At 42.4% G+C, this 71,007-nt stretch overlaps 2 protein-coding genes and 1 long non-coding RNA gene across 4 annotated transcripts; 2 read left to right on the forward strand and 1 right to left on the reverse strand.

Annotated features, from left to right (window-relative positions):
* The first annotated feature begins 4,111 nt into the window (after window positions 1-4,111).
* On the forward strand, window positions 4,112-43,150 carry SLC22A15 (solute carrier family 22 member 15). 2 transcript variants are annotated; one of them, XR_003989419.1, is made up of 13 exons: window positions 4,131-4,343; window positions 14,553-14,765; window positions 18,051-18,183; window positions 19,138-19,302; window positions 20,289-20,418; window positions 22,120-22,335; window positions 23,581-23,721; window positions 24,493-24,578; window positions 25,975-26,095; window positions 27,002-27,074; window positions 30,411-30,599; window positions 33,747-34,080; window positions 42,009-43,150. XR_003989419.1 is itself a non-coding variant. In XM_030471846.1 (12 exons), exons 1-12 carry the CDS (start codon window positions 4,257-4,259, stop codon window positions 33,831-33,833), a joined length of 1,641 nt encoding a protein of 546 aa, XP_030327706.1. In that variant the 5' UTR covers window positions 4,112-4,256; the 3' UTR covers window positions 33,834-43,150. The 2 variants fall into 2 exon arrangements, 1 of the variants encoding a protein (XP_030327706.1); XM_030471846.1 differs by having other exon boundaries at window positions 4,112-4,343; window positions 33,747-43,150.
* LOC115601602 lies at window positions 27,567-39,020 on the reverse strand. The gene is made up of 3 exons (XR_003989420.1): window positions 39,010-39,020; window positions 31,468-31,489; window positions 27,567-27,628 (listed from the first exon to the last, which is right to left on the reverse strand). It is a non-coding gene; the product is annotated as an uncharacterized LOC115601602 (long non-coding RNA).
* A 10,830-nt stretch (window positions 43,151-53,980) lies between the features above and the next one.
* On the forward strand, window positions 53,981-70,295 carry MAB21L3 (mab-21 like 3). Its single transcript, XM_030471861.1, has 6 exons — window positions 53,981-54,028; window positions 57,985-58,125; window positions 62,795-63,086; window positions 66,008-66,189; window positions 66,974-67,168; window positions 69,976-70,295. The coding sequence occupies exons 1-6, from the start codon at window positions 53,981-53,983 to the stop codon at window positions 70,207-70,209; spliced, it is 1,092 nt and encodes a 363-aa protein (XP_030327721.1). The 3' UTR covers window positions 70,210-70,295.
* The last annotated feature ends 712 nt before the right edge of the window (window positions 70,296-71,007 follow it).

A 71,007-nucleotide genomic window follows, 5' to 3' on the forward strand; every position in this document is an offset into this window, starting at 1 on the left:
AAAGTGACTGTGCAGCAGGAGAGCAAACGCCCTTTTTGCCCCAAATCCTATTTCCTGCTGTGGCCAGAAAGACAGGAGTATAAGAAGAGAGGGTATTTCCTCCACGTATCAGCTTTGAACAATTTATTTCTCAGGGACTTTCCGCAGCCAGAGACGTCTCCTCTTTGTGTCAGATAAACCTCCGTGGACTTTTCTTCTGTGTACTTGTTGAGCCTTCACTTGAACTCACTTGATCTTCTGGCAACTGCAGCAGCCCGGGGTAAGGAGTTTCACAGCTTACTCACAAACATCCAATGATGGATGAGCTGAAACTTCCTCCATCAGGAGCAGATCTTCCTAAGATCTCAGTTGTGCTAAGTGCTGAACCAATGATTTGTGTGGTCAGCCTTTGAACCAGTGAGAAATCCTCACCTAGAAGACAGGAACATCGATAGTTCTCTTAAGGTCTTTTTTTCAAACTATTATTGGTTGTGTTTCCAAGGCAAAATTAACAGCCATGTCAGAATCTACTACAAATTAATATAACAAATTCAGAAACACAATGAACCAGCTTGAGTTTTTAGCTCTAAGATATCTGATTTAACTTTTTCTTTCTTTTTTTCAAAGAGGAGCTTAGCTTAGGGTTATCCCTTTGCACGTGCATAAATCTAGTGCTTTGACTCCTCTGGGCCATCATTACAGACAGAAAGGGGCTGAACATCCATGGAACTATTATTTCAGAAAGGCTGAAAAAGAAGCCATGCAGCTGTCTCAGTTTTGGGATGCCTATGTGAACGTGACACTCTAAAGAGCAACAAAACCATGAAGCAGTAGTAATGGAAGGGGGTTGGGAGCGATGTGGGAAAACCTGGGGGATACCATATTTGTGTCTAAGGAAGAAGCCTGAATCTCTCTCATTAAAAGAAAAATTCCCCACAGGCAGGATTGTTAAGATTATTCTTATTTGATATGGTTATTAATGAGGAGGAGGAGAGAGCAAATTGCACCCTAATGAACTTCACAGATGATAATACTCTGCGCAGATCTGAGGGCTCCTGTGAGGAAAGACCATTGGGCAAGTGGAGTGCAGCGCTATCATTAGGTTGACAAAATGCTGAAACCTCTGAACATTGCATCCAATCGTTTCCAAAACCATCAGCCTCATGGGGCAGACATCAGCCCCCATGAGGTTAATGGATGCAGTGATTTCATTGGCAATAAAACCAGGAAGATTAAAAAGCCCATTTTCCTCTAAATTCACTGTATGGTCATTGCAGAATGGGACATGAGGTGACCTGCATGTGTGGGGTTTAGGGTAATGGTTAACGGGTATTTTACTTCACCCAGCCAGTTCTTCCTTTCCTCCCCCTACACCACACCTGGTTTCCTTGCTTCATACCTCTGGTCAGTGTTCCACAGATATACTCCAGCCAAGTCCCATCCTCCAGGCTGAGCCCAAAACAATGCCCTTTCTGCCAACACTCATGCTGGAGCAGCTCTCCTATGAAGACAGGCTGAAAGAGCTGGGGCTGTTCAGCCTGAAGAAGAGAAGCTGCATGGAGATCTCAGAGCAGCTTCCAATATCTGAATGGGGCCTACAGGGATGCTGAGGAGGGACTCTTCATCAGGGACTGTAGTGATAGGACAAGGGGTGATGGGTTTAAACTGAAACTGGGGAGATTTTGGTTAGATATAAAGAAGAAATTCTTTATTGTGAGGGTGCTGAGGCACTGGCTCAGGGTGCCCAGAGAAGCTGTGGCTGCCTCATCCCTGGCAGTGTTCAAAGCCAGGTTGGACACAGGGGCTTGGAGCAACCTGCTCTAGTGGAAGGTGTCCCTGCCCATGGCAGGGCGTTGGAACTGGGTGAGCTTTAAGGCCCCTTCCAATCAAAAACTTACTGGAAGGCAGCACTATGCAGAGGTTATGTGGCAGAGCATGGCCAGCCAAAATTGCTGCCCAGGCAGCAGGCAAGCCTGTAGCTCAGGTGGCTGCAAGGAAGCAAGGAACACAGGATGGAAAACTGCCGGGGAGGGGTGCTAGAGGTCCAAAGCGAGACAAGTGCCTGGGAGCAAAAGAAGGGACCAGAGAGTTCAGAGGGCAGCGCCCTCCTCGCAGGGAGCAAGTACCACCACCTTCCCTTAAGTCTGCTCACCTCAACTCTGGAAGGGGCCGAGAGTTGATGGCAACAGCCCTCCCCAGTGCTGGGCAAGCTGGAATTACCACAGTTACCATAGAGTGCAGCTGAGCTGACTGGGAGGGCAGGAAGGGTGTGGGGAGAGGGACATTGAGTGTCCTGGGCACCATCAGGAAACCCCCTCTGCATCTTAGCCAAGTAATAAAATGAGACAAGTGCGGTTGAGTGCACACCAGAAAGGTCCTGACATTTCAGAAATCCTTTGCTGTTTTACCTTTAATCAATCTGTACTAAGCCTCAAATATGAAAAGAAGTGCTTAGGGCAAAGGTGAATTTCATATTAAGAGTAAATTGCTTTGATGCTTGTCAATTTGCTGAGATTTTTACAGCAAGAAAATGGTACTATTTCCCAGGCTCCTGGCATCGTCTTAAAGGCCACATCTCACGATGACTCTCTTCCTTTCTCTTCAGCTGTTGTTCATACAATAAAAGCTACAAGCATAAAGATGTTGCTGCTGCTGCTTTTTGGTACCACCAGGTAAAAAAAAGTCTCAATGATCCAAGTTGTTTCATGTTCTAAAGCTTTATTGTAAAGGTGGAATGAAAACGGACTGTGACAAGCTCATTGGCACTGCATGAAGATTCTTGTTTCACACATGTATTTATCTCCCTTCCCACTCAGTGGAGTTCATGTTCCTTCACAAACCAGCCCCATGACTTCTAAGTCAGAACCTCTACTGCATTTTCACAACGAAGGCTCTCCAAATAAATAGCAAATACTTTTCACACCACACATTACACCTATTTGTGAAGATTGCTGTAAGAGGCAGTCATGTCCTCACTAGGCATTAAATCAGGAGCAGCACGATCTGTGTGGGTCCAGAACTGAACTCTAGCTACGTAAGTTTCATGACAAATGTACTTTTTTCAACTACCAGCACATATGCTATGAAGTATAATCACAGAATATTCCACAGTTGAGGTATGTAAGCAGCGTGCACTATGAGGGTACAGCTCCCCAGACACAAGGCTAGCACTGTTCAGTGAAGACACAATCCCACCGAGTGCAGACTGTAACTTAGCTGCGCTCTTATGATGAAACCAGATCAGAGCTAAGGTGCTGCATGGAGAATGCCACAACACCTAGAACCACAATGGACCCGGAGCAGCCTTCCTGCCAAGCACGCAGGGCCAGCATGCTGCCTTGGGCCAACCAAGGGTCCAGTGTTAATGCCTCTGTCCCCCTCCCCTTCCAAACAACTATGACCAGAGCTGCTGCACCTCATGAGGAACGCCACCCACCTCCACTTAGCACCCATCTCCCCAGTCTGGCTCACTGTAAGCCACCCAGCCACCTTTGTGCCTCCTCCCTGACATGCCTCACATACTCCACTCCACACATCCCTCAGATCCCTCCCAGACCCCTCCCACACCCTTTACACCCCTCCAGACCCCTCCCACATCCCTTACATCCCCCTCAGACCCCTCATACACCCTTTACACCTCCCTCAGACCCCTTACACATCCCTTACACCCCTTCACACACACATCCCGACCCCTTACACACCCTTTACACCCCCCAGACTCCTCTCACATCCCTTACATCCCCCTCAGACCCCTTACACCCCTTCACACACCCACTCCCGGCCCCTTACACACCCTTTGCACCCCCCAGACCCCTCTCACATCCCTTACATCCCCCTCAGACCCCTCACACATCCTTACACATCCCTTACACCCCTTCACAGACACACCCCGACCCCTTACACACCCTTTACACCCCCCAGACTCCTTACACACCCCCTTCACACCCCGAGGGCAGCCAATAGCATCCCCCGCCCTCATTTAACACCAGGGACATGCGCCTGCGCCGGCTCCCATAAAGGCAACGCGGCGGCGGCGGCCGCGCTTCCGCTTCCCTGTCTGGCACCCGGGAAGGAGGAAGCGTGCGCGCGCGTCCCGGGGCGGATCGCTTCCCAGCCGCTTCCTCCCCATCCCGGCGCCTGCGTGCGAGCGCCGCATCCCGCCCTTTCCTCCTCCTGCTCCTTAGTGAGGACCCCGCGGCTGCTCCGCTCCGCGCCCCGCCCCGGGCCGGGGATGCGCTGTTGGGCGGCCGGAGCTGCGCGTCAGGCGGGAGAGCGGGATGGAGGTGGAGGAGGCGTTCCCGCTGGTGGGGCAGATGGGGCCCTACCAGGTGTACCTGTGCGTCCTGCTGGCCGTGCTCCTCCAGGTGAGACGCCGCCTGCCTTCCCTTCCCGCCCCTTTCCCGAGGGGATGCGCCCAGAGGGGAGGCGGTGCCGGGAGGAAGGTACCCACACAGTGAATGTGGGGCGAGTGGATGATGCTGTCTGTTGCCTGAGGGGTTATGCTTTGTCTCGCTCGGTGAGCAAATTGGGAGTGTGCACTTTGTCAGCTGCGGTGGACTGGAATTAAACGGAGGTTTCCATGAGCTTGACTGGAAGACAGCGACTGCTGTGGGAATCCTGCACAATCTAGAGTCGGTGGCCTAGGGGAGTGAATTCTAGGTTGTGTGTGACTTATTTGTGGTGGAAGTGTTTGAAAAGCACAGGTCAGCAGTACCTCTGTGTGCAGCTCTCATCTAATCAGCTGATGGACTGTGATTGGTTATAGTACTTTTGCCCCTACCATGGCAGGGCGGTTGGAACTAGATGATCTTAAGGTCCTTTCCAACCTTTACTGTTCTATGATTCTATGATTTGCCTTAGCTCTTAAGACGTAGGGGCAGTGTCTCAGCATTAGGTGTTTGGGCAAGGCTTTACATTTTGGGTAGTCAGGTTTGTAATCTGTGAGGTGCAAAACTATGACTCTCTTAAGTTTCATATTAAAAATGGAGTCCAAAGTAACAGTGAAGTGCTGTAATGTTGTTCAGAGACTGCATGACCAAGTGATGTGCTCTGCAACCAGGTTTGTTGTCATTACTTCCAGCTTTGCTTCCTCTTTGTGCCTGCTCCTTTGGGGTGAGGAGGGAAGATGAGGATAATATGTGCATCTCTACCATCAGGTCCAGACATAAAGTATAGTTTTAATCTGAGAGAGGTTTGGTTTACTCAGTATTACAACTTAACTATAGTGAATTCCGCTAGGCTGAGGAGAGCTGGGTTACTGCCACTGTGGAAACCTACCCAGCTGCAGGAGGGAAAAGGGGAATGAGCTTAAGTGTCATTGAATGGCTTGGGTTGGAAAGGGCCTCAAGATCATCTATTTCTAACACCCCTGCCACTACAATGTCACTCAAGGCTCTGTCCAACCCGGCCTTGAACACTGCCAGGGATGGAGCATTCACCACTTCTTTGGGCAACCTGTTCCAGCGCCTCACCACCCTCACAGTAAAGAACTTCTTCCTTATATCTAACTTAAATCTCCCCTGTTTAGGTTTGAACCCATCACCCCTTATCCTATTGCTGAGTCCCTCTCTGGCATCCTCGTAGGCCCCCTTCAGATACTGGAAGCTGCTCTGAGGTCTCCGCACAGCTTCTCTTCTCCAGGCTGAAGAGCCCCAGTGTTCTTCTCTGGGCAGCTAGGGGACAGACAGAAGTATTAAGAAGCAGATTTTATTATTCTGTGACCAAAGAAAATTCAGATGCCTGGTCCTGTCAGTTGTTAACTCTGTGTTTGATTGCAAAGCTATGATGATGAGCAGCAAAAGCTTTGTAGGTTTCTGTTTCCTCTTACTGTTTCTCTCTCTCTTTGAAAACCCCCACTGATTTAGCTGATTAATCCTTTAAAATTAGACATTGCTTAGAACTTGTTCTGTTGGCTGGCTGGCTGGAAAATTTGTATGCTCACTGAAGATTAGGGATTAAGGAAGCAGTAGCTATTTTCTCTTCCAGTGCTGGTTGTGTTCTGGAATGAGCTGCAGCCACTGCTCTGTATTCCCAGAGTTTTAAGTAGCACAGGTCAGCTGGTTTTTAATGCTCTTGTTAGTTTGTTTTCCTTTTTTTGATCTAGCTTGCATTTCTACTGCAGAAGTAAACAAAGATCTTTACAATTCCTGGAACTAATTCAGAATAACTAAAGGAAAAAAGGTAGCAGGTTTGCAGGTTGGTTTTTTTCTTTCTTCCCATGTTATCTTTAATTCTTGAACTTTACCAATGAGGACCATCCCCTGACTGATAGAGGTTCTTTGCTTCAGATGCAGGCGCAGGAGTTTGTAAAGGATTTAGATGTGAAGTTTGTTGTCTTTCAGCCTGTGAATAGATTTGGACTTGCACAACTGGTTCCTGCTTGGGTGGTTGATTGCTTTCTGTGTTCCTTTATTAGTGCCAAGTTACATAATGTGTCACTGGGATGTGACACCATAGAGCTAGGTAGTCATGGGCTCCTTTAGTGGATAAGACGCAGCATCTGGCTGCAGAACTGTTAGTCTGTGTCACTAGTTCTGCCATGGACTGGTTATTCTATTTTATTGCTGTCACAGAACCAATAAATTGAGGCCAAATGAAATTTTTGTTCAAACTCAAAGCTCCATCAACATTAACTACAGATTTGGGATGCCACACAGATTCGTCACTACACTGCTGATTCTTAAACTTTATGGCCAATGATCCAGTATGCGCAGTCACTCTCACCTAAAAAGGGGGAGTAATTATGCATTACTCTCAACCTCGTGTTACCTCGGATGGTGCCCTGACCCAAGGGAGAGTCCCCAACTGCAGGCCTGTTCCTCTGAGGAGGACTGGCTCCATGTGTCTCTCTGGTGGGGCTCATTTTATACCCTAGTTGAATCTGAGCTATGGTCAGATATGGTTATATAGCCCCCCCATGGGCTCAGGGTCCCAACTTCCTCACTCCTGCACCCACCAACTATCACCACATGGGTGGGACAAGAGCTGTGCATGCAAGGAAGCTCGCCCAGGCATTTGTCTGTGGGGGGAAGCTCTCAAGGACTTTGTCAGGGTAGGTGTATGTGCCACAATTGCTTGTTTCCCTGTCCCTTCCCACGTTCTCCCTCAGTTGGTTTGTGTTTTCACATTTGCCTATTAGTATAAAAAGCATTTTTACATACATTTACCATATGGGTGTAAACTGCTTTTGTCTACTGTGTCAAGTCCATTCATCACTGATGCTAATATCCTGAGTTTAAACTCTGCTTTCCCTGCCCCATAAGATCCCCAGCAGATGTTCTTGCTTTCCTTGAAGGCTTTTGTGCCTTTTCATCTCTGCATCTTTCTAATCTTTTGAGTTTCGTACTTTCTAGGTATTTTCCATCATCCTAGTGGTTTTCTGCTCATATAGATTTCTCCAGTGAACTACTTCTGCCATGTACTTTTACTGATATGCCGATGTATCTTGACTCTGAGTTCAAATTACAAATATACTTTAGCTCACAGAGCTTCTTTCAGCCAAGCTGTACCGAACAGCTATGTCTGCATGGGTGAGACTTTCCACATGGTAGTCAATGGGCTCGAGTGAACTGGTACTCGACCTGTGGAATGAGCTTACTGACATTGGCAAAAAAACCTCCAGGTTGCTTGTAGTCAGAAAAATGGGTTTGCATGTCATCAGAGTAAAACTAGATTAAGTGCAAGGCTTAAGGGCTGCTGCTTTCATTTCTTTGCTGATTTGTATTATCGCTCTGCTACCTGCTGCTGTTACTCATTAACTCGTTGAGCTGTTACTGTATTAAGGTAATCCTGGCTTAGCCACTACCAACTTAATGGGACTTTGGAAGACTTTTAGGGATGGTCTGATAACTTCATAATGGAGTGGCAACAGTTAATGTAGAGAAACATTTTTTCCTGAAATCTATGGAATTACCTGAAGACAGAACTTATCTGAAAGAATGTAGGGATAGACTAACAATATGAATTTGAGGCTGGGTTAGTCTTGCATTTCCAGTGTATGCTTAAGAGAGTAAGGGAGGAATACAGGGAGCTGGTAACTCTTAGAATAGTTAGGACATTACGTTGAACTAAAAGTCATTGCTTGATATCTATTGATTACTAGAAAGGTGTTCACTACTTTCTGAAGAAGTTCTATTGAAGCATTATTAAAGAATGGTGTCTTTTAAACCTGCAGAGATCTGAGAATGGAAATATGTTCTTACTCTATTAGAAGGACTATTAAAACATGCTGGAGTTGAAAAGGGAGGTATTGTTTGCACAGCTGAAAAAGGCTTTGCCTGAAGTTGGGTAATGTGTATTGGCACAGCAGTCTGGATAATTACCAAGGTGTTGTTTCCCTTCAACTTATTACTAACCGAAGGGAAGATGGAAAAACAGTTAATATAGTAACATCAAGTTCCTCGAATAATAGTTTGTTTTAAGGCAAAGGCATTCTTAATGCAGTGCAGCTCTAATGAGTGGTGCTGCTAATATCTCTTTGCTGTTGGCAGCAAGAGCACATATAACATCTATCATTGGAATATCCCAATGCAGAAAGCTGTTTTTAATCAGCCCAGCTGCACAAGTGGTTTGAGGGAAAGCAGATTCTGGCACATGTGGCTTAAGTAAGGCAGGCTCATCCCAAAATAATTCTGAAGTAGTGGTGTCTGTCTGCAGATAGGATAGAGATGTGATCCCAGGCATAGCCTTGTCTCTTGACAAGGCTATGACTCTGTTTCTTGATGGTTTTTTATCTACCTCCCATACACATTCTATGTCTTTAATGGCATGAAACACCACTCTGTAATGATGGTAATAAAATAGTTTGTCAACCAATCTTAGTTTAATACTTATGTTTGCGTGAGTCTATTAAGCAGTTCTTTGAACTAGCCAGAAGTGATCATAAATTGGACAGCTTACTCCCAGTCCTTGAGTATTCTATTAGGGCTTTATCTGAATAGAAAGTATAAACCAAATCTGAAATGTAGTGAACAATTTAAAATGAAGGGAAAAGATGGCTTTTGCACGAATAGCTAGTATAGGGTGATGAAGGTATTCCAGGGGCTTTATGACGGGTATGCTGTTTACCCAAGGTTACTTGCAGTGTACCTTAGTTCAACTGCAAGTACCTCCAAGGTATGTAAGCAAGGTGGCAGATATAAAAAAGACTTGCAGAATTGCTGTGTAACTTCCTTTTGGCTTTTTTCTTTATGTGTATGGGAGAAGTAAGAGTTTTAAGTCCCTCTGATTCTCAAGAAGGTTGCAGAATGTGTGTCAAATGTGCAGCTGCTTACACAGAGGTGTGGTTTCAAACATGGCATGAATACAGACACAAAAAGGAGGGGCCCAAATTTTTATTTCTTGAGGTAAGCTTCTTATTCCCACATCTTTTTGTGCATTGCATCTTGGAACATGTTTGTTCTAAAGGGTGGTGTTGCTTTCCTTGCACAAGTGATGAAGCCTTTTCGAGTAGTTGTATCACTGAATATAATTCCTTGTTCTGGTATAGCTTACTCCTGCTTGGGAAGAAAATTGATCAAGGTGAGTGTAAGTATGTAAACTAATCACACTGAAAGAGATACTGCTACTCATTTAGCTAAGAATATCTCTACCTCAAAGTTGGTGGAACTTCTAAGTGAAGACCCATCCTGGACCCATTTGCTCCAGTTATGCATAGCACATCTTTTAAGGAAAAAAGGTACTACTTCAGTCACCTGTTACATTTGATTTCAATGATTTAGATGCTAAGACTCTTTTAAATAGCTAACTTGCTATCACTTTTCCAAAAATCATCCCTAAGTGAAGGGGGGGGGGCATGAATACCTTATCAGCTGCCTACATCTCAGTCTTCCCTCAAAATTATGTTGTGTCTTAATCCAAACCAGTGCATCCTCCAATTTATGGCTTGTGTGCAGGGGGAAAGTGTGGTCAGGGCAAGCTTCAGGCATCAAACATGAGCTGTAGCTTTGAGACCTTCCCTTTAGCTGCATCTGAACTTCAAAGCACATGTAATTGAGCTCATTATTTAGGTGGTTCTCAAAGTGTCATTTACAGTTGCTAGGTCTTTTGCTCTTCTAATCATCACTAGATTCACTCAGACATTGCAACCACATGTTCTGCGTGTATGTATCAACACATCCATCCAGTCAGTTTTTGCAGCTTAACTTACAAGGCTGACTTCAGTTTCTGTGTTGTCCTTGAAGATGCCTGTTCAATGTGCTGTTGTAAAGATCTTAACGGAATTATTGCTGATGGGCATAGCAAGAAGCATGAGTTTTGAGAGAAGCATGGGGAAGTAGACATTCCAAAGGCCTAGCAACACAGGGAAGGAAGCAGATTGTTGTGTCTATTAAAAAAAAAAAAAAAGCTATTTTAAAAAGTGAGGGCTACATGCTGTGTAAAGAGCGAAGTTGTCAGAAGGATCTTGCTCTAGGGCTCTGTAGCTGTGGCTGAATTTGCTTTTGCAGTGTCATTTTAACAGCTGGGTTGGAAGGTGCCTGGGAGGCACTGTGTCCGTGGTGATTTTCATCTTTGTGTGGAGTGTGGGTAAAACGTATGGGGAGATGGTTTTAGATTGGTAATAATAAAGTTATTGTTACATAAAATATTTTGTCCAATGGATGGTGTTTGGATTCAATGGGAGCTGAAGTAATCCTATCTTCTGCCATTAGTCAAGATGGCTTTCAGCCTGGTAGACTGTTGAGATAGTCCACCTAGCCAGACTGTCCTCTTAGCACCCTTGGAAGATGAGCCTGGGAGTTAACAGGCATAATTCTACTGTTTAGCAAAGACTATGGATTAAAAATATTTGTATTATGATACATTATCTCCCTTCTTCCCTGCCCGTGTGTACACACAGTCTCTAACTTCCTATGTTTTGTAGGCAGTAAATTACCTGTCTTTTTCCATTAGCAAGCCACATCATCAACTTGTTTTTGGGAGTTTCCTGGAGTAGTTAATATAACTACTATACACCTACTATATAGTGATATACACCTATATATATTGCCTAGAGGTATTACAGTGCTTCATGCACATTGTTTGCATAGAGTAAAACCTCTGCTTGCTGTTTCAAAGTGTCAGCCCAGTGGGACTGTAGTCCCTCTAGAGCAATAGCATCTGTTTTCTAGGTCTTGTCTGTTTACAATATTATCTCTAAGTTTGGGACTTAACCAGGTTAAACATTGTATTTGTGTTCACCTGGTTATTTTGCTAATCCTGGTGAGCTTTGAGGGGAAAGGGTGTTAAGAATTTGCCTTGGAAGGCACAATGAAGCTTTTGAGATCCTTGGGTAAGGAAAGCTGAAGGCAGTTGTGTGTATAGCATATTCCAGCTTTCTGCTTGTGCAGCTTATACACATCATAAAATCTTGGAATGGTTTGGGTTGGAAAGGACCTAAAGCTTATCCAGTTCCAACCCCCTGCCATGGGCAGAGACAGTGTTCTGTCCAAGCTGCCCTTGACCACTGCCAGGGATGGAGCATTCACCACTTCTTTGGGCAGCCTGTTCCAGTGCCTCACCACCCTCACGGTAAAGAACTTCTTCCTTATACCCAACCTGAACTTCCCCTATTTCAGTTTAAACCCATCACCCCTTGTCCTATCACTACAGTCCCTGATGAAAAGTCCCTCTCCAGCATCCTTGTAGCCCCCTTCAGACACTGGAAGCTGCTCTGAGGTCTCCACTCAGCTTCTCTTCTCCAGGCTGAACAGCCCCAGTGTTCTCAGCCTGTCTTCATATGGGAGGTGCTCCAGCCCCTGATGATCCTTGTGGCCCTGCTCCATGCTTGCTTCAACAGCTCCATGTCCTTCTTATGCTGAGCACACCAGAACTGCACGCAGTAAATATCAGCAATGATGTCCTTTTTTGTCTGGATGCTTAAATAGCAGAAACTTCTGATGCAATACACACCAAGATATAGCATACAATCGATGCTTTTATTGCATCTTTTTACAAAGTTAAAAGCTTTAGTCATTTGGTAGCAAGGAAGTCGAGGCACAGCCAAGAACATGCTTTCCTCATAGTCTTGGAAGAACTCTCTCTGTGAGACCAGGATGCTCACCCACTATTCTTTGGCAGTGTCCCAAACCAACGTGCTAAGGTGAGGACTTTGACCTCTTATAAAGCTGTGACTCAGTTATATTGTTAGCCAAAGCAGGCTGAAAGATAGGGAGAGAAAGATGAAATGCAGACAGAAGAATAATCCTGCTTGTTGAAGCAGGACTACATTGTGCCTGCTACCTGTCAGACCACGATTTCTGCCTGTTTTTTACCAGCAGCTCCTGATGTTTTGTTCACATTATCCTATAATGCCATTGAGACAGTTCAGTCCTGGGGTGGTTTGTAGTGTATTTGTAGACTGGAATGGGAACTTCAGGCAGTTTTTATGGTTTGTCCTCTGAAAGAAGTCCTTTGCATAAGAAGAGTGGACTGGCACTCCAGACGTGGTATCAATGGAACTGTATAGCTGGTGTTCAGCTGAGGAGTCTTGGCATTAATGTCACTTAAGTTTCTTGAATATTCCAATTATTGGATAACATCAAAACATGTCTCCATATTCATACATTTCCTGATTCAACAGGTCAGTTGAAAGTGTTTCTATCTGTGTTATATACCCTTGCTTTGCAGTCACTAGGATGCTTAAGGGTGAATTTTTTCATTGAAAACAATCTGTAGTGTTTCTTTGTGTGCTGCAATCACTTATATTTTGATTTAGTTTTCTGTAGCTGGGGTGGGTTTCACCTCGAGCAAAAATGAAAAGCATTATGCTTGCGTTCTCTAAACCAAATGCTTTGAGGGTTTCATTTCCTGAACTACTTCAAAAATATGTTTATTATTTCACAAGACAAAAGCAAAGATGTTATCACTTAGTCCTGATGCGGAATTGTCTGAGTGAGTCAGAGCACAGGGATGCACCACAGCTCATGACCTGGAATTCTCATTTCAAACTAGTCTTGAGTACTGTAGCCACACATCCCTAGCAACATGGACACTCAGCTTTTTAACACTTCTTTCCCCATATAATCTTAGTCATTGCTTTCTTTCCCAGATGGGCTCTTTTACTTTTCATCATAGTCTATCTAGAAGTTGTCCTTTAGTTTAATAACAGAGTTAAGAGATTGTGGATTTTCTTCTAAATTCCTTCTGGTTATTCAATAATTTCATACTGAAAACTTGAGATCAATTTTTTTTTTATTGTTTTTATTTTTTTTTTTTAATATTTACCTCCTGCAATAGTTTATCATGTAGAATGCAAAAATGAGCTAATGGAAAGGAAATGCTTTCAGGTAATAACTCAGGGGGGTCTCTGTTAGTTTAGTAGTAATTCTCATTTAGATCTGGGTGTAACTGCTCTACGGAACAGAATCGGATTACCTGGTGGTGCTTGCATCAGAATTCAGAGGTCCTCAGACTACTTTTTTTTGTGCCTATCTATGGTCTTTCCAGTTTTGAGAATTGTTTTTGTAGCAGCCTTCTGAGAGAACACATCTCTGCAGGTACGTTCTTCCCAGGAACATATGGAGGAGATGCTAGGAGCAGAGCAAGGACTGCATTCAGGAGGTGGCTGAAGTGGTGTTTGAGGAATGGAGTGGCATGGCTGAGGGTTTGGGGTTTTTTATGGAAGACATAGTAAGCAGGAGAAGTGACAAGACTTTTTGTTTGCTTGTTTATCAGGAGATACTGTGCTGGGTTACTGTTCCACAGTGAGGGCTTGAGACAAGAGGTGGTTTTATTTGGCAAGTAGGGGGTCTTTGTGTTGTTACCAGCAACTCCTTTTGTCTCTCAGCCTTTATCGTGTCTTGTGTTGCAGAACTCATGCCACTTCTGTGTTCAAACAGGTCTAAAACCATGTGGGTTTTAAAACAGAGTTGTAATGTAGCCTGTTAAAGAGTGGCCTGTGAATACTCTTCATTCACAGTCAGCACTGGGGCAGCTCTCTACCAGGCTTGAAATGTCTGGTTTCCAGCAATTTTATTTATTCTTTCCTAAACAATGCCACAGCTGTTAATTCACTGTGTTTAGACCTCATGTCAGTACAAATGTATAGATATATAAAAAAAATATATATATATTCACATGTGTGCCTCTGTCTTTTTTTTAAAAGTAAGACAGGTTCAAGAAGATCAAAAAACAGGAAAGAATTAATTTTGGTAAAACTGGGAAAGATTAGATAAGGGACAGTGAAGAGCCGATCTATTCCAAATATCAGATTAGAGAAATGAACAACACAGGTGGAAGAAAAGGATACAACAGAGTAATATACTTGCATTAAATAACAGTTTTAGTTTATCTCCTTAGTGCTAATAATATCCAGGAAGTTTACTTGCTATGTGTGAAAGCTGGGGGGCCTCTGACTGAGGGAGGGGTGCCAGGAGGGGAACTTCTTTTCTCTCAAATAATCAACAGATTAAAAAGTGCAAGAACCACTGTGTTGTGGTTCTTTAGTGTGCGATATTTGGTAGATGGGGGCTATACATGGCACCTTGTATTGGTAGAATGTGAATATAAAATATGAATACTTCTTAATACTGATTTGATGCAGCTGCAGAGGAATCATGTTTAGCATCTTTGATGGTTTTTGTCTTTTATGCCAGCTCTATGTGGCCACCGAAGCCATCCTCATCGCTTTGGTGGGCGCAACTCCTCCCTACCACTGGGATCTCCAAGAGCTCTCAGCTAATCAGAGCCATGGCAACCAGTCAGTGAGCGAGCAGAGAGCTTTTGGGGAATGGCTTCTGACCGCCAATGGCAGCGAGGTGCATAAGCACGTACGCTTCGGCAGCAGCTTCACATCGATAGTCTCTGAGGTAAGTCTGAAATTGGTTTTGCTGCCTCATGTGTGAGCAGGAAATCTTACTGGGTTGGTAACAGGGGGCTGGTTGTACTGCTTCTTGCTGCCATACTAATCCGTGCTTTGGTTAACAAGTGAAATGGGTGCTACTTCCAGGTTGAGAAGAGGTAATCCGCTCATATCTGTAGTGGGAACAAAAACTAGCTCTGTTTTACTAATCAGATCTTGAGCAAAGTTCTGCTCCAAAACTTCCCACCTCTTCCGTGTCAAAGTTATGCATTGGATGCTGTAGCCTGGTTCTACAATTGAGCTGGAATCATGCCATTCATGGTACTAGCATGCTCAAAATCCTTTGTGGACCCTGAGCTCTCTTTAGTCACCTCTTGTGATTCCCTTGCTGAGGTCAAATGCATGTAGTGCATTCCTTACACAGTGAGCAAGCAGTGGAGGAACTAGAGAGGAAGATGCTTCTGCAGTCTTTGCAACTCCAGATATGAAGATGTGGTCAGTGGGGAATCAGGTGGACAAAGCAGCTCCCCCCATTCTATCCCAAAACAAGCTCTAGCTTTATTGGTGTGGCCTCTGTGTTTTGTGTCTTCTTTCATGGTCTAGCCACAGTCCCTACAGAAATTATTCCAGACTTTGCACTGATTTGTGCAACACCTGCCCTTCCTGGGGCCTTCAGTATCTGTTAATGTCAAATTCTTCTGTGAAAGAACCCTGACTGCATCTGTTACAAGACCTGAATTTAGAGCTGTACAGTTGAGTGTAGTATCACTTGATAATTCAGGGCTGTTGTCCAGAGGTATTAATGCTATCTGAAGTAGTCCTGCAAAGCACTTACCTTTATTGGTTAGGAGCATATTAATAAAAACTGCCAGCTTTGGAATAGCTCCAAGCAGTTATGTACAACAGGTATTGTTGCTCATTCTGGTAATAAAGAGAATATGAGTGCTTATGCCACTATTTAATTTAAAATCCTAATGGATGGTGGAATTTCTTAAGCATCATTTAAAGCTCAGTAAGGTTTTTAAACTTTCTCTAAGCTTTTTCTTTTTTGCTTTTTATTTATCCAAGAATCTTCAACTTGACAAGTCAGGCATGTTTGTGGAGCCTATGAGTGCTTTAGGACTTAAACTTTATAAAGATTCTTATGCATTTTAGTTGCATAAATAAGAAATGCAGATAAAGAACAAAGTTTACTTGAAAGATACAAATGAAAAGGAAATCCCAAGGTAACTTCTGTAGATCCTGCTTTGTAGTTCTTTAACATACTTCTCAGTAAAGGCCCATGTGTATAAAATCTTGTCTCTCTCATTTCCAACTGTTAAAAATACATTTCTTCAAAACTTGTTAGTTGAATGTGCGGTATATTTAGAAGTTACGTGCTAAATAAGTGAGATCATGCTTATTTGGGGTTTCTCATCACTAATTTCATTACTGATATATAAAGAAGCTTTTTCTACATTTGAGGAAGATGTTTTTCATGCATCTTTTGTAGCATCACTTACTAATAACAGGACCATTGAAAACTGACACTGAAAAATATTCTGATGTAAAAAGGTTAAGTTGTGAATATCAAACATATGTATGTAACATGCTTTATGTAGAAGAGAAAAGCCTGGAGCCCTTTAAAGGGCTGCTTAGCTGTTGAGATTGATTTGCAGCGCAAATACTGCTTTGCAACCAGATTGTCCCTTAATCCCTGAATGATTCAGAAAGCATCTATGTCTCTGAGTTAGAGTGTTGGCAGCTTCTTTAGTTTTTTTTATACCAAAAGTTAGGGCCTGATTCTTCTACCTCTTATAGAACACACTGGCCATGTTATTTCAAGATAAAATTAATTCCATATGCTATTATTATATGAATGTATTTTTCTTGGAATTATTTTTAAAATCTACAGAAGCTTCAAAAGCTGATTTGTGGTCACGTGGTTGGTTTTAGAAGTGAATTTTGTCAGTGTTGGTGCTTTATGGGCACATTACCTACTGTGTCAGTAAACACCTCACCATTAAAGTGACAATTTGAAATGCAGCATATACTGAGAGTAAGCAAGTTATTTTCTTGGAGCTTCTGAATGATTTTGTTTTGTTAGCTCCCTAATCTTGGTGAAGTTTAATTGCATGGCTCTGCACTCATGGTGAAGTAGTTCATAACTGAGCTTTGCAATAATATCAGCTTTGCTAGAAAGGATATCTAATGGGATTTTGGTAGAGGAAGAGAAGATTATGAAGAGAAGATTAGAGTGTTATTGCAGGGATAATGACATAATCAGGAGCTTACCAGCAGAGGAAGAAAAGTTGGGTGTCACTGAAAGGAAACATTATCTCAAGATGCAAGAAGAGTGTTAAAAAAGAACACACGATATTTCCTTTTGTATTCTAAAAACTCCATAACTTTTGAATGGTGTCAGCATGGCATATGTTCATTCTACAGATGTGTGAGGGGAAATTTCCTGTCAGGTTCAACCTGAGACATGAAGTCTGTAAGAATCAAACATGTGAAGGTCAGGTTTGTATTTGGAATGGAGAAGAACTGGAAGTGATACCAAGTACACTGTAAACGAGATGAGTATTTGCAATACCAGAAAACTTGGCTAATGCTACTGAAGTGTTTCTCAGTGACAAGACTCTCGTAAAGAGTTATATGAGCATATACATTAAACAGGGGAAGTTCAGGTTAGATATAAGGGCGAGGCTCTTTACTGTGGGGGTGGTGAGGCACTGGAACAGGTTGCCCAGAGAAGTGGTAAGTGCTCCATCCCTGGCAGTGTTCAAGGCCAGGCTGGACAGAACCTTGGGCAACATGGTCTAGTGTGAGGTGTCCCTGCACATGGCAGGGGGTTGGAACTAGATGATCTTAAGGTCCTTTCCACCCCAAACCATTCTTTGATTCTATGAGGAGGAGCATATACAGGATTATCTTTGGACATACACCACAATTTTTATTTTTGCATAGCATACCTACCTAGTGTCATGAGGTAGGACTGAGTCTAAGCTAGATTTATGTGAGAAAAGGCAATAAAAGGGAGAGTGGGAGAAGGCTGCAAAAATGACAATATTCCAAGGGATCTGTCCTTGATTTTAGAATCGGAGACTGCACATGATTTGGGGGAGCTGTGCAATTGGTTAGTACCTCCCAGTGAGTCTGGGAGACAGCAGTTGTGTTTGGTGACTGAATGTGATGCTCAGGATATTTACACAGTTTGATCTTCCTTAAAGTATGTGTCATTCCCCCCCAACTATTAGCTGTTGCTGAACTGCTTGGATTCTGGTTAATTCACTCTTTTTTCTTTATCCAGTGGTTTTTAATTGGCAACACATCATACAAAGTGAGCGCTGCCAGTTCTTTCTACTTCAGTGGTGTGTTTGTTGGAGCCATCTCCTTTGGCCAGCTCTCTGATCGCTTTGGGAGGAAGAAAGTCTATCTCGCAGGTAACCACTGCCACCTAACAAAATGAATGAAGTGGAGGTGGTGTGGCTCTGAAGAAGTGGCAAGAGCCCAGTTTCTGCTGACAGCTTAATATGCAGTAGTGAATCATATGCTGTAATTTTTGGGTTTGTTTTGTCCTTCTAGTATACTTCAGGAATATAAGTAAGGACAAGAAATTAATATTTGTCTATTCAGTTAGCATCTGAGTATCTGGGAGGTGTTCTGGGTATAAGAACCATACCATAAGGGCTTACACTCATGCATATCATGCTCGTGAGATCTCCACAGGTTGCAGTTAATATTCCTGGTAACTTGTTGACAATGTTCTTATGTGTATAATCTGCTAGGAATTTGCTGTACTTATTAAATCATGCAGACAGGAGGTATATTTTGTGTAAACTAAATTTGGAACTTCATGTTTTATGAGTGTATTTATGATGTTGTGTGTCAGTGGATCAGCATGTAGAGTTAAAAACAGATTATTTTTCTTAAAGGAACAACCTCATTCAAAGCAGATAAAGGTGGGCCTGCTATGCAGTGCAGACTCACCATATACTGCCCCCTGGTAATGTTTCTCATCTCTAGTTTGCATAGACTAGTTTCCAAGAGTGAGGGGAGATATTTGATCATATTTTTAATACATGTCTTCTGTATGGGGGTAAATATCAAACCAACTTGACTGGAGCCAGACAGTAATTCTATGTGAAAAAAATCTGTTCTGAATTGAATTTGAAGGTTCAGGACTGCAAATTGCCTGTCAGAAGCCACTTGTTTTGTGCCCATCCATTTATGATACTGACTGTAGGCACTTAAATTTCTTCCCAAACCTGTGTTGTAGTTGTTGATTATGTTTACTTAGGACAGATGCCAAAGAACTTCAAGTAAAGATACTGATAAATGCTCCTGGTTTTCTTTAGGTACTCTTCTGAAATGAAACCTTTTGCCTTGTTTTCTAGGTTTTGCTCTTGACATCTTGTTTGCCATTGCAAATGGATTCTCACCCTCATACGAATTCTTTGCCATCTCTCGCTTCTTGGTAGGGATGATGAATGGTGGGATGTCACTGGTGGCCTTTGTTCTACTAAATGAGTGTGTGGGTACTGCCTACTGGGCATTAGCAGGTAAAGCTTGAGTGCCGGTGTCTTTACTGCCAGATAGATTTCAATCTTATGCAACACTTGACACACCGGAGTTAACACCGTAGCAGCTGCAAATTTAACTCGAGCATCTGCGTGACCACAGTCTGGGTCTTGCTTTGTTTAATATGAACCTTACACAAACACAGTAGATGACTTGAGGCCAGTCAGATTTCTGCATCACTGAAGTTGACAAAGGTCCAGTTGAAACATCCCCTGTGAATGTTAGACAGCTAAATACTCATCCAAAGTTCACGATAGCTGAGCTCTATCCATCACATGTTGGACTGTGCTAAATGGAGTTTAGTGTTTGTATGCTAAATACCAGTTCTTTCATTCTTAAAAAGAAATCAGAAGTGTTTTTATATAATGGGAAGATGAGACAACTGCCATGTGGTAATCAACCTTAGAATTTAGAACAGAAGATATTGACACCCTTAACTGTCTTGGTTGTTAGGGTTGAAGCTGTCCTTCAGATATGATGTGTATAAATTGTTCCGTTACAGCTCTGGGGCCTCGTCCAGTCTGTGACAAGGTCCAAAAGTGCTGTGCTGAGATTGTCTTAAAATAGGGTATCTTACAAACCAGGAGAGGTACAAATGAATAAATACTACATATTTCTAAAAGTACCAGTTTTCTAATGGTTTTTAGTATTTATTTTTATACATAGAAAGCTGAAACATAATTATATTTGGAATTACAAGATTCAATTGCTTATGGGGCTGCTTTGGGTGAGGAGGATGCAGAAGAGTGATTTGGATTTGTATTGATCTTTGCAGTTAGGTGTAATACTTCTGCCCTGCGTGGGTGAAGGACACGATATTCTTTGGTCAAATAGCAGTTGTTTTGCCTGTATTGCTGAGTGAATTTTTCTTAAGGAAGTGTTAGTTTCTGTCTGATTCCATGTGTTGAGAGTCAGTAATATTCTTTAAAAGTAATAACGTGTTGTTTTGTTTCTAATTCTATGCTAGGATCTATTGGTGGCTTGTTCTTTGCTGTGGGAATTGCCCAGTATGCGTTATTAGGGTACTTCATTCGTTCCTGGAGGATGCTGGCTGTTGTGGTTAACCTGGAAGGAACAATTGTCTTCCTCCTCTCTCTGTAAGTTATTTTTCAAACTGAGTTTCATCAAGAAAGAGGTCAAAACCAAGAAACAAACAAAACAATTTAACAAACCAAACTACTAAGTCAAGGATGACATGAAATGGTGTAATTAAGGAATTTCTCTCCATTTCTACCACCCCATGTTCTGTACTTTCTTTAAATAGTAGTGCAGCAGTATTTGAAACTGTACATGTACACCGTATTCTATATGCATTATTACTGTAGATGAGATGCAGTCTCAAGAGTGGTGTAGAAGCACATCCTATTCTTTAACTGGTATATGTAGATCTGAACTGGTCTGGTATGCTACAAGACACTATATATATGTTAAAAGATACAGAAATATTTTTGTGGGTTTGTGATAACATGATGCTTCTCTTACAATTGTGCTAGTACAGAAGGAACAGCATCATAATTCCTTGCACATACAGTCTTAAAGGTAATATGTGAAAGAAAAAATAAGCAGCTTTCTTTTATTTTTCAAATGTGATTAGGAAGGAATAGGAAGAAGGATTCTTTATTAAGATAGGAGGAGTCTGTGTTTGTGAATTCCAGCACTGAAAGCTATATGATGCAGTGTTCTCTTCTTACATACTTCCTGACAGTAAAATCTTAGTAACTGAAAGAAGAAAATAACTTCAGCTGCTGTTTAAACTTAAGGCTTTTTTCTTTCTAACTTCAGTAACTACTTGAATAAAACTCTTTGCTAAAGAGTCAGTACACCCTTTCAAAAGGAAGCATCAGAACTTAAGGAAGAGTCTTAGAGGCTGTTCATGAAGTAAAAGACACAGATGACACTTCTGGTATTTCCAAACTTAGTGGTGTTTGAGGCCACCAAAGTATTTTAACTTTCAGATTGATACATACAGTCTTTTGAAGTGTCTTATTCATGGGACTTCAGAACTGTGCTCAGAGGCTTATCTTAGTATAAGAAAGGACTTTTATATTCCAAGTTTCACACTGCCTTCCTCCTACATTGCTTAAAAATTACTCTGTGCAGAAAATAGTACCAGATTTTGTTTTATTGTGGGAAAGAAAACATGTTCCTTTCCAAGCTCTTTTCATTTATAAAAGTACAGATTCACTTTCCTTTAAATTTAAAGGAAAAATGTCACTTCTGGTCAGAGGCAAAAATCTTAAAAACCTTCTGGCAAAAGATGAAAGTTTAAATTACTTCTGGGAATCTGAAAGTAATAGATTTGTTTTGTAGGCTGTGTTGGAGTTATAGATCTATCAAGTGAACAATGCACATGGGGAGCAAGAGCATGACCTTTGCACAGCCTCTGCCTTCCTGTCTACAGGAAAGAATTTGGGGAAAAGTTGGAAAATAAGAGATGAAAGACAACTAGTTGGTGTTACAAAAGCATCCTCTATTACTTGTAATAATGTGGTGAATCCTTAATTCTCTGAAGCCAGGGTCCTAATGATACTGTAACTTGTAGTATTGTGCATATATGTATGTGTATATATGTATACATTCAATGTAACTTCTTGGTATCTAAACTGCATATGACTTACATTCCCTTTCCTTTCAACATGCCTTGTCTCTATTTCGGTAAGTGAATTTTATACCTGAAGGGTTGCTTGAAAAATTCTTTGTTACACCAAAATGTATTTCAGCTTTATTTCTGTAGGCAAGACCAGCCTCACAGAAAGAAAAATCTTAAAGCTGTCTCTGTGTGTGTATGTGTGTTTCAGATTCATTCCAGAGTCCCCCCGCTGGCTCTATTCCCAAGGCCGGCTGAATGAAGCAGAAGATGCCCTCTACCTCATTGCAAAGAGGAACCGCAAGCAGAAGTGCACTTTCTCATTAAAACTCCCAGCAGAGAGGAGCTCCAGAGAGGCCGGCAGCTTCTTGGACCTGTTCCGATACAAGATTCTCTTGGGACGCACCTTGATCATGATGTTTACCTGGTACTTGAAATACTTTCTAGGCCCAGCTGTGTTGCTGCTGCCTCTTTAAGTCGTGGAGAGAAAATGTTGCTCATCCTGCAGGTTATACTTAGCCTGTATGATTAGGGACACTGTACCTAAAAAGGATCCTTTTATTATAGTATTTCCTTAGTGCATTTCTAACAGGAAGCCATTTTGCTAGCCTAGTTGTGATATGTTTTATTTCTGCATTTTTGTCGTGTTTTGAGAGTCTCAAATTAGTTGAGAACTACCTCATCTTTTCTTATGCTCAAAGGCTGCTGACGTTAGTCGTGCTGTGCTTTGTCCAGTACTGTGTCAGTACTGTCAGTCGCATGGATTATTCTTGGTTTTGTGTGTAAGGAGCCCATTAACAGGGGGGTAGCCTACCTTGTCAGATGAACATGTTCAACCCATGATGCTACCTCTAGTCACCAGCAGAAATCTAATTCCAAAAGTGCCTGTTTTGCTACAGATAGCTCTGCTAGCCCTGAGGTCTTTTGCTGCTACGTTGAAATAAACCTTGTGTATGACATGGTATGTGAGTCCCCTGGCATTTGTGTTCATACATTTGTTTTTATAATGCATGTATTTGAGGAAGATGTATTGATTAAGAAGAAAACAAATGGCATCATTTTGTGAGCAGACAACGCAGAGCTGTTTTCCTGTTGCTTTTCCAAATGGTTACTTCAGGCTAGTTGATTTTTCTGTTCCTTAAATGAGAATTGCTGGTTTCCTGCAAAATGAGTTAGTTACCTGTTCCTTTCCTCTCTGTAAAGATGACAGCCAGGTGGTGATAAAAAAGAAAAATTAAAAGATGGGAATGAATAAAACTAGACCAGGGTGTAGAAATTATAAGAAGGTGGAAGTGTCATCTGAACTGTTAGAGAAAGGATTTACACACAACTGGAAAAGTGTGGATGAAAGTGGAAGCTGATAAAACCAAAAAAGACGAAGACATAGTTTCTCATGTCAAATAATATAATCATAGTCGTATTTTAACTTTATTCTGGTTTATACACATTCTTCTCAAGTGTAGTCTTAAGTTTAACTGAGTAATAAGTCAGGAATTGGGTCTATGCAGAGGCAAAATGGTTTCTTTCCCTAGGAAGCACAATATGCTTGTAGGGTAACATGTTAGACCTTCTGAAACTCTAAATATAGTTTATGGTGATTTTGCCAGACCAGTGCTTTGATTTGGCAGGCAAAGTGGCAACTCTGATTTTACTCTTTTTCTGTCTCTTGCAGGTTTGTGTGCAGCTTGGTTTACTATGGTCTTACCCTAAATGTGGGTGACTTGGGTGGAAGTATTTATGCCAATTTAGCCCTTTCAGGATTGATAGAAATCCCAGCATACCCAATCTGTATTTACTTGATAAACCAAAAATGGTAAGTATGAAATTTATTAACCCAAACCCATTCAGGGTTTTATTTTGTTATAATTTTACTCAAAGATAGGTTTCCTGTATATTGCATCTCCGAGTTTGTGTCTGTTGTGTGGGGCTTCCTGCTTCAATTTGAAGTGCCATTGATGTCTTTGTTTCAAATAAAGTTTAACTTGTTCTCAGTAGCTCACTTACTAATGAGCCATCTGAATTTGGCTCAGATGATGCTGATCGCCTGGATCAGTCGAACCGAGCTGTGCTAACCCCATGCTGACACAAGATGGCATTCTTCCCACCTCTGTCTCGTAATCCCCATTCCCACTGTTAGGTCAAAGCCGTTGCACCTAAACTCAACTGAAGCTGTCGTGTGGTTTCATGTAATAGTTGCTTGTGTGCACTAGTATGTGAGCAGAGCCGTTGATTGAGATATTCAGCATTTTCCTGAGCCATAATAGTCTGGACAACGTCTTTCACTTTTTGTAGAGTTGACAGTCTCTTCTCTCTGTGCCTCTTGAGGAGCTTTACAAATGTGCACGCACAATGGGAAGCAAATCAAAATCCTAGAAATTGGCAACCACTGCATGTAAAGACTTCTTGGTGCTCATTTTAAGAGGGCAGTAGAAGCCTGTTTAAAAGTGTGAGAGGAAGTGTTTGTGGGAGATGGTATTCAGGATTCCCAACTGCAAATAAAGAGGCAACATGAATTTAGAGGACTTATTGCTCTGCAAACTACAGATCTAATGCAGAATAAAGCTTTGTTATCCTTGCACATCAGGTTTGGTCGGAAGCGAACACTGAGTGCATTTCTGTTCCTGGGAGGATTGGCTTGTCTTATTGTCATGTTCCTTCCTAAAAAGAAAGGTAAATATTTCCTTTTGTTTCTGGAGTATAGTGATAAGAATTGTTAAACACAGCATCCTATAACGTAAGAATTTGATGGTTGCTATTAGATTAGGTTCATATCGCACGTGAGTCCCAATTTTCGAAGCCAGAGAAGGTAACTCACAGAAAGGCTAAGCAGCAGCCTTCCTAAGATCTTAAGGAAAGCTTGTTGGAAAGGGTTGGATTTGAACTTTTGTATTTGGATTCTGTCCTATAGTTCTGATCACATCAGTCATTCCTTTTCAGTGTTTCTGACTTAATCCCAAAGAATGATAGATGCTTCTTGGGGTGTCTCCTTTAGCCAAATAATGTGTTGGTGTAAGTAGTATGAATGCAACTTCTATGTATCTCTCCAAGTGAAAGACCAATGTCAAAAAATCTTATGAATTGAATCTTGGGGCAAGTTTCCATCTTTTCCTCACTGCTCTGTAATGTTCAAGACTGGTGTGACTGTGATATTAGTAATGTGGCCGCCTATATTTCAAGAAAGAAGTCTGAAAATCTTCTGAAGCAAGGAGTCTTTAAGAAATGTGAAATGAAATGTCTTTTTGTAAAGACACACTGTGCTTATTTCTTCATTTCTGGATTTCTGCAAAAGGATAGAAACAAAATTATACTGTGAGCGGTTTTTCCTTTTAAAACTAGGTGCATAAATTCATCTCAGCTTGTAAGATTTGTGCGTGTGTAACACCTGCCATAAGGAGAGAGAAAGCTGCAAAGGTTTGAAGCATGATTCAGAAAGATTAAACACTTATGATAGAGTGCAAAAGTTACTCTAAGTGACTATGAATCTAATAGGTGAAACTTTTAAAGAGGAGCAACTCAAGTTTCCAGAAGTATTCCATATGCTAGAGCCCAGACTCAGAGAGATTGTGGTTAGGCTGGTACCTGATATCAAGTACATTTTTCATATTAGTCCAAGTACAATATATGAAAGAGATTTTCAGAGCATAGGACGGTGAGACCCCAGGAAATCATCTGTGTGCTGAACTGCTGAAGTCAGCCAGGAGCAAAGTGCCTTAGGAAGCGAAATGGCTAACTGGGCAGAAGCAAGTCTCTACAGAGCATGATTTATTCAAAGCAGTAGTGGTTTATTCTGTAGCCTTCCTTGGTAGGCATGTAGCGTGTCTTGTGATGTGCCTGGTATAAGTGAGTAAGCACTGGCTGTTCTGACAAACAGTATCAAGCCTGTGTTTTGTTCTGTACTTGAAGGTATAGATCACTTCGGACAAACTGTTCTTTAATAGAAAACTGCTTGGCTGTCATAGCAGATTCTTCAGTGGGTTCCTTTTCACTCCATGCTGTTGTGTGATTGAAATGACTACAGAAATTTGAGTGCTCAAAAGCCTTACAGGGATCACGTTTTCTCTGTCAGATACTGGAGTGTTCGCAGTGGTGAATAGTCGCTCTCTGTCTTTGCTGGGGAAACTGACAATCAGTGCTGCATTTAACATTGTCTACATCTACACATCAGAACTTTATCCCACAGTGATCAGGTAACGCAAGTTAATTGTAAGGTCTTAATTTTTTCTGGTATCTTACCTGATCACCTTTACTTCTCTTGCTTTTTATTAACTATACCTTTTAATTTGAAGTTTTCAGTTACATGTAATGATTATATGTAGTTTTACATGCTAAACTTCTTCCCTTATCTTTTCATTTCCTCTTCCCTCAGATCTGAAGTGTTCTCTTCAGACTAACCATATTCTTTATATAATAGTAAAATAGCCCTTTGGCTGCTTGGTGTGCTCACAGCCCTCTCTCTGCTAATGAGGATAACAATACTATTGCTGATAATTCTTTAATGAGCGATACTTAAATTTTTCAGTGCTTTAAAAGCCACACAATTCTATTAAACATTCATACTTGCTTAACCAGCAACAATGAAGATGGCTGGTCAATAAGCTTTTTAACATTAACTTGATGCTTCATAGGTTTCATTAACTAGAGGCAGAAGTACCCTATGCTTGTGCTGACAGAGCAGACAGAAGCATCTATCATATGGATGCAATTTTATTAGGTATTTTAAGTAGGTGTTATTGCTGATGATCTGCCACCAGTGAAACCATACTGTGGTGTTTTTCATGGGTGGGCAAATCTGCTCATAAATAGGATTTGGATAAAGGAATTTAGCCAAAGTTTCAGGCAGAGAAGATGCATTATCTGAAATTGCACTTCTTTATGCCTCTATGTGTATGTATGTTAGAATTCTGAACATGCAAGGGATTTTTGCTTCCAAGCACAAAGCATATGTTTTAATTCCTGTCTTGGGATGCTTCCACTTATATTTGACTTTGTCAGTTAATGTGGTCGGGGTCATGACTGAAGTGTGGGCTTTCTTCCTTGCTCAATGGCCCTTTTCAGTATGCAGATGTCACTAATGACTTTTGTTTTCTTCTCAGAAATGTTGGAATGGGTGCCTGCTCCATGTTTTCCCGTGTTGGTGGAATCATTGCTCCTTTCGTCCCTTCATTGGTTTGTCTGAACTTCTTACTATTATGTGTATTTTTGGTTTGTGGCTCTGACTTAGCAGAGGCTTACAGAGGTGGGAATAATTTGGATAAATTATGTGTATAAACTAAGATATGTAAATTGTATGTCTTAGCAGTAGCATAGTAGACCGAAGGTATTGCAATATAATCTGTGTGATTAGACAAAACCTCAACATTATTTAGTTCAGAAGGTGTTTTAGCCCTGTAAGAATTTCGGGACTTGCTAGTGGACTTCAGCAATAGAGTAATTTCAATTTCAAAATGGTGATACCCAACTTTCAACCCTAAGTGAGCAGTAACAAGAAACCCACATAGTTAAAAGATCTACTGCATCAAGATAAAGCATATGGGCTTAACTTATGTATCTGAGAATAAATTAGTTTTACCATCAGTGCACTTCAGTGAATATCCGTGGATTGTAATTATCAGCAAAGTGGTTTATCTTTCAATGAATGAAGATGATGATGGTGTTTAATGGTGGCCTTGGGAGTCCTGGGGTAATGATTGCACTTGATGATCTTAAAGGTCTTTTCCAACCTAGTTGATTGTATGATTTTATGTGGTGACTTGATACACCAGCGAAGCTTTTGTGCACAAACTTCACAGCAGTGTGTTAAAGCAAAGAAAATTCTGAAGAACAAAACATGGGCATGATACTGTTATTTTCCTCCGTGTTCATGGACTCGTGCATGCAGGTAAAAGTGTGCCAGTTTTTCACACAAACTGCTTGCTGAGGTCAAGTGACAATTCCTTTAATGTGACATTTCATCTGGAATAACTTCCCTCTCTGCCGTTTGCCATCTTCTTATGTCAGGCAGAGGGCTAGCAAAAGGGCAGACAAGCACAGTGAGCCTTTTAATCTACAGGATGAAACACCGGGTAGGTGAGAGTCTGAGCACCTCTGGGGTACAGCAGGCAAAGCCAAGACTGGTGCAGGTCTCCCGGGTAGGTTTGTTAGGCAGCTTTTATGTCATGGTTGAGGCAGCCATTACATTGTGCTTAGCAGAGATTTGGCACTGCAGGAGACACAAATCTTGGATCATCATGTTTGAAGGCATCCAGTTAAAGTGAAAATAGCTCTGTTTAAGTAACAAATTAACACTGATTTGAGGAAGTATTTCTGTGGTTTGGAATTTCTTCAACTATTTTAATGCATTTTCAGCATCTTCTGTCTGGGGATCTTATAAAAAGGGTAGGAAGGGAAAAAGTCAATTGCTGAGATAAGAGACAAAGTATTGCTCTTCTACTTGGTCACAGCCAGTCATTTTCTCAATTTAGAATTGCTTTTTACTATACAAAATGAGCTTTTTGAAACAAACAGCTAAAATCTTGCCTTTTAAACAAGCCTGCTTTACTGGTTGCCTGAAAGTGAACATAGACATTTTGGAGCCGTGTTGTAGATGGCTCATATTTTTGCACACACCATTCCCCAGTGTAGTTTTGCCTTTAACAAGCCATGTGAAAACAGGAAAAGGCATCAGAGGAGTAAAAACATTGCTTAGGCTGTAGGGGTGATAACAGGAAGGCGAAAACTCAGTTGAAGCTAAAACTAGCAAGGAGCATAAATAGGGATTCTATCAGCTAAAGGAAATCTAGAGAAAATGTTTAGACTGGTGTTGAATGTGATGGACATCCTATTGGTGGGTGAGATGCAGTGAGATGAAATACTTTTCCTTTAGTCTTCATAGGCAAAGCCTGACACCAAGACTGTGCATACCAGCTCAGTTGGGGAAGCAGAGGGCCAGCAAGCACCAGAGGAGCAATATAGGTTCAAGAACATTTAAAGCTGAAAGCTTTCCATTCCATGCAATAGGATTCCCTAAGAGGTGTTGAAAGAGCTGGCAGAGATAGTGAGGCAGGTGTCCATCATCTGTGACAGACTGTTGTAGAGAAAGGTCACTGATAACTGGTGGAGGAGGAAGCTGATGTGACATGCCTCTTTAAGGTTAGAAAGTGGATCCAGGGAGTTACAGGCTGAGCAGCTCAAACTTTGTCTTGGGAAGACGATGACATGGCCTCTCAGAGTCTGCTTCTGAGCACGTGAAGGCCAAGAAGGTAATCAAGATCAGCAAATGTAGGTTTACTAAGGACAATTTGCTCTCAGCCAGTTTGGTTTGATAGTCAGCCATTTCATTGCAGAAAGCAATATGGATGAGGAGGGCCAGGAAGGCTTTTGACACTGTCCTGCAATATTCTTGTTTGGAAGCTGAGGAAGTGAGTCCTGATGACAGGAATATTAAATTTGAATGTTGCATGTTTATCAGGCTCAAAGGGATAGTGACAGGCTCAGTACCTGGTAGCTGGTGGCAAGTGGAAGACAGAATACATCCTCTCCTTACTTCTAGAGGATGCAAAATAAGGAGCAGCAATTGACACACCAAATGGTAAATCTTGAGTGGGATCTTTTGGGCCAACAAGAAGAATAAAATTCTGTTTGTGGTATGGACTTATTACATGGTCAGTACAGGCTGGGAACCAACTGGCTGAGTAGCAGCCTTGCTGGAAGAGACCTGGGAAGGACAATGGATGTCAAGTTAAATGGGAGCTAGCAGTGTCCTCTCATCACAAACAGGCAAACTTCACACGGAGCTACATCAGGCCCAATTCAGTATGTAGCCCACAGATTAAGTTTCCTCCCAGTTCTAGAGGGATGTTGAAAAATCAGAGGAGGATCCAGTGAAGGTTAAACCAAGATGATCAGGGGCTTCAGATGAAAGCTCGAGGGAATATTGCATCTTTGATCTTCCCAAAAGTGTGGAACAGTTCAGCAGGGGTCAGTGGGTACAAGTTTTGGCCTGGGCATTAGACAGGAAATTTGGAAAATATTCTTTTAGAGGCTTACTGCAGCCCTGGAACAGTCTACACAGAGGAAGAATCTCTGTCCTTACAGTTTTTTTCAATACTTGGTTACATAAAGCTAAGATTGACCTGGTCTAGTGTTGGCTGTAGTTGTGCTCAGAGTAGGTCCTTGGCCTAGATGACCTCAAGAGATCTCTTCCAACCAGCATATCTATGACTGTGATATCTCTTTCCTACTACAAAGTGATGTTGCATTTATTAAGAAGTACATATGTTATGGACAAGTATAAATTCAGCAGCCATTTCTTTAAAGTCCCTCCCCAAATCTGTGTGGATCTAATAGTATTGATAAGATACAATTGACAATATTGGTTAAAAAGAGTAGGATTGGTAACTTTTATGCTAAATATGAATGCAAACACTTGCCAGAGGGAATGGTTGTCAAGGCTGAGTGCTTTAATATGCAGTATGACTTAGAGGGAACCAATCTCAACCTAACTGTCTATTCTTTTTTTTCCAGAAATCTGTACAGTGGTCTCTGCCTTACATTGTGTTTGGAGCAACTGGTCTTTTGTCTGGGCTCTTAAGTTTATTGTTGCCAGAGACTTTAAACAGCCCTTTGCTAGAAACTATTTCAGACCTGCAGATATGCTCATACTGGAGGCTGGGTGATGAAGCCATGTCATTGCAAGCCCTAGATGGCTCTCAGGTATGTTCATGGTTTGTTTTTTATTCTAGTACTTTTCTGTTGTGTTTATTTCAGCTGTCAGCTTGAATATGGCATCCTAAATAGATTAGGATAGTGATTCTTGGCCTGTGGAAGACAGGCTGCAGGGAAATATAGAAGGGAGTTTAGTAACCCTACTGTCACATCTGAAATGTGTCTGGAATTGCAGGCTGAAACACAGCTGGGTTAATTCCTCTCCTGAAGGCCAAAAGCTTACAATCTTTTCCTTTGGGATAAAAGCCTCTCTAATACCTAAGATTGCTGGAGCATGCTTCATGCAAAGCTGGCCATTGAAGTTTGAGAAGCCTTAGGTGTTAAAGAAAACAGAAGCCTGTTTGTGAAGAGCTGTTCTCAAAGGCAGCACACTACTGCCTTGACCCGCACTGGCTGTTCTGCTGTGTCAATTGTTAGGTCTATCCTAGAGAGTCTTTAAATGGGTTAAGGCTAAACTAACCTCTGAGATCTGTTCCACTGTTGATTCTGGGAAATGAGTTTCATTGAAAACATTGGAACTACAAAACTCCCAGGCATAAGCATAAAGAAATGTGGCAGCAGGATGTTTTTCAGTGAGGTTTCCTTGAATGTTGTTTTTTTGTATCACTTTATACTTCATTTTGTCTAACTCCTGGACACCTTTTGAGGTATGCACATCTTCCAGTCATGTGGAGGTTTGGTTTTGTACATGCCTGCTCCTCTGTGAATGGAGTGAGATTAGAGAGAAGTATCTCTGGAAGTCCCTGGCAGTGTTCATAAACCATGTAGATGAGGCCCTCAGTGACACGGTTTGGTGGTGGCTTTGGCAGTCCTGGGGTAATGGTTGGACTTGATGATCTTGAAGAACTTTTCCAACCAAGTTGATTCTATGATTCTATCTAGAGAGCTGGAAGCGGGTGTTTGAATTTGGGTAAGTTTTTAAGGCTTAAATCCCAGTCCCAAAATTTTAAGCATTGATGGGCTAATCCAAATGCAAGCGGCCAGAAGACTTGAAGGGCAACTCATAACCAAAAATGCTTGTTGTCCCATAAGGCTGAGATGAGATGGGATCCTTGTAACACCTTTTACTTTGATTAATTCTTGGCCAAGCAGTCTGGGATTCACAGGCATTCATAAACTTATTTTCACCGAAATCGGGAGGCAGAGTAACATTTATTTCTAGAATGAGAACAGTTGCTTCTTTTCAAAGGCTTCGACACACTGCGTTGTTTCCCAATTTTAGCTGTAATAACTCTTGGCAGGACAGCGCAGCTTAGTGACAAAAACATCCTTGAAGAAAGCTTGAAAGAGGCAGCCCTGTAACGATTAATTTTATACTTTAGCTATTTTACATGCACATTTTATAAACATTTTTAACCATACTAGATAATGTGTTATGGCACCACATTCTTGCTCGCTACACAAATCCATCACATGCACTTACTTCAAGTTTACACCAGCTGCTACTTGGGTAATTACATCATTATTACATCTTAACTGTGCAGATGGCTTACTAACAACAAATAATTCCAGCAGACATTGCAGGTGTTACAACTTAGAGGGGGGGAAAGTCACATTTTCATATTCCTTTCTAACCAAGTAAGCTCAGTACTGCTCTTTGAGGTGACAAGTATCGCTGTCTATCAGTATTTGCCCAACTTGGTTCACTTATGTCACAGGCTGCTTAAAAATCCCAACTCGAACAGGATCCACAAAAGGAAAAAAAAAAAAAAGAATATTTTTGAGGAACACTGTTCCCCAGATGGATTAAAATTATTGAATCCAAATGAAATAAAAGTTAGTTCAGGCCTGAAGTTATCCTGTAACTGAAGTGAGGTTATATCTGGAATGCCTGTGACACATTAGGGGTTTATTTTAAAGCTCACAAAGGACTGATAAAAGAGAAAGCTATTAAACATTAACCCTATTTGACAAGGCCATGGAGAGGTCTTATGAAGCTGTGGTAAGAAAGATGTAGAATTAGTTCACATGCTCTGAATTCCCCCTGTGGAATTCATTGTCCTTTTGTACCACTTTCAAGATAACATGTGTTCTGGTTGCCCAGGATGGAGGTTTTGTCCCTGTTAACATACATGAATGTGATATTCAAGTTGGACAGCATCCAGTGATAGCCTGACTTTCCTCAAATAATTTTAGAAATCCAGAAAGAAGCGTAACATGATTCTCTTTATATTTTCTGACAGGTCTTAGTGCTCAAAGTGTTTGAAATTCCTTTGCAGTTAACGCACATTGCTGTAGCAAAACTCCCTCTGAAGACAGATCTAAAGCTACAGATTTTGCTTGCATGGTACTGTCAGTCAGGAACATGATTTCCATTTCTCTATTTTTTACCCTCTCTCTCACCCTTTGCATATGACTAGGCAGGCAGAAGTCTTAAGGTGGATGGAAGCATACTGGAAAAAATCCTAAATACTCAAACTAGATGGAGTTTATACTTTTTAGCTGGAATGATTTGTATCCATTCCATGGAAAAATGCTATGCTGGCCAAATAAGAATTAACTAGCTGTAATGGCTAACTTTGGTTTCTGTATATGATACAAATTATGTTGCTAAAAGGACTCTGGCTGGAGTAGGTATGCCTATAATAGGGAGTTTACTCTCTGAACATATGAAGTGCTAATGTTCTCTTCCCCTTTCTATAACCCCTTCAGTTACTATTGCAGGAGGATCTTCTTAATTAAACTTGCATAGGAAAATGCCCATGCTACGCATGGAGAAGTAATAATTCAGATGGAGAAGCTTTTATCTAATCAAGTAATCTGTGTGTTCTGAGCCTGTTTCCAGTAGCTCACCATAGAGTACAGGTCTTTTGAATGAATTTAAGAAAGCTGAACAGATTGCCACTTCAGAACCATTCCAGCCAGGCTCTCTCCTGCATATATTCTCTAGTGTACTGATCGAGCAGAGAAAGTCCATGTACTAGAAGCCCATCTCTTGTAAAGATGTTTTGAAGAACCAAGGTCACAAAGAAATATCAATTTACATAATGTCTTTTATGAGTTTTAATACTGTGATTTGACCTATGTTTTCTTACTTTTTCTCTCCTAGCATTCCCACAGAGGTGTAATGGCTCATGCTTATGTATTTTGAGAGAGAGCTTCTGTGCTAACCAGTGACTTCATTTTTATTTCTAGTCTGGAGACAAAGACAGCTCTACAGGGAGTGGAAGTGAAGACGAGGAGTTTTATGATGCTGATGAAGAGACTCATATGATCAAGTAATGAAAAGAAGAAACACTGTCCTATTTTATGCCTTTTCTTACTTGTCTGGGCAGTCCAGCTGTAAGACGAGTACTGGGGACGTCGCCTGTCAAGGAATGTCATTGGGCAAGTGCCTGTGTTTCTCCTGACTAGCAGAGAGGTTTGAGTACTGTTCAGACTAATTACACCACTGATGCTCTCCATACCAGGCAGCCATTCTAATTCTCATGGTTCATGATGACAGTGCTCGGACCACATTTGAAGCCAGGTGAGACAGCAAGGGTAGGACTGTGTATGTCTGAAACCTGGGAAATTACCTGGGCTTAGACAGGTTTGGACAGCTCATCAGTGCACATGTTTGTATTGTATTTTCAAGGTGGTTGATTTTGATTCAGTATAAATTGATAAACTTGAAAACATCCACTGTTTGTTTTTCTATACAGTGAAAGTGGTCACAGAATGTGCTGTGTGCTACTCCAATGGGAACAAATTCCTGAAATCGATGTTAGAACAGCTTCTGCGTATTGAATAGGGGAGAGGCAACTATGAACATAAGGTTTCTCTCTCTTCACATAGGCACCTGTATAAAGTTACAGGGTGCAGCTGGTTAGTCATGAGCTGTGCATTAACTTAGTGATAATGGAAGGCTGGGAGGAAGGACTACAGAAAAGAGCAACCATAAAGCCTGCGGAATAAAGGACATTACTGATTTCTTTTTTCCCTTCTTTTCATCCACCAAACATTTTCTTGGGCTGTCTTATGCCTACATTTGCCACATCTTCCCCCCCATCTCAGCACTGCTGTTTATAGCTTTGCCTACCTTTACCTCATCCTCACTTTGCCGTAAATATTGAAGCTCAGCAATTTCTCTGTGCAGTGAAATAATTCTGTGAAGGATATAAATTCCTGGGTGGGACATAGGTGAAGTATTTATCACATACTCTGTGTTGTGAGGTATGGGTTAGAATATATAGCTCATCTTTTGTTCACCTATCTGTGTCTTTATTTCTGAAAGAAACTGAACTCTGAAGTGATAAGAGGAACTATGGGTTTCTGTTACATTTTGGAGATTATTGCCAGGAAGCTGCTAGTATTTACTTTAAAATCTTGTGTGTAGATAAAGCTCTTATTTAAAATAAAAGAAAGCGGGGGGGGTTTAAAACCTCTTTGAGATAGCATTTGGTTACTTGATGTTGTTTCTTAACCAGGTGCTTGCTCAAGCACTTGGTTACTTGACCTTGTTGAGGAAGACAACTTCACTCCTGTTTATGCTGAGCTTTCTGTAAGTGCTTCATTAGAAGGATATGGAATATTGAAATATGAAACATAAACATAGGAGATGTTTTAACTACAAAGATGAGGCCTCACAAGGATTCAGTTTTCTTCATGACATTGCTATCTTCATTCTTTAACCTGTCGCTTTCTATTGATTAGAATTGATTTCCATCAAACATTTGTTAGTCATTATACATGGAGTTCCTAGCAAAGAGCCACACAGTGGCAGCAAGTCTATTGTCAGGCTCACTAGCCATTTTTGTGCGTGTTACATTAAGAAAAAGCTGACTGCTGAATATTTTCTGGTTAAAATTGGAAGCTCCTTTACTCTGAAGTAAAAGTAAAGAGCATGGGAGATTTGCAGCTAGCTACTTGAACCTTGTTCACTGGCAAATGGAGTGCTGAGCAAAGTGCAGCTACCCTACTTGGTGCAGAGGGCAGCCAGAGACTGCAGGTTCATACTTGTAGTGCTTCCCATTGGCCTGAAATTAATCCAGCCATTGACTGAGAGCAAAGTTGGGAACTTCAGTCCCTATGGAAAATGTGTCAACATTGTTGTGATTTTTGCCTGTTGTGAGCTTCACTTGAAGAATTCCAGCTTCCAGTGTTCACTTCTGGGTTTTGGGGGTTTTTAAGACTGTTAACTAGTTGTAGATGTGGCAGAGCACTTTTAAACCCAGCTTGGATAGTCTGTCTTATTTGACACTTTTGTATGCAAGAAAATGGCTCCAAATAAGGTACCCCAAAATACTTGGAAAGGTTGAATCTGTTTGTTCAAAGAATTTGTTTTAGTTTTTCATTCATGTTCTGAATTACGGACAGCTGGAAAAATGACTTTGTGCTGATGCCTTCTGAATAAATAAAACCTGTTTACTCAGAAGCAAACAGCAGTAATCCTAGCGGTGTTAACATGGTAGGGAAGTAATAATCCCCCTGTGCTGGGCACTGGTGAGGCTGCCCCTTGAATCCTGTGTTCAGCTCTGGGCCCCTCACTACAAGAGAGACATTGAGGTGCTGGAGCGGGGCCTGGAGCACAAGTGTGATGAGGAACAGCTGAGGGACCTGGGGGTTTTAGTCTGGAGAAGAGAAGGCTCGGAGGGGACCGTATTGCTCTCTACATCTGCCTGACAGGAGCATGGAGCCAGGAGGAGGCTGGTCTCTTCTCCCAAGGAACAAGTGATGGGACAAGAGGAAATGGCCTCAAGCTGCACCAGAGGAGGTTTAGATGGAGATGAGGAACAATTCCTTCCCCAGAGGGTGCTCAGGCATTGGAACAGGCTGCCCAGGGCAGTGCTGGAGTCACCGTCCCTGCAAGTGTTCAAAACCGTGTAGATGAGGCTCTTGGTGACATGGTTTTAGTGGTGGCCTTGGCAGTGCTGGGGAACGGTTGGACTTGATGATCTTGAAGGTTATTTCCAACCTTGTTGATTCTGATTCTATGCTGCCACCACCCAACAGGTTTTATTAGGTGTTTGCTGCCTCTGTCCCTCTTTGAACGGTAGGTGGAGTAAGTCACCTGAGAGGCAGACAGAAGCTGTTAGCCTTCCTCGTTCCATAGTTTTACTGTCATTATTTGCCTCTGGCAACCCTGGTCATGTCATGGGACACCTCAACATAATTTTCATTAGATCAGTAGGATGCTGTAATGGTTCAGGTGGAGGAGATTACAAAACCCAGACCTGAGCTGGGTTTTATGATAGTCTTCAACTTATAATTAAACTTACCTGTCCACTCATGCACCTTTATATCATAAGTATACACATGCAAAACCAAGAGTGAAGAAAACATCAGAAGGTTTTCTCCTTAAAAGTTGCTGCTCTTTTTTTAGCCTTCAATCTGACCTGTGTTGGCACCTTTGGAATTTTAAAGGGCAGCATATTTTTTGTGTCTACCAGAGTAACTCTTTATTGTTACTTTCTTTGGCCAGTTAATTCAGAAGTTTTATAGAAGAGAGTCCCTCCAAGAGGAGTTCAGCAATGTAGTGCTAGGCTTCTCACAATTGCTTGCTTTCCCCCTTTGTGTTCTGAAGTCCAGATCTATAGGTGCTTAAGTTTCTTTTCAGAGAGGTTTGTTTTATAAGAACTGGCCATCTGGCACAGAAGCCTGTAGGATCACTTTTTTCTTACCCATAGAGTGTAATGGTTTATAATATTGAGATACTTGTGCTATATGTAGCATTCACTGGGAAGAGATGCTGCACAGTGTTTCATAGCCTATTTGGTCAGCATTTTCTGTGTCTAGATGGAGCATTATTGCTAAGAAGAAGTTCTTGAGTTGAACAGAGCCTGCTGTTTATGAGTCTCACAACTTGAGAACACAGGTCAGAAGGTCAGAGAGAACTTGTGACTTTGAAGTAGTGTAAGCAATCTGTGTAGGCCCAATCTTGGTGTTTGGGCAGTAAATTTGCCCAGAGGAGCTACTGGAGAGCAGAGGCTGATACAGCACTAGACAGATCACAGTTTATGACATATTGTAATGCTGGGAGTCTGAGACCCAACATCCTCACTAGTTCAGTAAAGTGTGACAACCTTAACCCACAGTTTTTTGCTAGAGTAGCTTTGTATACTAAGCAGCCTGCACTGTTAACTTTTTTGTGTTGTGCGGGCACTGGGATACCTACCCCCAAGATGGGAATTCCTTCCTTTGTAGTGGGATTATGCTGGAGGAGAGGCTTTCCCATGGTGCTGATTAGTCAGACCTTAATACTGTCTCAGGTTAGGTAGGTTTGGGATTCTGCTACCTGGAGACCTCACAAGTGATAGTTGAATACAGCTAGGAGTGAAGGAGAGTGACAGGTCATGTGAGGAGAATTAGCTGGGAAGAGTAACAAGAAACACTTCAGGACAGGGGTAAGTGAAAACAGGATAGTAGCCGTTGGGTGTAAATACCCTTCTTGCTGCTTGTGTTGACTTGAAACTTCTCCTTTCAGAGCTAGCATTGGCTCCGGGATGTCCTACTGGGGACACCAGTTTCATCATTTCTTCTTAATGACAACTTCCTTCAGTATTACTATTTTAGTGATGAAACATTTCTTTGGATCCATATAAAATGGGGCATGCTTCAGTTTTCTTTTGGACTCAGCTTTTCTATGAAATGGCATGCCACTAAAATCATTAACATTTGTAAAGCCCTCTTCTGGATAATGCTGTATAATTTGCTATATCTTAATTTGTCAGCTTCCCTTTAGAAAAATAGGAAGATTAGAATTATTTGATGCAATTTTTGTCACACAACTTCTGGTGAAGTGATACTTCAGCCTTCTAAAAGGATTTTACTACCTGGCTCTTCTTGATAGGCTGAAGAGAATAGAATAGGGAAGTCATTTGATAAGTCTTTTTTAAACTGCTTCCTCTGAAAACAAAGCTAGTGCTTTTCATTTAGAGACTGGGAAAGTGCTGTTCAGAGACTTCCTAACACACTGGAAACTTAGGAGCTCTATGTTAAAGGAGGGACACGGATGACTCAGTGTTCAGGTCAGGGTGCTGAGTGAAGAACATGTCCACACCTCTCCTGAGACACCTCATTAACATGGAGCAGGTTGTAGCTGGTTGCCACCTTTGAAGGTGGCTTTAAGGGTTGCAGTCACATGCTCATCTACTCACAGTGCACGATCCGTGCCAGGGTTTCCAGACTCTATGGATGTACTGAGATTAGCAAAATACCCTTTGCAGAGCCATGGGGAATGCAGTTGAGCTGTACATTTTCCAGCCTATTTCAGCTAAGCGCTTAAAAACAGATTGCAAGAGCATGTTTTTGTTGTCTTGAGAAAAAGGGGAAAGCGAGGAACAAACCTACTTTTCCTAGTGTTTTAATGGAAGTGATTGAGCTAAAACTCTTGTTTCCCAGTCTTCTGCTTAATCACTGAATGCATATTTGGTTACTATTACTTTGGTTTACGTGAAGGATGGTGTGCTATGTATACGTTTTCCCACCCTGTTGGTTTCTTTGATCATGCTCTTTGACACAGCTGAATCTAGGCATCTGTGCATGCCAGTTGTGAGCCTTACAGTAAATATGTTAGAAAAGCCCAAAATCAGTGCTGTCATTTGATGGTGGAAGTTAATCTGGCCTGACACAGTACCTGTGTCAGAAATGCCTGTATTCACCTGTTTACCAAAGAGGAGGCTTAGGGTATAGCTGTATTTTGAGTCTCATTGCTTATATCTTACTACAAGGTGCATTAAGTGGAAGAAAGATACCTATGTAAGAAAATCTTTGTGACAGATCTAAATGTAGAATTGGAGGGTGAACAGGTTGATACAGAACTGTTCCATGCTGTGTGTTTTTTAATGCCTTGCCCAGTCTGTTGTAGCCTTCAGATTTTCCAGGTGCTGCTGTTATTTAAGTCTAATAGAGCTGGGTAAAACTTTCACCCCGAGAGTCTGAATTTACTGAACTCTTTCATCTTATTTTTGGTACTACATGCTGCTTCTGTCATGCTGGAAAAAAGCTCCTGTATTGCCTAATGGGGAGCAGATTTTCCTGTTCTAATTTGAAGTGCCTGTTTTACAAAAGTCGTCTTTAATTTCCTCTGTCAACTTGATATGGGACTGTGTGTAATGTAACATCATAGAATTAGATTATGTAAGTGCCAAAGACAGTTTTCTGCTGGAAAGTGATGGTCCAAAACTAGTTCTAGCTGCGTTCATTTGGAATTCTTCTGTGCAACCTGCTAAAACTGGTATTTACAAGCATCTCTCGAGCTTTAGGAGACGGAAAGTAAGTTACCTTTGTTTGCTTGTCTTTCATTGCTCAGTTCACTTAAGTAGCTTTTGTTTCTGTGAAACCAAAGAAATGAAATGAAGGGTTTCAAGTGTAGCTTTTGTAGAACATGCAGAATTTATACCATGTAGCCATTATAGAGGAATCTGCAAAGCCTGTTTGCTTCTAAGTTGTAAATGTCAAAGCTTACTCTAAAACTGATAAAATCTGGTTAAAAACTGCACCTTGGAATTTGTTAATTCATTCATCAGCCTTTCAAATTAGCATTGCTAATAACAGCTTGCCTGGAGCTTCATAGGATCTAGCAGATTTCTATCATGCACAGTCTGAGGCATTGCTAAATAATAAAGTCTAGAGCTTAAATCCCTATTACAGCTAAAGTTCACTGTGAGTCAGCCCATTCCTCATAGAATGGAGTACGTTTAAACCAAGTACTTGCCCACCCTCATTTACAAAAGAGTTGTAAAGGAGACAGGTCTTTAGCATGGGTGTTTCTGCTTCTCACCAACACATTGGAGGTGCTCATGTTATACCCACTTTATCAGGAGGCAGGCAAAAAGTATGGTAGTAAGAAAACCTCCACCAATACTGGAAGTTACAGACATAAAGATGTCCCATGAGAGTTATCTGGAACATCTCTATTCAAACAAAATGTTGGTTTGTAGGAAAAAACCCAAACCCAAGGAACTCACTATTGCAGACACTGATGAAAATGGTTACAGGGCAGAAAACTGCTGGGTGACTTGTCATGAAAGAATTTATTGTGGTTCCTGTGATTTCCAGTATGCCTCTAAAAGACTGATTTCTGAGTATTTGATCCTTGTCACTCCCCAAAGTCTAACCCAAATTTTGTTCTGTTCTTGTTAAAGTTTGAGTAACTCATTTAGAAATTGGAAGTGTATTTTGTCATGGATACTTTTATTGCACTGTCTTCCTTCTTGAATCTAATAATACTTTGATTTTTAAGCTACCTCTATATGTTGAGTTTTTTTGCCAATTTTGTATTTATTTGAGTTTTAAGAAACTACAAAATATTTCCTTATTTATTTATGTGGGGATCCATGACTTGAAGACACCAAGTCCTCCTCCTGTTTAAAGTTTTTCTTAAAGGGCTTTTAAATGTAGGTAAAAGACTTAAGCTTTTGAAGGAGCAGAATCATTACACACTTTTAGAGCATGGGTTCTCCTGTGTGTATTACTTGCTTTTAGAAGGGCCATAAAGCCCTTTTGTAATAATCTCAGTTGAGGACATGACTTTTCAGGGGCAATAAATCTGAGATGGGGCATTGTAATCAATTTAACTTATTGCCAATTAAAGAGCTTTTAGTTACTGGGTTTGGTATTGAAGGAAAAAGTAAATGAAACACTTGAAAAACACTGCTGCTTTCTTCCAGACACCACTCTACCCTCTCTCCCCCCATGCCATAAGCCCCATGGTGGTCTCCAGTTCCTTGGCTGTATGTTGTGCTTGGTCCCTTCAGCAAGGCAACAGGCAGCACAGGAGATTGGCACCAGTCTGTTGTGCTTGCTGTTCTTTTCACTGCTCCTTGTTTCTTACTCAACTGCTCTTGTGTGGGTTTCTTCACCAGCTGCAGTCCCTTTAGAGTTGTAGCTCCTCCTAAGTCTACTCTCAGTCTCTGCTCAGGCTAGGACTTTCCTTTTGGCATTTCTCCTGCTCAGCTGTCTCTCTGCTCCTTTTGTGCTAGCATGGTCTCATCCTTCTTTCTTCCTACTGCTATAGTACTGTAATCTATTTTTCTTGTCACTTAGTGCCCTTTCTGAAACACCTGGATGTAGGGAAGCAGTTTGTTACTGTGAGAGTGACTGAGCACTGAAGATGTTGTGGAGTCTCCATGTGTGGAGATATTCAAAAGCTAGCTGGACAGCCTGCTTTAATAGGTGGCCTTGCTTGAGCAGGGGTTTGGACCAGATGACTTCCAGAGGTTTCTTCTAACCTCAGCTATTCTGTGATGCCTGTGCTGCCTGTTGCTGAGCTGGCTGGGACCAGCACAGGGTAGCCCCCAGCCTCTTCCCACACAAGACACCCTGCAGACCCCTCACTACCAAAACCCTGACAGTTATGCTCAATATGTGACTGAACAAGGGTTTCTTGCAAATCAAGTCCTTACACATTGGGCTGGCAGTTTTTGTGAGTGGTAGTTGGTACTGTATTCCCTTTCTGTGTTATTGTTGTCTTAGGTCAAGTAAAGGAAACTCCTAAGGATATAATCAGACATTCATAGCCAAGTTCTGTGTCTGGTTACATTTGCATCCCTGCTGATTTCAGAAGACAGAACTTAGGCCTCCGCTTGACCAGAGGAGCAGCCAAAGGGATAAACTACTTTCTTTCTGCTCAACCCTTCATCATCATGAAAACAAATCTGTGTATAGTCTCTATCCTGTAGACTTTGTATTGCTTCCTCATGCCAGTTTAGCTTGAACCAACAATCAGAAGTCCTTGCCAGCTGAGTAACAGGGAAGTGGGAATAGATTCACCGCTTCAAACACAAATCAAGTTGTATATAGTTGGTGTGTGTACTTTTAAATATTTATAATTTGGATTACTTGAATACTGTTATAAGCCTTCTCACGTTAAAATGAGGACTGAAATATTTCAGAAGTACTTCCTCTTTAACTGTCTTAGTGTGCTGTTGTTAACTCAGAGTTGTACTCCTGAGAAGTCTGGGTTTAGAATACTTGATCTGAGAAGTCGCAACTAAAGACAGCATAAGCTTTTCCACAATAGACCTTTTATGGTGGTATACTCATATGTTCTGTGAACAGCTGTTGGATTCATCTTTTTAAGATGTTCTTTACCATAGGTGAGGGGCCATAATAAATGTTGAAATACTCAAAATGATTGCACTTATCTATTGTTTTGTTGATATATTTCTTATGCATACTGTCTAACCTGTATGTGCTGTACTTCACTGGAGGTACGAAAGGTAAATATCAATGATAAATTACAATAATAAATAAAATAAATTACAAAAGGTAAATGAGTTTTAAAAGTAATTCTGTAAGACTGCATATTTTCCTGTGATGTTATGTATGAGAGGCGATGGTGGTAAGCACATGTGAATTTACTCAAAAGTTAATATTGGTGGTCTTTACATTCTCACTTTATTTCTGAATTATTTTGATCATTTGAAATACAGTTTCTCTTTAAAGATTTTGTAGAGTAACCTATGTTAGTAAACCAGCTTCTAGGTGATTTGTAACAGCTCTGATACTGCCTCTGACTCATACAGTTCATACAATGTCTTTGTAACTTATTTCGTGCCTTTTCTTCCCCTGACACAAAATCTCAATAAAAAACAGCTCTTTTGCAACACTGCAAACCTATTTTATTGCACTGATTCTTTTACTTGCGTGACCCTTTTGTTTTGTTTTCTGGAGGGGGCTGAAGCTCATAATAGACCAGATATTTCTAATGGACTCTACAGAAGAAAATTGACAAGGTGGAAAGCAGGTCATTTGGGAATGGCAGTGCTACAAAGCGCCTGGGAAACTGGGACTGTCAGTACTCATCAATATATTCCACCAGATCTATCACAAAGAATTTCTAACAAAAACCGGCACCAGTGCAATGTGAGAATCAATTTACTACTGGCTTCAGTTGTGCTGATTGATGTAGAAAGACTGGAAACACTTTGGGGAGCAAAATGTCTGTGGTGTTACTAACATTTGGACTGGGGGAGTTTCCAGGAACACTAGTTGGCACTTAACAACACTTCGTTGAAGTGCTGTGCATACGCACAAAAACATTCCCTGTCCCCAGGGCTTCTGCCTAAACATCTTAACAGGGAATGGCAGAATCTGAACACTTCATTACCTGGAGATGAGGTGATAAATAGCTTGACGGCATTTCCTATCCCCTGTCCAGTGATAAAGTAATTGTAATTGTCTGAATCTGGGAGGGGAAAAGTGACTGTAGGAAATAGGGATCAGTCCTCTGTTTAAACTGGATACCAGAGCTTCCATATCTCTGTATATGCTTAAAAAAAAAAGGTAATTTAAACATTCTCCTTGAATCCCTTGAGTAGATACCAAAGCACTTCATCTGTGGGTATTTTAAAGTGTACATGCTAAAGAAGGCAGGTGGTCTACATGATATTACTAGACCTTGTGTTATGTTGTATTTTACTCTTCCTCAATGTGGAGCTAAGAACCACTCCCTATTCTGGCTTCCTGGGCACAGAACACTGCAAAAATCAACCTTTTTGTGTTTCTTTACTGCAGAAGCAAAATGCATCCACCTTAAGTATCTTTTCAGATTAATCTGTTGTATGCTTTCTAGAATCTGCTGAAGCTTTAAATGCATTTTGAAGTCTTTTGAACTCTTCAGTGTTTTCATCAGCAGCCTTTCTAGAATAATTAGAATATCTGAAGCATACACCAGCATCCAAAGTAAGTTGTATTGTTCATCCCTTGATCTGAAGTTACAAATGGCTGCCTTGTTACTCCCAGTTCTTGTGAGCCTTACTGTTATTCCTTGTACTTGAGACAATTGAGGGTCTCATTTAGTTTTCACTTTTCCTGCCGTTTCACCGTGGAGGTCTAGTTAAGTGCTCAACATCGTTCCACCCATAGCCATTCAGATTTGTTGTTCCCTCCTCTCTAATATGTTTTATCTACATGCAGGGAACTACTGGCCCAAAAGGCTGCTTAAGTTGTCATCTGCATGAGGATAAGGAGTGCCTGGGTGGGCAGCCACTGCCATACTCAAAAGCTGATTTACATTGATGCACCTTTCTTTTGGAACTGGGTTAACTTGGGCTGCTCTTAAATGCAGCTCTGCTTGCCTGTGCTTTGTCTGGGAACTGGCTGTATCTCACTCTGACTGGAGCCTGTTTGACTGCAAAGCCATTGTGTTGTGCTCTGTTGAGCCAAAATAAGGAAAACCAGGGTGAGACACCAAGAATGGGGGGAGGAGGCCACAAATTACATATGGGAAGGACTGTGGGTTTTCTCAGTGTAGCTTTAACCTTTGCTTTGTTGTGATGCTTCTGCTGTCAGTAACTTGTCACAATGAAAAGAGGAAGACGCCTTTGGAAGTCTTCAAATGGGAGGTGTGGAACTATAGTGCCATCCCTTGAAAGCAGGGACATTGAGAAATGTGTTTGTCCCTTGCCAATAACAGCCAGTACTGGTGTTGAGAGGAGAGTAGTAAGTATTTTGCCTATCAAGCAGCTATGAGGCAAAATTACTTTTTGAAGCTACCCCAGGCTCAAATTTAACTAAAGTTACCTTCTGCTGGAAACACAAACCATGTACAAGCAGGGTGCTTCTGAGAGCCTCAACTCTGCCTTTTCCAGCATTGTGTAACCTACAGGATGCAAGATGACAGAGAAGAGACAAACACTTGTGGTCAAATTCTCTCTGTCTTAGTGAATAAAGGTCTCTAGTCCTCATCTATTACTTTTTTAAGAGCAACTTCAGTGAACAATCTTTGCTGCTGGGTGGAGGGGGAACCTCAACTTACTGGTGAAACTATATATAATATAAGGTAATATAATGTCATACTTGGAAAAGTTGTTCTTGGGTGATTTATTCTTGCCATTTCCTTTTCTAGTAAAGATGACAAAGATGCAACTGCTCAGATTTATCCCCATCTTAAGGAGGGAGGAGGTAATATGGGCCAGAAAGACTGAAGCATTCCTTTTGAGCTCATTTTCCCTTCCACACTTCTGTTACTGAAAGGTAGCTAAGATATGACAATCCTGCAATCTGTTCTGCAGCTAAAAGCAGGCAATTTTTGTTCATTTCTGTGCACTTTGTATAATCCATGCAGGAGCTTGGCAAAACTACAATGGGGAATGCCATGAGGACTCATTGAAGGGAAGGCAGACTGAGCCATGCAGATGGGATTACTTGGAAGTCTGCAGGTTCAGAAACAACTTAAAATCTAGTTCAGCTTTATTTTGTTTCAGCTATGGTTTGAGCCATGGACCCGATCCCAAAGCTGGAGTGCTCTAATGTGTGTAGGTGGTTTATTTATTATTGTTTTAGGCTTGCTAGCCCTCAGGTGCTGCATCTTGCAGTATAAGACTCCTGATCCCCAGCCTGTCTTCCAGCTGCTCTGCTTACCAGCTATGCCAGGACAAGGTGTTGCCTTTGTTAACATCATGACGGAGCTGTAAAGCAGGTAAATCAAGAACAAGCAGCATTCAGGTGCTTTGTGCAAGTAAAACCTGCTGATAAAGGAAGTTGTTCAGTGTGGGGTAACTCCTTTCTTGACTAACTGCTGCTGCTTCTGAGAGCTCCTGCAAGGCTTTGTCACCTCCCAAAGCTATTAGTAGCACTTTGGATTTGATGGAAATCTATCTCGTTTTGGATGGTGGGTGCACAAAATAGTAGGGACTACCACTGCACAAGTCCTAGCAATTGGCTGACAGTTTCTCCCTCTTCCCCAAATATGAGGTGCTGTCTTCTCAAGTAAAAGTAGAAGCTGTTAGGTCAAGTATGCTTTACATCAAGGAGCCAAATGGGAGTCACCGCACGGCTCCTCATATGACAGGAGGGCAGCACGGCTCCATCAGCATGTCTATACTGCCGTAATACTCACCCTGCTATATGTTGCTTCTTAAATGGCAGTGGGAGAGTTATGCTTGCACAGGCCCTGTTCTATTTGGTTCAAGTTCTCTTTCTGGTTTGGTTGATATTCACTTTGAAATGTTTGATTAACGTCTTGTTAAAGAAGTGGAGAAGAAACCTCTCAGGCCTCTGCAAGGCTTGTCAATGCATACACTACCAATGCAGCAATGAGGACAGAACCAGTGAGTACTGCAGCTGAAATCAAGCCTCTGGGTAAGTCACTTCCTCTCACCAAAGTTTGTTGCTTTCTTGAACCCTTGACCCCCACTCCCATCTATAAACTGGAGCCAGCATGAATTTGCCAGATCACATGTTCAATTAGTGTTTATAATGATGATGCTGGGCAGGGTTAAAGTTGGCATGAAAATATCATAGAGAAACTGAAAATTCCTAGGGAATTCATTATTAGTGCTTTGATCCTTGCATGGTGCATAGGGAGAGTGAGCTTTTGAGTTGGCCTGGCTTTCAGGAACAGTATACACTGGGCAGGAGAAAGCAGCTTGCACAGTGACCTTTTCTCGGGGCTATTGGGTTGTTTGACTTGAAGGTCCATTATTTTCTCTAAAACTTTGCATTTCAGCTGTATTCTTTTGGTCTTTGCCAGCCTTTGGCTTGCTAGAGAGCAGTGAATGGAGCAGAAGTTCACTCAGATGAGATTGTTGTTGTCCCTGATAGCAGGAATTGGATTGAATGACCTCCTATGACTGCTGTTCCACTTCCTCTTCCCTTCTGACCCAAACTCAGCGTGGTGGTAAAGCAGTCCTGCCCTCTCCTACCAGTTAGCTTTATTCATCGATTTTTCCCTTCTAAATATACATACACGCATCTGCCTGCCCTCCCCTCCCTCTATGAAAGCCCAAGGAGCAAATATGTATAATCATAGAAAAGTTTGGGTTGGAAAGGACCTTAAGATCATCCAGTTCCAACCCCCTGCCATGGGCAGGGACACCTCACACTAGACCATGTCGCCCAAGGCTCTGTCCGACCTGGCCTTGAACACTGCCAGGGATGGAGCATTTACCACTTCTTTGGGCAACCTGTGCCAGTGCCTCACCACCCTCACAGTAAAGAACTTCTTCCTTATATCCAACCTGAACTTCTCGTTTCAGTTTGAACCCATCACCCCTTGCCCTATTGCTACTGCTCCTTCATGCCCTAGCCTGGCCAAGCACCTTGTTCTGCATCAGTGCTTTTATTCCAGGATTGTTTCTCTGTCCCCATTCCTGCTTCCAGTGCCCTGAATCTGCATGTAGCTCGCTCTAGCCCTAAATATCTAGCCTGTGTCCTATCACTGCCTGGAGCAGATGCAGCACAAATGATTGACCCTCTCCCTGTGGCAATTATTTGGCTTTGACTGCACAAAACAGCCAATAAAGTGGAAAGGGCTGGGCAGCTGATTACAGGAATTAGCTCAAAGCTGTGTAGTTTTATAGTCCAAGATAGAGGGGGAAGTGTTTGCTTGAAGAATGCCATTGCATTCCTCCTTTCTCCTGCTGCCTGCTCTTGATGATGACAAGTATTTAGAAGTTGCCGACTAAAAGAATAGCGTACACATTTCCCAGACACAGACTGAGGGCAGTTAGCTCATTTTCCAGTGGCTGAAGCTGGAGTGTGTAGCAATGAAGGTCATGATCTCATCTGTCTAGAAATTCTCTGAAAAAACTTGACTGAAGCCTCTGTTGAAATTCTCTCTCACACAAGGCTGGTTCTCACTAGTTTGCTGAATCTCTTGATCTGCTTTGTGGTGCATATACCTCTAATAAAGAGTGTCTCCTCATTCTGCTGGTGCTTTCATTCTCATTTGTAGAGTATTTATTCTCTCATAGCAATCGTTTCCCTCGGGGGCCCTTACACTATAGAGTCAATGATTCTCCCCTCCTTTCTTCCCACCCAAAGCATGCAGTTGTCTGGCCCTTTCTTTCTCTGTGCTTTGCTTGAGACACTTCTACTGACAAAACCTTCATTTATGCTGACTGTTTCTTCAGCTTCTCCTTTCCATCCTCTTATCTGTGCCATGCCAGCCTTGGAACACAACACATTGTGTTGCCATAGCCTAGGCATCACCTATTAGTTGTAAGTTTGATATCTATTACTGGTGTGCGTGAGATGACTCAGAGAAGTTTGATCAGACAGCTTTTACAGTAGATAGGCCATACCACTAACCAAGATCATACAAAACCACAGCTGCTTTAATGTGGTTCAAACTCTTGCAGAATGTGCTTGTCCAGCCTTCTTCACTCTGTTTTTTGTTATTTAAAATCTCACTTTCCTCCCATACAAATCTCTCTCCCACCACTCAGAAGCAGCTCCTAAGGACCAGGCTTTTTGGGCCTGGAGACCCTTCTCAACTGCTTGCTGAAGCTGACCCATTTGTTTTGCAATAATTATATTTTCATCAAGAGAAAGCAATAGATCATATGGGTATGTCATTGTCACTGGCCTGTGAGACATGAAACCTAGTTTCTAGTTCTGGCTCCAATGAACACATGTACATATTTTACTAATCACAGGGATGCCAGCCTGAGTCTCCTCTCCCCCAGGTTTGTGTTTGAGTGACTATTCCCACTTAGCAGTGGTGACTTATTTAATTTGCTTCAAACTGACATAGACTCAAGCACTAAGTTCTCAATTGGGTCAATTTGGACACAGCAGCAAAGTGTAAAAATAATACAAGCTAACACCAGCTCCTGGAGATGCTGTGGTCCAGCCTGATTCAGCCCCTCACATAGACAGAGCTGCTTGCTTTGGCTCTTGTAAATCTCGGCTGTGGTCTGTCTCTCTGTCCCAGAGTTATTGTGCTTCTAGATTCAAAGTCCTCTTCTTGACAGCTAAATATAATCAGTCTACCAAGAGCCAAGCAAACCTATGCTGAGATCAAGAACTGAGGCAGCTTTTTCTCACCTGCCAAGACTTCCAGTGCTAAATGTTTTTCCAGTTGCACTGTGCTCTGCCAGACACCATGTTTTCTCCAGATGCTGTTCTTTTAACCATGTGTTTAAATCAGTGCAAGCCTCTTGGTATTGAGTATTTCCTTTTAGAAATTCAGGCCATTTACCTAGGCATATAAATTAAAGTGCTGGAAGGTTCGTGTTTGGAGCTGGAAAGCTCCAAAGCCACTGTTGGCCACAGGTAGCTTTTCAAGATGGTGGGACATCCTGACTGAAACGATAGATCAGTACTTGTAGTTTAGTGATGGATAAAACAGTGATAGAGGAAAAAATATCCTTTGCAGATGCTTGGAAATGGTCTAATGGAATGTTTTATGTTTAAATCATGATGCACTGAACTTGCACTATTTCAGTGAACTTCCAGAGGACAATACATGCATTTAGAACTCAAAATGCCAGTTTTCCTGCCCAACATCTCAGTCATCCCTCCTGGGAGCCTCAAAGCTGATGCAGCCAGGGCTCCCAGCTTCCTGCCCCCCTGCCACTATCTGAGCTGACCATTATGAACTTGGGATTTTCCAGGCTCTCTAAAAGCTCACCACACTGGGTGCCAGTTAACTTGTCAATACTAAAAGCCCTGCTACGTGTTTTATATTTGCTGCACAGTGGCTTGCTTCTTAGAGCTGCAAAACTGACTGGATTCTTGTGAATTTGCTAAGTTGAGGCTGGTCAGTGGTGAGTAGCAGCATCATAATGTCAGAATTTCCTGCATCCTCAACTAATGATCCTTTGGGAATGCTACGCTGCAGCCTGAAACCACTCAGGTTGTAAATGATTTTGGGTTTCAAACTCTTCCCAGGTTAAGAGAACTCATTCCTAGCAAAAACCCTCTGCCTTTTCCTGACATATCCGGACTGGCCGCAGATGGAAAAAAGACATCAGGCTTGATAAACCACTGGACCTCATCCAATGCCATGCTTAGTATGGAAATGATACAAACCTTTAACTTACTTGATATGAAGAGCAGGCCCAAGGCTAATGTGACAACGTGTGGCAGTGAGAATAAGCAGCATAGGCATGTGGGACATTTTTGAGCCTGCCAAGTATTGATCGGGAAGGGGTGGGAATGAGTGGAGAAGCATTTCAATTTGGCATCCATACGTGATTCTGATGCTGTCACAGTGAATTAGCAGCGCTTTCTTCTCCCTGTAGTCCATCCCAGGCTTTTGTCATTGAAGCATCCCCTTTGCCCATATCTACTTGTTAAAAGACAAAGTGCAAATAAACCCCAAATAAATCCACAGAACCTATGCCCCCAAAAAGCCTGTTTGTTGTGCTGCTATCATCTGAATGGAGACCCTGAACACTACTGAACCATCACTGCTAAAGACTGTCACAGCATAAATGTTATAGGGGATCCAAGCTACAATTACTCATTTTGTACAGTCACTTAATCCACTAATGGGGAGAAATGGGGCAACAGTTTTAAGAAGGCAAGAGAACTGTCAGAGATTATTAAATCTACTGGGATGATTTGTTTTGGTAATCTCTCTTGACCCAAGTACATGCTTCAGTTAATGCAACAGACTTAATGCCTCTGGTAATTAGAGCAAGAAGTGATGGGTCATGGTTAGCAACTGTGAATTAGGGGTTATATTTCACCTGGAAGGCAGCATCTTCAACAGGGCTTATTTTTTTTGCTGCTGGAGATCATCTGTGAGTCACAAGTGATACATTGGGCTGACTCATTTATGTGATTTAGTAGAGGTTTTTCATACATGCTTACTGTTCCATATGAGCAGTTCTTCTAAACAGTTGCCAAACAGAAAAAGGCAAAATATTGGACTTTTTCATCCAGTGAATACAACTGCTCTTATTCACATGATGGATGTGATGTTTTTATTGTTGTACAGTCCGCAGTTCAGATATTGTTTTTGATTGTGGTTTTGTAATATATCTGTCAGATCTATGCAACTGAAGAGTGAGGAAAGGAAAGCCAGGCAAGCATGGAAAGCATAAGTAATCGCCAGCTTCAGAAGATACAAGAGCAAATCTAATACCATTCAAGGTATATATTCACAGAATAGTTTTATGTGGGTTTCACAGATCCACAATCAGACTCAGTTCTAGATATTGCCAAAGGCACGAATGAAGATTCAATATTTTTGAATCAATATTTTACAGATTCAATATTTTTGCAGATATTAGGAAATCCCTAAATCCTCTTAGAAGAATATTGGTAAGAAATGAAGACACGGGTACAAAGGAAATTAGCCACAAACTGAACTCCATTACAAGGTGCTGTGAGGTGGGAAATAAAACAAATCAGGGAGGGGTTGTGTGCAGCATAGCTGAATCATTTCAGATGAACTTACGGAGATCAGCAGGCAGGGAACTGTGGCTTTAAGAAGACCCAAGATATTGAAGTATGTCTTGAAAATGCTTAAGAACAGCTGGATAAATCAGTGGATGCTCACCGAGAAGAATGCGGGGGACTGCCTGTGGTCAGCTAGCTATGTAAGTAATGCTGATAACCTCCTGGGGAACACCAGAGAGGGAAGGAAGGTTGCAATGTCCTCAGCAAGAAGTACCTGAGGGTCATCCTCCCTCAGAAATATGCCCAGACTCCAATGGGGGCTTAAGCTTCCTCAAATATCAAGGGAAAAGAAGGGGGCTCAGAGGTGTCAGGAAGGCAGCCATCCTTAGTGCAGACTCCACCTACAGTGGTGTGTTATGCTCAACGGCTCTCAATATAAAAAGGACTTGGACCTATCGGAGCAAGTCCAGGAAAAGGCCACAAAGATGTTCTGAAGGCTGGAACAGCTCCGCTCTGGAGACCGGCTGAGAGAGCTGGGCTGGTTCAGCCTGGAGAAGAGAAAGCTCCTTAAGTGGAGACCTTAGAGCAGCTCCAGTGCCTAAAGGGGCTACAATAAACCTGGAGAGGGGCTTTGGACAAGGGCCTGTAGGGTCAGGACAAGGGGAATGGCTTTAACCTGCCAGAGGGGAGATTGAGATGAGCTCTTAGGCAGAAGCTCTTCCCTGTGAGGGTGCTGAGGCGCTGGCACAGGGTGCCCAGAGAAGCTGTAGCTGCCCCATCCCTGGCAGTGCTCAAGGCCAGGTTGGACACAGGGGCTTGGAGCAATCTTCGCTAGTGGAAGGTGTTCCTACTTGTGGCAGAGGGTTGGAACTGGGTGAGCTTTAAGGTCCCTTCCACTAGACCAGGTTGCTCAAAGCCCCATCCAACCTGGCCTTGAACACTGCCAGGGATGGAAAGTTCTTCTTAACATATTGTTCCACTCTCTTTCAGAACCTGCCTTTTGTCTGGGTTCCTTCTTGGCTCACATTCACTGCTAGCCCCTCAAGTGAAAGACAGCCAGTAAGAACTGAGCAAGCATGAGGTATGGTTCCCTAAAAATTGAGGGGCTCATCTTTTTCAGTGCCAAGTCCCATGGAAGCTGGTTTGGGAAGTAAATGTCTACATGTCTTTGTGAAGGAGTCCCCAAGTCCCTCAGGAAAAAGATGAAGGGAGATGCCTGGGAGACACAGAGAAAGGTTTGATTTGTAGATCCTGAGGAACCAGATGCCCTGCAGGTATTGGTACTCCATTAACGTACTTCGTATTTGACTGCTCATAAGGAACATCATAAAGGATAAGTAGCAACAACAGCACCTGCTCTGAGGTAGCACCCAGTCTACCAGCCTACCCAAGTGCTGCCTTTTGCCGCCATCTGTAGAGGTAATAAATCAGTCAAGGGATATCAAAGTTCAGTTTCCAGGGGGAAATAATGATTTTACTCACAACTGGAGTGTGCCTTCCTTGATAAGGGACACTTAGCAGCATGGGATCTCATCTCTGTCACTCCCTTCCAAGTGCTGATGTACCCTTTTTTCTAATAGCCACCAGCCCTCGCTGGATCAATGGAGCCTGATCAATTGTTTTTCCCTCTGAATTATCCATATGGGGTGGTTAGCTGAGCTGCTGGCAGAAAACAAGACACGGCTGTTTACTGTAAAGAAAGCAAAGCAAACTACAGGAGGGGACAGGCTGCAGGATATTTACTGTCAATACAGCCAGAGAGAGAGAAGAGATATAAGGAGAGGGGAGCAGAGGGGAACAGAGGCTGCAGATTGCAACCCAAATAAATGATCTGAGTGTAAAAATACCCATTCAGTTTCAGACAGAAATTGTGGGTGGATTGAAGTCAACGAGGGGTAGCTGAGAGTGCTTAACAAATGGTTTAGTGAAGGGCTAGTGAGGCAAGGAAGTAATTGTGGCACAGAGAATAATGCTGGTGTGCACGAGTGTACTGAATCTGCAGTGCAATCTGAAAGACACTTCCAGATCTGCCCTGAGACAGAGCAGTAGCTGGGATATTTCTGTGTTCGCCTGCATGCAAGACGCATCATTTAAAAATAATAAGAAGAATAATGATTAAATATAGAAAATAATCATTGGAGCTAGTTTTCCAAAGGAGCTGGATGTCACCACTGTAACTCAGACCACAATAAAAATACTTCCTTGCCTTCTCTCTCCTCTTTTTCATCCACAGAGGAGTTAGGTGACCTGAGCTCCACAGGGCAAGAAGGCTCTGAGCAGCTTGCTCTGAGTGTCCCTCTGCTTCCAGAGGCAGGTGAATGAGTGAAGAGTGAATTCACACTTTTGAGAGCAGCGAAGACCATCTTGCCATGAAACCATTCACAGATGAAGATGTAGAAATCTACATCCAGAGCAAGGTAAGGCTTTATCTGTCCAGATTTTCTGTCTCCCACACTAGGTGTTGATTCTGAAGGGTGCCAAACTCGACAGTTAGTTGCTTGCCTGCTGTCTTCATTTCTGAGGCAAGATTGGGTGAAATCTCATGAAAGCTGAATTTCTAATGAGATTTCTAGGTTTCTATTGCAGCATGTTATCAGGGATTTCAGCTGGTAGCCTAATTCTTCAAGGCGCTTGTCCTCTTCTTCTTCAGATGTCCTGAATAGTTGCTCCCGATCTGGAATTCCAGATGTAAGACTAGTTGTAATTGCCAGCATTTAATCTAAGAAAAGGTCCTTGCCTCTCTTCCTGTCCAGTGGGCTTGGCTTGAGAGAAAGAAGACAGAAACCACACAACAGTTGCCTCTAAGAAAGATGTGTATAGGAACTAGAGAGAGAGGCAGATAGTATTCGAATTCATTCATCGGTCTGTCACCTCAGCTAAAGATACTTCTCTATAGTCCATGATTTAAAATAACATGTCTCATTAGCACATGCAGGCTGGAACCACACTTTCTATTTTATGAGATATTCCAGCTCTCAATTTTTTTTCCCCATTATGAAATGAAGTCAAACGGAATAAAATCATCAATGGAACTATCTGCTTAATAAAAGTAACTCGAAGTGAGCCACAACAGACATGTTTCATCACAGTACTTAGCTAGATCCTATTTTATAGTCTGCCTTCCTCAACAAAATGCAAGATGCCAAAGTGAAAACTAATTTCCAAAGGGAAAACTGTAAGGCTTTCTTTTCTGCAAAGGAGGAAATATTCTGGTACCATGAAGGGGCTTGTAAGAAAGGTTTGTTTTCTCTGTGGAAATGTTTTGGTGACAAGTAGGTATAATTCTGTGAGAACTTTCATTTTCAACCATGTTGTGCACCGGCAAATCATTCCATCAGAATCTGTTCAGTGAGCTATTATAGTGAACACTTCTCTGAAGGTTTATAAAGCAGAGCCACAAAGGAGGGAACAGAGGGAAGCCATGCACAGGAAGATGCTCATATGACAGCCGTAAGTACAGGGAACAGAAGCAGTGTGTAGTTAAGTGAGGCTCAGAGTTGCCAATGTTTTAGGTTTTACTGAGAGTCTGTTTTCTAGCAGCCCTCCAGCTCTGATGGATTCCTAGTTTGTGCCTGCTTCTGAGTCTCCTGTCCAAGTCAGGCTGCCTAACCTTCAAGCAGCCCCATTCTGCTTGGCAAATGCTGCCTAGTTTTGAAAACAGGCCAAATTGGTGCAATGAATCTCTGTGAAACCAAAAAGTATCTTCCTTACCAAAGAGTCTTCCTTTAGCTACTCAGCAAAGGAAAAGCTCAAAGGAAAGTGCATACGGAGTGGATGTGACTGGGTAAATAAGAACAAACCCAAATGTTCTTAACAGTCCCCAGTATATCGCAGTCCTGCTTCCTTTCTCCATAATAAACCCTTAAATGACCTTGTTGCTGTGGTTTTGTGCATTTGTTTTGGTCTGGTAAAGGGAATGCCAGTAGGTGTAGAAATGGCTGTCCCACAAAGAGCTTATTCTGTGTCTTCTACCACCACATCCGTGCTGGTGCTGAAGACATCTTCGATAAATTCCTTGGCTCTTCAGAAGCTGCATTCACTCACTCATGTTCTGTCTTCTTTTATGCCTTCCCTTCTGTAGGAAGGTTTTATCTTCCAATGGCATGATTAGAGAGCTAATTATGGGTAGCAACAGTTAGCACCATATGTCACACGCCCCTTGTTCTTATATCCCTGCCCCAGTGATGAGGAGTACATGTAGAAAGAAGTGATTAGTGGCACTTCCGTAACAGGTTTTTGAGAGTACATACTCTCTTAAAGATTTCATGGCAACTGCTGTAGCCTGTAGGTGATGATGGCACAACTAAATGAGACCAAGATGGATTCTCCCAGGATACTAGAGGTGGCAGAAAGCCCCTTAGAGAGAACATAACATGAGCAATGCATACAGAGGCACTCTTAGATCTCCGTTTGAGCTGACCCACAGTGATTGTTTACTTTCAACACAGAAAGTCTACTTTTTGTGTCTAAAAGCTCTTGGAGGTGGACAACTTTCCCTACCACTCATACTGTTTGCCTGTTGGAGAAACCATTATATGTCTTGCTGAACACTTCGAGCTTATTGGACTGCTCTAAGCAGTTACCATTAACTTTTTTAAGGAAGTATTAAAACTCTGCTCATCTTCAAGTTCAGTGTTAGTCAATTGCTATTCATTTGTTAATTGATTTTAGGCAAGCACTTGTCCTTTTTTACCATTGTATGGTCTTCGTTTCTGTATGGTCTTCATTGTATGGTTTCTTCGTGAAGAAGTGAATCTATCTGTCACCTCCCAGGGCTTGGGGACATATTTCAACACGCTTGAGCGTTTTGTCTGACAGGTCAAGTTTTGACAGAAAGGTGCCCAAAAGGGCTTTTAATGAAGCACTTGTCAATGGCATTTTCTAAAGGGAAGAGTGTTGTTTAGATGCTGCAGAAGATGTTAAGCTAGTAGGACACAGGAGTTATGGAACTGGATCACAGAATGGGTTAGAAGGGACCTTAATGCTCATCTAGTTCCCTGCCCATGGCAAGGGGTTGGACACCTTCCACTAGACCAGGTTGCTCCAAGCCCCGTCCAACCTGGCCTTGAACACTGCCAGGGATGGGGCAGCCACAGCTTCTCTGGGCACCCTGTGCCCGTACCTCACCACACAATAAAATATTTCTTCCTTATGTTTTTGCTTTCTTTTGCTTTGGTCTTTGGTAATAACAAAAGACTGTAGTAATTATGTTTGACTTTGGCAATTATGCTTGATCATTCACTTTAGCCAAGCTGTTAATGCTTTAATACTCTTGTTCTGTACCTGCAAATAGCCCAATTGGGGTTTTAATTCTAGCTTCAGGTGGAGTTTCATTTTCTGATCTCGGTTTTTCAAACCTCCCATTTGTTTCTGAAATTCATTTTCTTGCCTGCAAACAATGAGATTTAGTAGAATATGGTGAGGAAAGAGAAAAAAAAAACAAACCCAAACTAGAAGAAATTAAAGCAAAAATTGAAACTGAATGAGCATTAGGATGCAAAAAAAGACAGTAAACAGCCTTCCTATCCCACTCTGCAGAGGTAGTTATGGATGGATAAGTAATGAGGAATATGCTCCTGAAATTTAACAATAGTGGAATCTCCTTTTCACTTTGGTAAATGTATAAGGATCTTTGGGAAACATTTAAATGTCCTTTACTAACATGGTTCCTTCCACTTCCTCCTATTGAATCTCCTTGTTCGGATTTTGACCATGTCCTTACACACCTTTTATTTCTCAGTTGTATGTGAAGGTTCAGATTCATCTCAACACCTAGTGCCCAATGAGACCAGCTTTGGAAAGATACTTTCTCACCATCTAGGAGTAGACTTTCCTTTGAACTTCAGATATGAAGACACAGTATGAATACTTTTAACATATAATGTAGGCATCTAAATGCTGCCACATACACCCACAACCTGGCTAATGCACTCCTTATCTCTGATTCTTGAAGTCTTGTTAGCTCTTGGAACGGAACATATCCTGGATCTGAGAACGGCTAGTATATGCAGGGGAATACTTTATCTGCATTAAGTAGATAAAGAATGAGACTGTAGCTGGTTGATAGTGAATTTTATCCATGTAATGAACTCTTTCCCTTCCATCCAATGGTATTGGCATGGATATATCAATTAATGCTCAGCAGTCTTGAGTAGTGGCCCTTCAGTGTTTACCAGATGATGTTTATCAGCTGATGTTTACCAGCTCTGTCTCATGGCAAGTTGGTTGTTAACACACCAGAAACAAGAAGTTTTATTCCTAGTGCAGCACAGGCACAGATGTTTCAGGATGCTTGAAGTTGCTTGTCTGTTTCCCACTGGAGACAAGGATTGCAGTCACCTGTAATATGAAGTGTCTTTCTTGGAACTGACAGGTAGAACGGCGACATTATCTGGTTTCCAAAGCAGTGGAGGAGGTGCAGAAAATCATCCAGCAACTGACTGCAGAAATCAGCTGTAAGGCCACACGCTTCCAGGCTATCTCCAACTCTGGCATTCACAATGAGAATATTAAGGTATGAACAAGAGCTCTAATATGCTCTTTGGCAGCTTGTAGGAATCAGTAAATGATTTCTCCATTGGGTGTTTGTATGGACAGGTACCTCATCCAAAATGCCACTATTCAGATATTGCGCATTGATGGTTCTCTGTGAAGTTCTAGTGACTTGACTGGGTTATAGGACATCTTACAACTAGAGGAACATCAGAGAGGGATGGGTAAATCAGGCAGAGCCTCTTTTTACAGCCACTGCTTTTACGAAGAATGTCTATTGCCAAAGCTGTCAATCTGCAAACAGGAGCCAAAGCTCTTTGGGAGACAGAAAGAAAAACTTGTACAGCAGTAGCAGCAGAAGAAAAACCACTCATGTATGTCTTCCTGAGCTATGAGTCACATTTTTCACAGGTGGAAAACCTGTCAACACACTAAAAAAAAGAGGGAAAAAAATTCCTTCTTCTGCTTTGAACATTAGAAAGCTCCTTCAGAGAAATATGGGTTTTCTTAGTCATGCATCCAAAGTTCTGTTTTACTGGAAAGAAATATGCTGGTTAGTGGGAGAAGTTAAATGCCTCCCCATTTTAGCCCATTGAATACCAAAATGATTATGTCCTGTCCCAGCTGTGACAGGAGAAGGCTGGTTATTTCTTGTGACTACTTAATGCAAGTGCAAGGATCTTAAGGTCCTTTCCAACCCTAACTATTCTATGATATAAGAAACAATCATAGCAATGGCAACTTCAGATGCAAATTATTGTTTTCATCTGAACCAGTTTACATACTCTTGCTCTGTTAACCGTTATACTAAAATGCAGCTTGTTATGGATCAAAACACAGCACACATGTAAAAGCATGAGGCAGCTTTTGCAGCTGCCTAGGATTAAAAGGGAAGAACTCTGTGTATCAAGCTGCTGGAAGGGTACAGAGGTAGAGGCAGGATAAAATCATCCAGTCTGAAACGCTGCTCTGGGACAAACACATTCAGGTTTATATGTTTTCTGGAACTTAATGTATCCCAGGGCATGCAGTCCTGCCAATAGGCATGACCACAGTGACACAAAATGGTGCCACATCCTGGTCCATGTGTTCCTTAGCACCACAGTCTGCCATCCACCTCATACTTAAACAAACCTGCTTGGCTAGAGAGGTCTAACAGGGTGAACAAAACCAAGGGGATCTATTCTGAGCAGTAATGTGGTATTATGACAGGCTGACCTGAACAACTTCTGTTTAAAAGAAATCCTCAAAATGTATTAAAAAGTGTCAGATTTGTTATTCAACTGAACTCAGTGCTATAAATCTGTGGAAGTCACACTAGGAGGGCCTGGGTAACTGTCTTGTAGCTACAGGGCAGCAAAGAATGGTTTAATGATGAAGTTGTTTTGGCTTGGGCTGCTCTGCTTCCACAAAATAGGATCTTTAATATTATTGCTGGCATAACCTAGAGGAGACTTGTTTCAAGGGAAAGCTAATGTATTAACTATTCTCTGTTTATTTTTGCACCACCTTTTTTCTGTCACAGTTATAGCGACTTTTCAGAACGTTCTGCTTCTGGTTAAAAAGAATTAACATGGTGAAGGGTCTAGATTTGTTGAGAAGCTACAAACTTCCTTCAAAATCTGCAAGGCTGGATGGGGAACATAAAGAAAAGTGGTTATAGATAGTCAATGCTTTTCTGTAACCTGGGAGACAAAAAGTCAAAATCTTTAATAAAAGAACTTGAAATAAAATTAGAATAGAATCTTTTTAAAACTTTAAAGTGGTTGGTTTAGTTGTGAAGCACCTTTTTTGCAGCCGTCAACTTTGCAGGGCTGATGCAAAAGCTGTGGAGGCTTCAGTGAGTTGGAATGAGCAGGTTATTGTCCGGGGTAATTACTAGTACAACACTGCCCAAAGGCATTGCCAAGTGTTTAACTCTGTAATCATGGTGGGGGCGAGGGGGAGTGGATTTTCCTTTAACAAATAGGCTGGAAGGAAGCTTGCAGCTTTGCTCTGTGAATGAATGACCTGGCACATGCCTTCTCTCTGTTCTTCTTGTTTTCCTTCCTGCTTCTCTCAGGACCAGCCAGCTTTACTGGCCAAGTGGTCAGCTATGCTTCAGGGGAAGCGCCCATTCCACCCATCCATGCAGGTACAAAGCCTCCCTGGGTGCCTGCAGGTCCCTGTGCCTGCTTCCTCCTCACCTACCCTCTTCTTCACCCACCTAACTGATCCTCCCATGGCTATTTCATCCTCTCCACAAGAGACTTGCTTTTTTGCTCTTCCTTCATTTCTAACCTAATGCTTCTGTCTTCCTGGGATATTCTGGCCAGGACTGAAAGAATGAGATTGTATTTCATTTGCCCAGCATAATGCACACAGGTTTTTAATACAACAGAATTGGTCCTAAGTAAGTTACACACCCCAGAATCTGAGGCTCTTGTTCAAGCCTGTGACTTGCTGGGGCCCATGGTCTGCGCATGGCGTGTAAGACCATCGTGTGACAGAGCATAGGTGTGAGACTGAGATTTGTTCGCACCAAGAGGACACCGGCTGCCCAGCCTTGTGATTTCTGGTGTTTCCTGGTAAGCCCCATGTGGAGGAGCCTTGTGACTCACAGAACACCTGCAGCTCTTCCCTCTAAAATCTGTTGGGTGCCAGTACATACAAGTCAGCATGTTGGTATGAGAAGGAATGGTGGTTTTATCTGCAAATGTGGCTGAGGCAGTGAGATGAGCAGTAAGTGTATGACAGCCACTATATTTTTCCCTTATGGAGCCTAGCACTTTGTTCCTGAGCTGCTCACAGGATTTCTCAGCCCCACCAAACCTACTTGTGCATGTCAGCCTGGTCTACAATGTCATTCTCCCAGTGCCATCCTGCCTTTAGGTGATTTACATTTGACAAAAGAAGGGCTTTCTCGTGTTTTCTTTGCCATTTCTGTGCTTCTTGCTGGCCATCTTTTGTATGTCCAATCCATTGCCAAAGAGCAAAGAAGACCGGCTGCTCCCTGTGGGCAAGAGAGCCAGGAGGTGAGCATGATAACATGGAAGCACCTAACAGCATGGTCCCTGAGCAAGGCAGAACTAGAGAGGGTAGCTGGGGTGAGCCAAGAGTATGGATCGTCCAGCAGGTCTGTGCTGATAAGGCAGGTCTGAGGTGACGTCAAGCCAGGAGCACTCATCGGGGTCAGGATCAGGCCCAACGATGGTAACCAGGGTCAGATGCAGTCTATTGATCGCCAGGCAAATCCACAGTGGCCAAGTAGGTCTGAGGCTTCAGACCTACCATCCCTTCAGGCTGCGAAGGCAGCCTGCAGGTAGGACAACAAGGTCTATAGCCAGACTATGGTAGGCATAGCTGTCACACAGTTGAAGATCAGCACTCCTATGGCATAGCCTGGGGCTGAGCTGAAATGAGGGCCCCAGGCTCAGGGGCAGAAGGTGTGAGTAGAAGTCCCAGAAAGGCTACTTAGGGCCACTAAAGCCTGTTAGTGCCCTCAAGTAATGGCACTGGTACCTCTGTGGTAATATTTTAACTCAGCTGAGCTACCAGGAAAGCTACCAGAATGCTTTGGCTTATTACAGGAGAGTGACAAAGTGTTTGTTCACCTCGGGTGTATCCACCTTGCAGCAACAACTGTCACTTCACATCCTGCTCATGCAGCAGCTTCACTTTATTAATGACAGTGTAAGTTAGGCTTGGTAGCAAGTGGAGGTGAAAAGCTTCAGAGTCAACGTGGTAAAAATCTGAAGGAGTTTGGACACCCTCTATGGAGCCACAGTTGTCAGATGGTTCCAAACTAGTGTTTGGAGATGTCTGGCTGTGACCTGGGTGAGTGTGAGGTTTCATGGTATTTGTGTTGCCTTATTCGCTCTTCACAAATACTGGTTCAGCACTGGTTTCACTGGAAAATGGTCATTCCCAAAGTGAGGCCAATTAAGTGGCTTGCAAATAAGCCTATTTGAGGGTTTTTCATTAGTTACCACTTCCATTCTTGCACTGTTTGTGGCTTCCACTCACCAGGAGATTGTTTCATACTGTAGCTGGCTGCGACCTGGGTTTATTTCTGACTGCCACTGCCTGTGTGGGCTCAGGTGTGTCACTTGCCTCACGTCTCTGTCTCTTAAAGGACAGCCATACATAGGGAAACACTTGTAAAATGAATGGGCCATATGCTTATTTTCTAGTGTCTGTAGTGGATTTTGAAAGAGATCAGAAAAGTGCACTTCTTGCCATAGTTATTACTGCTGTTGAGATCTAGGTTTATCTCTAGTAACAATTCTGAGGCAGTAATTTGCACTATTTTGTTTCCCTTTGCTGGATCACAAAACATGCTCTGTGATGCTTTCCTGCTCCTTGGAAGCTGCTAGTTACTACATCTCATGCAATTGCAGACTAGGAATAACAAGGAATAGGGGAAACCATGGCAGGTGTGGTGACAAATCAGTGCGCTCTCATCTTTTATGGGCCATGGCTGTCACATCAGACTCCTAAGACAATTTCCTTTTAGTCTGTGTACCTCCAAATAACCCTCAGACAGGCACAGAACAGGTCCTGGCTGTATTCAACTGCTCCCATCATACTATGGCTTTTCCACCTCTCCAAAGCCCCCAGTTTTACCTATTACTTCCTTAAGTCTCTTTCCCCTACTTCAGGCTTACGGATTCGCCCTTGTCTCCCCTCTCAATGTCTCTGCACTCTCCTAGGTCTTAGCACCCAGCCAGTTCCTCATCACAGTCCCTCTGCGTGGCCTGACCGGGTACAGGGAATGCCAGGTACGGCACTGGCGTTATTACACCGTGCATGGAGCCAAGCTCCTCTCCACCGTGCGGGACCCTGAGGAACTGCATCAGTGGCTGGAGGTGGAGCAGTTCTCCAAAAGCCTTCAGCAGTGGCATGAAACGGATGTGAACATCGAAGGTGATCTGGTTCCAGCCAAAGTCCTTATCGTCTTCCGGGAGCTGGTGGAGAAATCGATTATCTCCTGTAACCTCTCCAGTGAGTTTAGTGGGGACAGGTATAAGGGGAACTAGATGTCTTCTGCAGTTGATAGAGGGAAACCATCACACTCACAGTGTTTGTTTGGCTCACATGATCAGAAGTTGAGAAACAGCAAGCACCTACAAAATAAGGCAGCAGTGATGTATATATAGACCTGCACTGAAGATAGAATTAAGTGGTTCTTGGGCTCTTCATACCCAGGCTGTTTCTCATTTCTTAGGAATGTGGGTATGGTCTCCAGCAACATCACCCTCACAGTTCAACCAAGATGCAGCCCAGATTTTCAGAACATTAAGGAATTTGGGAAAAATCTTTTCCTACTGCAGTACCTGTAATATATCTAGACCATCGAGGAAGGTAGTATAGGAAAATTGGATACAGGGAAGATGCATAAGTATGAGTAGAAAGTGTGTGAAGATGTGTATAGGGCACATAATGCTCTGGGGAAACCTTAGCTGTCCACAGCCTTCCAGCGTAGGGTAGTGGGAACTAAGTAGAAGGATTTCTACTTAAACAAAGTCTATTGGACAAGTGCTCTTTTCCTCAGTGTCCAGGCTACTCTGGTCCTGCTCAGCAGAACTGGACTCAGGAAGTTTGCTTTCAGTAGTGGTGCTGATCCCTCTGTGAGAAATCCAAAGTGCTTGTTTATTTCCTCTATTTAGAGTGGAAGTGTTGATAACTGCCATAATGAAATCAGCAGTGCATGCAGCATGCCTTCATAGCTACAACATCTGTAGCTGATGCTGCCTGACAAGTGATCCTCATGCTTAATAGCACCCTAGAGGCGTATTATAGACTTCAGCTAATGACCGTTTGGCTTGGTCCAAGCTAAATAGCCTATGTCCATCTTTTTGCATTGAGATACTGTGAAATGATCAAATCCAGACTGTGGTGCCTCTTCTCACAGCACATTTCCAGGATGACTTTCCTCATCAGCAGCCTAATATGGGTCTTCTGTATTCCAGAGAAATAGGAGCCGTTTCCACTAATCTGATTGCACTCTGAATTTTAGTCACAAGAGAAAGCATGTTAAAGTCAAGCTCAGCTTAGATCACTGCATTCTTCCAGGAAATACTTGTTCTCATAGAAATTGAAAAGTTGATGGGAATGAAATATCACCATTGAGGCTCACAAAGAAGACCAGATGGAATGGGCTTGCGTCTGAGGCTCTACTTCTCTGAAAGTCATTGTGTTGAAGTGAAAACCTGACCTCGTGTCCAGGAGTAGTACATCAAGTGTGGAGCCAGGAGAGTTACTTCCAAGGGACCCAGGGAGTGATGTTTGGGCTGATGACACTGATGCCTTCTTTTGTAAGGCCAGCTGAAAGGAGATGAGCTAAGACGAAGTCAGGAGGAGTCATTACCATTTTTGTTTGTTTCAGTGAAAAATGAACTTACTCCATTCCGCAGTACAGGAAAAGATACAGAAAAAATTCCCCTGATTTCATTGCTTCCCTGTTTTTAAGTCTTTGAGCACCAGCAAAACCAGTTTTTGAGGTGTGTCACTTTTCATTGGTGGAAAAACAGGCAACACAATTGCAATGGTTTTGGAAATGCTGTGAACATATTTACATGCTGACAAAGTGGTTGCTCTAATCCCTTTAAGCTGTCAGGGATCCCTGCTGAGGGCTTGGGAGCAGAACAGTTCCTGTTTTGGTGCCAGGCTTGGCTCAGCAGGGAAATAACATGCAGGTTTTACTGCAGGTTATAAAGTTCTGGTTGGGATGGACTCCACTGCTTAGAAAGTAATTCACCCCGTGCTTCTGGGTAAGGTGCTAAATTGCTATTGGTAGTAGGCAGGTGTTTCCACTGTGAGGGCAGAAAGGTTGCCATCCCAAATGGTCATCACTGTACCTTCAAGTCTGTTATGTGGGCTTTTTCTCCTTAGCCCATGTCAATCAAAATGAGGTGGGTTAACATGCTACTGTTTAAACTGGTTATAGTAAACGTGCTCTGTCTTTTACTTCAGTGGGTTAGAGCACAATCACACAATTGGCTCAGATGGCAAAGCTGAAGGAACAGTGACCCTGCTAGAGTGACAAGGAAAGCTGGGGACAGAAACTTCTTCCATGAACTCAACTGGACCAACAGGAGACATTTCACTAAGAAGTTCATTAGTTGCAGGTTTCACTCCTTTCTGCTCTCTTAGAGCGTGTTGTTCCTAGAGATGAGCCACTTTCACCGAGGAAACTTCTTTCCTTCATATCACCATGGAATGAACTCTTTTTGACACTCAGCAGTCCCTGTGAGGCAAGCAGCCCTTTTTGTATGACTGCTCAGCACAATGGGCCATAAATTCAGGCAAATTCTTGTCTTTTGGGCAAGTGCATCTCCAGAAACAAGACTTACAGATACCCCACAAAACGTTCTGAACGACCACCAAGGGTAAGTCATTGGGGCTGATTACAGATTTTCTGAGTGAATAAGGACATGTTAAAGTCAAGCTCAGCTTAGATCACTGCATTCTTCCAGGAAATACTTGTTCTCATAGAAATTGAAAAGTTGATGGGAATGAAATATCACCATTGAGGCTCCATATGAAGCGTTCATCTGGTCCCCTCTAATCTGTGGTAACCTCCTTGTACTGTACCATTAGAAATGTTAGGTTGCACCAGTTGTTTATCTGTATTTTTAAGAAGATGGTTCTAGGATTTAAGAGGACCCACAGTAGAAAATAAAGCATGGTAACTGAGTGTAAAGCTGAGAACTTAGTCATTCCTTCATCTTCTTCCTGTTCTTGTTCCCCAGGGTAGATGGGTAGATTTAGATAATAAGTTTTTCCTTGTGTTCTGTTCATGGCATTGGAGAGAAAGTGTTCAAACAGACCAATAGAACTGCAAGGCCCTATACAGCCTTTTGCTTGGCTTGTGGAAAAGGATCTTTCAATCTTTATTATCTTCTCTTGCTGTTCCTTCACAGGTAAAGTGACAATGCTGGAGAGCTTCAGCTCAGGGGTCCGAGTGGCTGTAGAGACATCAGAATCCCAGGTTGAGGTGGAGCTGGTCCCTGCTGTGGAGATTCCAACTTGCTGGCCTGAGAAAGCCCGGTGGCCTCGTTGCCTTAGGCGTTGGCCTTCCCAAGAAAAAGTGCAGTGCATCAAGGTGAGCCATGTAAAAAGCACCATTAACTCTGTGCCAGAATATATCTCACAAGTGTGTGACAGTGGTTTCCCAAATGAAGGACTGCATGGTGATGGTGGGCAACAACATGGTGGGCAACAACATGATTGGAAGGTGTAATCTCCAGAGAAGCGGCATTTCAAAGTATTCTGTCAGAGACTTTTCCCCCTGTTACAGTGGTGAATTCTATGGAAACAAAACTAAGTTAACTGATTATTACATGGGTCTCTCGCACACAGCTCTGCCTGTGTAGCTCAGTGCTGACGTGCATCATTCTTGCTGCTCTGCTCTGTCTCACGTAAGCCTTCTGCAAATGAGCTGCTATCTTGCAGTTTTCCCTCCAGCCTAATCCCATCTTTCCCTACAATGCTCATGGCTGGATTCTGGCACTCCAGCTCAGCACTATTGCCATGTTCATGCAGTTCCCATTCCACCTTCTAGTCCTGCTCCCTTCTCATGCATGACCTGCTGTTCCATGGCAAAATGCCTGCAGAACTGTGCATCTGCTTTAGTAGCCTCGCTGGTATTGTACCAGGTGACTCTAGAGCTGGATCTCCTCAGAGTAACTGATATCATCACACACGGAAAGAAAACACATTGCATGTTTGTTTGACTAAGAATTAGGATGGGAGCATGATTCATGTTTGCTAAACCTGCCTTAGAATAAGCGTTGAGAGATGTCACACATCCTTTTGATAATATCTCTCTGCATTGCTCAGAGAAGTTTGCTTCTGATCTAGTACCACACTTCCCCTTTTGTCCATAGTCGCTTGGTTTCGACCTTTTGGCCCGCTCCAATTACCACTGGCAGCTGTGCTTCTCCCGTGCTGAGCGTATACTCATGGAAGGACTTGATGAAGATGGTGGTTGTCGCATGAAGTGCTTCAGGGTCATGAGGCAGATGAAGGAAGATGTCTGGTGTGCTGGAAATAAGCCTATCATCACAGCTTATCACCTTCAGGTAGGCATCACCGTGATACCAAGATACAGTCTTAGTATCTGCTGCAGTGGCTTCCATCCAGTAATGTCAAAATATCATAGCATAAATCACTGTAGCACCTATGTAACTTCTAAGGTAACTGTCAAATCTGCAGTACCATTTCATTGCTTTGCAGTGGTAAGATGTTCAGTAAATATAGATTTCAAACTTCAACAGGAAACTAAAGTCTGTAGGAACATTATGACTGCAGCAATATAAATGTTAGAGTTGAGGCCCCCACTCTGTTTTGACTTCACATAAGCATTGTAATGTTGTCTTTAAGTGCATGGTTACCTCCTGCTTCTTGACTATCAAGCCATCCATGCCTGTCTGTCTGTCCGGAGGAAAATTGTGCATTTGTCTTTGTGGATATGCAGCAAACAGAACTCTCTTAGGTGAGCATTAATGAATGAGATGCAAGCTATGGTTCTGGTGCTGTTTCACCTGGGGTGGGAAAGGAAGAAAGAGGTAAAGGGGTGGTAGCATCCTCCCTGCACATACTTCAGGGTTCAAGATGGCTTCAAACAACATTTGTAAAGAAGAGACAGAAAGCTCTGCTATGTCTGTGTCTCCACATCTGACAGCTGCAGACACCGATGGACCACAGGCAGCACCATTTATCAGACAGCAAAGCAGTCCTGTTTTCTGGACCTCCATCCTCCTGGAGCTGCCAGGGAGAGGCTGTTCTCCTACCTTAAAGCCTCAAGCCACCTGGATTCCACAGTAGTTACTGATCTTTTGGTCCAAAACCAGATACAACACCAATATTTCTCTTAAAGAAAAGTTTGCAACCATCAAATGCTATTATAGTCATGGGACTAATGTAAGTCAAGATGGACTCAAAAAAGGAGTTGATGAGGTTGGTTATAGCTTAGCAGAATGCAAACCTTTTTGGTTCCTGTAAGAACAACCTGGTGGAAAAGCTGTCAAAGGCAGGAGAAAGTGGAAAACCATTTAACCATTAGTAATGATCTCTTTCTCTGGCTGAGGGAGAAAAGATTGCATGGACTCTTGATCAAAATAAAAAAGCTCTTTAGAAGCTCTTCAGTTCTTTACTGTAACTGCACTTCAGGCTTTTACTGCAAAGGATTGGTTTTCCAAACAGAAGGAATGCTTCAACATTACTTACATTAACCAAGAGAGAAGCAAGAGAGAAACAGTCAGTGGATAAACCAGCAGTTGAGCAGAGGCTTAGTGTTAGCTTTCTTCACACTATCAGGTTTCCCCTGTCAGAGGTATCCACCAATTACAACTAAACAAGACTCCATACGAAACAAGCCCTCTATGGGAGAGGAAATCCTTGCCCCAGAAGTGGTGAAAGCCTTAGAGGACCAAGTAAGCACACTCATTATGCTCACCTCCATAGGAATGAAGTTCAATGCCAGGAAGTTTGAAAAGACCTAGGTGCCTTTTGAAAGACAACTCTATGCCTCCAGTAGACAGCTGGCAGTTAGGGATGGTTCAGTAAATGCTGGGGATAGATTTGGCATCTGACTGGAAAATCAGTACTATTTTCCTTGCCTTCAGAAACTTAATTGCAACTGCTGTCCATAGATCAAGCTGGAGTAGTTTTACTGTGAGAAAAGGCTCTGCAAGTCTCCAAGGAGTAGCTCTCGCAGAGTTCCAGCTCGAATGCCCCGCTGTCTTTTGTTCTCTGGCAGCATTTAAAAAGAGTCTTTGTGGTTACTGCAGCTGTGAACACAAAATTGTTCACATTGGATAAGGTGTCTGAGAAGAAATCTTTCAGCGATACAACTATTGCAAGGCCTATGGGTGGAAAAAACCCAACCCAGGCAATCCAGCAAAGCGTGGGTTATTTGAACAAATTCTATCTCTGAAGAAACAGAGGAGTTGAAGGCTGTAGTTTGGCCACATCTTATAATGTCTGTGGGTCTCTTTTGGGGTCATTGAATCTGCAAAATTCAATTGGGATTCAGAGGACAGTGAGGAACTTAGCAGAGTTATTGAACCCACTTTATACTTTACAAACTGATTTGGGGTTGACCAAGGCAGTCAGTATGGCTTTTTTGGTACAGTAAGTGTAAGTACCTTGAGAAAATTCTTCTCAGTCAGGAGAGTCTGAAAAATGCAACGTGGGCAGTGTAAAAATAATACTCTAAGAGCAAACATCATATGCATTTTGTTATTTTAACTACGGATTTCTCAAATGTAAAATTCCATATAATAAACCTGGGGGAATAGAACATAGCACGTGCTGTAATTATCGTAGGTCAGAAAAAACCAGGCTGCACTTGGCCAGAATGCATGCCCTACACCTGCAATAGTTGGTTGGAGTCTCAATCTGTTTGGGATGCAGATCTGTGCACATCTTCAGCACAAATACGGCTGAAGCTGACAAATAATTATGCTAATCTGATTATTTTTCTCTCCCTTCTTGCACTGACTGGCTTCTACACTGGTATAATAGGCCATTTTCTACAGCCTACCAGGCCTGGCATTTCTACAATGGTTACTGCTGGAGGATGGCAAATAGGCTAAGATTATTTTAGCAAGACCATTTTCTTTGGCCTCTTGGCCCAGTCAGTGGAGAGGGGCTCCTCTGGGAGAGATCCTAACCAGGCACATCAGAGCTTCTTTGCCTGATCCCCAGAGGAGGCTTTAGTTGTGATCCCTGTGTCGCAGGAATGTTAACACGGGGAGATAGCAGTGTGAGTCTCTCTGATTTCCAAGGCTGTCAGCCATTTACTAGCACTAAAAGTGGCTTAGTAAGCTGTGTGAGCCCTCGACAGAACCTCTAACACCTCTTCTCTCCCATCTGCTTCTTGCAGACAGTGCTATTCTGGACGTGTGAAAAATACCCACGCACCAAGGATTGGCGCTGCTTCCCTGAAGCCTTTCTGAGGCTGGTACAGAAGCTGCACAAGTGTGTAAGCCAGCACTTCCTCAAGCATTACTTTCTCAAGAACACCAATCTGCTCAAATATGCCAACACCAGTGACCTGGACCTGGTGGCCAGCAGGCTCACGGTCTTCTTGGAGAACCCTGTCTTTTGCCTGGACTAAGGCCGGAAAAGGTCTCCTTGCTCCAACTGTGAGCTGATCCCCCACCTCCTCTCCCAACCTGTGGCTGTTCTTCGTGTCCTTCCAGTAGATGCTGCAGCTGGCTTTGTAAGGCAGTTGGCACATGCAGTGTGAAAGAGAAGTGTCAAGTTGGCAGCAGTGGGCGGTGAAAACCGAAGGGAGGTATCGCTTGATGCCCAGCTGATCTAATTCGCTTTCGGCAGCAACAGCCTGCCTGGTAGCCACAGCCAGTGAAGCCCAAGTTTCTGTGTCAGTCAGAGCAGGCAACTGCCTTGTTCTGGGTCTCTAAGTCTTGTGGCACCTAAGCAGAAAGACGGTGCAAAGATCTCTAGCTCTGCTGCCTACCGGTTGTGTAACCTAGCATTGTTCATTGCTGCCTGCCCCTTTCTTACAAGGACAGTGGGTTTAGTTCCCTGATTACCTCTCAGGCCAGCTCTGCAGAAGAGCAGAGAGACTGTTCTGAAGTGTACTGAAGCTAGAAGCTTTCTCCGAGGCACATCAATGCCTCCATCTCCAATTCAATGGGATCCTGCTCCAGTATGAAGATAACCATGCTGCTAGTGTTGAATAGCTCAAGGGAAGCAAGAAGAGGAACAGTGGGTTTTGCCTCCTCCTAGTTTTTCTCTCCTCCACTTCCATTTTTCTTCCAGTTGCTTCAAAGATGTTTTCTTCATGTTTGCCTTTGCCAGTTGTGTTAGTGCCATACAACCAGGGGGCTTTGCCAGAGCAGATTCCACTCCCACCCCTGGCTCCATCCATTAGGCTGGAAGAGGAGAGGTC

The sequence above is a fragment of the Strigops habroptila genome, chromosome 2 (assembly GCF_004027225.2).
Source record: "Strigops habroptila isolate Jane chromosome 2, bStrHab1.2.pri, whole genome shotgun sequence".
NCBI classification, from domain to species: Eukaryota; Metazoa; Chordata; class Aves; order Psittaciformes; family Psittacidae; genus Strigops; species Strigops habroptila.

Excerpts from the sequence above, each read along its gene's own strand:
- SLC22A15 (XM_030471846.1), top strand. The coding sequence starts at position 4,257 with ATGGAGGTGGAGGAGGCGTTCCCGCTGGTGGGGCAGATGGGGCCCTAC. Across the intron at positions 19,303-20,288 it reads TGCCTACTGGGCATTAGCAG|GATCTATTGGTGGCTTGTTC; the intron begins GTAAAGCTTGAG and ends ATTCTATGCTAG. Across the intron at positions 27,075-30,410 it reads CTCCTTTCGTCCCTTCATTG|AAATCTGTACAGTGGTCTCT; the intron begins GTTTGTCTGAAC and ends TTTTTTTTCCAG.
- MAB21L3 (XM_030471861.1), top strand. The coding sequence starts at position 53,981 with ATGAAACCATTCACAGATGAAGATGTAGAAATCTACATCCAGAGCAAG. Across the intron at positions 58,126-62,794 it reads TTCACAATGAGAATATTAAG|GTCTTAGCACCCAGCCAGTT; the intron begins GTATGAACAAGA and ends GCACTCTCCTAG. Across the intron at positions 66,190-66,973 it reads AAAAAGTGCAGTGCATCAAG|TCGCTTGGTTTCGACCTTTT; the intron begins GTGAGCCATGTA and ends TTTTGTCCATAG.